We start from the raw sequence: 61291 nt of genomic DNA, 5'->3' as shown, positions 1-61291 counted from the left end.
GGTTTTCCCAGGCTATGGAAGAATGTGGACAATGTCAAAAATGAATGCTAAAGTGTGGGTGCTTTGTTTCTAAAATTATGTGAAGTATTTCCTCTGCTAAATAAGTTTAATCAGGTCAGCTATAATATGTTTTTATTTTTTTTTTATTAAAAAAACAGAAACTTGTCCTAGCCGTTGTGAGAAAGCCTGTGATAGGAGAGACAAAGTGATGACATCATCAAGAATCGACTCCCCCTCCCCCCATTTTACTTCCCCTCGTTTTGCAATCGTTGCAGTCATCTCTCTAAATCGTGAATAACAATGTAGGCTACCTATTTCCTGTGTGCGTAAATGCAGAATGTAAGTTACCTACCATACTTTATCATTAGGTCACCGAAATGTTAACTTGTTAGCTTGTTAACTTGTTGTATTTTGTACGTTTGCATACAATATTAGTTAAAGCCATATCCTGTGTTCTTGTGGCTAGTCTGGCTAGTCTAGTTAACTAACATGTTAGCTTACCACTTCATCTACTCAATCATCATTTTCCATGTGTTGAAGTATCCTAGGAATGTCTGTTAACATTGACATTAACTGTGTTGCATTAATATGCTTAATAACGTAGCATTGGCAAGTTAATCACTTAGTACCTTATGTTCACGAATTTACTAGCAGTCTGGTCATTCCTTATACACTGGCGCCATCTAGTGGCAATTCGTTCTAACTGTAACGGTAATCAGGAATCTCATGCACAACATCAATGGCTATGTTAGTAATCCACGTTTATTCCTTATTTCATTTCAGAAACCACACACACAATTACATACATATACTAAACATATCAAATGGACACATACAAAACATTGTTGTCAACTCAAGTTACGAAACTGTGAAGATTAAAGAAGATAAACAGTGGATCTGTGTCCGTGAATTCTCTGACCGGAAATCGCAATCCATATCTTGCCACTCAGTCAAACCTTTATCCTGGAGTCCCAACCTCCGTCACAACCGTTGTTTTAAATAATTCTGTGTCCTTTTTTTCAAACTTTTTTCTGACCGCAGTACAATTAAGTTCATATGATTGAAATGGTGTAGTTTTAAACTGAAAATGAGGAAGAAAATATTTTAGCAATTGTAGGTGCTGCTAAATCTTGTCATTAACCCTTACGAGCCCGACCGTTCTAATTTCGTTACAAAAGTAACGATGGCCAATCGTCTAGTATCTCAGCTGTCCAATGACTGATTTTATTTCTGAAATCTTCCCCGTAATGCTGACAACATAAGCTTCAATTTGATATGATTGGTTAAGGGGTTTATGGCGCGAAATGTTTTGGATACTTGAAGAAATGTCTTGAAAAAATATTTTCACTTGAGTCGGTGCATTTGACGTGGACAGCCGGATGCCACCTGCACTTGGAGTTGGAGTTTACCTCGGTTGGAAACCACACAGCTGGAAGGTAAACTGAGGTAATATTATTTTTACATCGGTTCTAGTTATGGTTTATCTTAATTTGAAGTCCTTAAATCATGTTATTTGACAGTAATATGCTTTCTCATCAGCGTCAACATTATGGCTTAGCGGGGGGCTAGTGCATCGTCACGTAACTTTAGCTAATAATTGTGAACTGCTTGCAATATTATCGTTTGCTTTTGATGTCAGTTATTTTCATTTAACAGTTTCATTTAAAAACCTGTTAGTATATAACCTGTAGGTAAGTTTGTTTTCTAGTACCAATTTGCTTGTTCGGTAAGCATTATATTGGCAAGACAGTATTATAGCAAACCAAAGCTGAATAAATCAATGGGCGCCGCGTTTCTAAGTTGCGTTCTCTTACATGAAATAAGTTGAGCGATATTTTTACTCCTCTCAATATGTAACGTTAGTTGTAGAAAATAAGTTGTGAAATCACATATTCTGTCAGAAATGTAATTAACTTATTGCCTTTCCTCCGGTTGTTATCTGTAGTGCAGTCTGTAGTGAACATCAGACGTGCTTGTCTCAACATTTTCTAAGATGGCATGACTTGAAATAGATGAAGCACAACTCCTCAATATTTAGTTATAGAAAACATGATGTGAAATCACATATTCTGTCAGAAATGTAATTATTGCATTTCAGCAGTTTGTTACTAGGTTAAATGTAATCTGTCTTTATCTTGATGCCAGCCAGGCAATCAGATTTAGGGTAGCTAAACCCATGTGTAATACAATGACTTTTCATAGGCCTTTTAATATATTTGCTGCATTGGATCAGTCTTTCTAGAAAGAACAGGCAAGAGCTTTCTAGCCTCACGTCAGCAGCGGCGCATATATACATTAAAACACAGCGGATGGCGGGCGGGTGCGGTTTTGAAAATTGGTCAAAAAACTTTGCTGATGGATGGATTAAGTTTTGCTATGCAGTTATGGTTGAAATAGTAGCCCATCAGCCAGAGGTGGAAAGTAACGAAATACATTTACTCACGTTACTGTATTGAGTAGTTTTTATGTGTATTTTGTATTTTTTAAGTAGTTTATAAAATCGGTATTTTAAATTTTACTTGATTACATTTTGAGTGAAGTATTGTACTTCGCTACATCAAAAATCCCATCCGTTACTTGAGTAAAAGAAAAAGTTAAGACTAACGAAAACAGAAAGGGAGAGAGAAAAAATTGCGCCCTAAACCACTAGCCTAGTGATAATGATCAGCATGTAGCCTACAACAGGACATGAATCAAGCTGGCGCCATGTCTTTCTGAAAGTGATTGAGATGGAGCTGGATCACGAGATGCATCATATTACATGTGTAGCCTAACCTATGAAAGTGTATTTTCCGCTATTTCAATGGGTTGTCTCAGTTCGTTTTAGCACTATGATTGCGGAGATATTGAAGCAAACACCATGGGATTTCGTGTTTTGACGTTTGTGCTCACCTTTCTTTGGAAAGTAGTTAATTAGCAGTTGTTTCCCCTCATTTCTCTCTTTTTCCTGTTTTGGCATTTGTTTTTGGTAACCTGACTTCTTGGATAAAGACATTGCACCAGCAGCACAACAATTAGCGGTCCACTACTAGCGATGCTCAACTAAACTAGTAACCAAGTAGGGCAGTTCATCACAGTTCATCCATGGCAACTGGATTGATGAAAGGTCACTTACACCTGTAGGCTACATTGTATTTGGGAAAAGCAAAAGGTATCAGCATAATATTATGTATTTATTTATTTATAAACAAAAACATCTTTGTCAGTTCCATGCCGTTTTCAACAGCTATCAAAAACAAAAACATTTTTGGATGGATGGATTTTTTGTGAATGTTTCTTCTTCTACATAAGATTTTAGTCATCTTTAGTTCATGTGATACTTTATTGTCAATGCACAAATTAAGTAACAGTCTGAAACGTTATTGTTAATGCACAAATTAAGTAACAGTAGTCTGAAACGAAATGCTGTTTTACATCTAACCAGTGGTGCGAATAACTGACATGTCCAAATGGGCCTTGATGAAATGCGTCGCTAGACTGTTCATACACATTTTAACGGGCCAAAGTTGAAGAGCTGTTGTCCGTTATTGTTCGTGCAAATATAGGCTGATTCATGTTCCCTTGCATTGTGTAACTGAGGTCCATGGCTAATCTGGCTTTCACCAGACCAAGCTCAATCTTTTTAGAAATCAAAAAATAATTAGCGGGCAGATCAGGCTGGGTTCACCCAGCCTAGTCCATCTAGGCGCCCGATATTGTTTAATTTTCCGATTGAGAGATCCACGCTCTGGCTATTCTAAATGCAAAAATGCATCAGGGAGTTATGACAAAACTGTAACTAACAAACTAGATCCTAATAGAAAGCTGTTAGCTTCCCTAAGCTACAGGTAGGCTTATAAGGTAGGCCTATTTACAACATAAATTGTCAATAGGCTATGCTGGCGACACAAATAAAATCTCCTTTGGAAACCAATGGCTTACGCCAATTACAGTATCAAGCGGACTTAAACTGCCATATCGTGGCGAAAAGTTGTAATAAAATTCACGCAGCTCCATAAGTCAAGGAAAGCGCGAATGAAGTAGCCACTTCTAAATGGGACCCACTACACAGTAGCTTAAGGTGTGTTGCTAAAGCAGCCATAATGAAATGAAGGTGTCATTGTTTGGATACTTCACACACACGTGCTTTTTAATTTCACAGACTACAACTACACTGCAACTGCTTATCTAACAAAATCTAATCAAGTGTTATTAATCTTATATCAAGATAAAAAAAAACTAGTTGGTATTGTTTTCAGTATAAAGAGACTTACCTAGCCTTTCTTGTGAAATCATTTGACTTAATTTAAAAACAAATTGACTTATTTTAAGACATCTCATCTTGAAAACAAGCAAATTAGTCTGCCAGTGCGTTAAGCAAATTTGTCCTAAAAACAAGCAAATTTGTCTGCCAGTGCGTTGAGCAAATTTGTCTCGATTAGACTCCTTAAAATAAGTTAAAGTCTTCTTAAATTAAGTCAAAATGATCTTTTGAGAGGGCGCTAGGTAAGTCTTTTCATACTAAAAACAATACCAAATAGATTTTTTAATCTTAATATAAGATCAATAACACTTGGTTAGAATTCATTTTTTGCAGTGTACCAAGCTGGAATCAAAGCACATCGATTCCCCTCTCACACCCTGCACGCACTTAAAACAAAATAAACAGGCGTCTCAGTCTCACGCATGTATAGGCAAAACTGTATCAGACCGGTGTAACGTTGGTAAATCTTCCATTGCACAGAATGATTTTTGTAGCACGTGCAACAAATGACAGTCGAAAGATACAATTACAGTGCTGCTATCAATTTGCTTGGTATAACTGCATTTATAGTTTTCTACAAATGCAATCAATCAAATTGGCCTCCATCACTCCAACGCTAACGGTAACATTACCTAGGTCCTTATAGATATTATAAGATTAACGTACCTGCAGTAAAAACCCAGCATGTCCGATAAACATCCTCAGATTTATTTCGGCTTCAAGAAGAAATGGGAATTACATTTCATGTGAACATCATCCTATCCTTATTAGACGTTCTCTGCGATAGTCCTTGTAGGAAGCGTCTATTGTTTTTCCAACCCACTTTTAACATCCAACAAAATTACGTCTCACTGCAACGATGCACCATCTAGTGGACAAACGACTACTTATCGCCAATACTGGAAATGCAGCCATGATGATGATGAATATTTATTTTTTGGCTTTCTTTTAATCCTACTGAATTTGTAATTACAGTATGTATCGGCCGTTCTAATACCGATAGTATGTGGGTGCATGTGTATATGTGTGCACCGCCATCTACAGGCCAATGAGTGTACAGTCACTAAATGTACACATAACCTAATATTTTTTAGACAGACCCCCCCCCATGGATGAAATTCTACGAAACTTGGCATACCCCCAGAGAATGCCAGGTCAATTATACACATAAAATTTGGTGCAGTTCTGAATATCTTAATTGAAGATAGGGGCGATTTAAAGCAGAATAATATTGCATTTTCCTTTTTTACCGGGGGGGGGGGTGCAAATCACAAATGAGTGATTATGGGCCAGGTTGATGTGGGCCCTTGAGACCAACATACCATAAGTATTTAGGAAAAACTGCTTTTTTTTCGGGGGGCCCAGCACGGGTGGCTCCCAGGGACGAAACAAATTTTTTCCGTAAAAGTCTAGTGGGGCTACATACCCACCAAATTTCATGTGCCCCGGTGGTTCAGTGTCCCGGGTGTCGTTGACCAAAAATTCAGGAAGTAGATGACGGGGAAAAAAAAAAAAAAACTTTGACAATCCATATATGACCGCTTCGCTAGCGGCGGTCATAATAATATGTGTAATAAAGTGGAACGAGTATTGAACACCTACTGAAATTTCTTCAATACTTTGTGGAAAAGCCTTTGTTTGTAATGACAGCATCAAGACATTTCCTATGACAAAACCTATTAATCGCAGTATCAGGTGTGATTTTGGCCCATTGTTCTAAACAGATTCCATGGGTCCCTCTTGTGAATCCTGATCTTTACTTCCAGAACTGTTTAATTGAATTTAATTGAATTGGCTGCCTTCGAGTCTTTCTGGAGCTTTCTCCGAGTGGTCTTTGGCTCTTGGAATTGACTATCCTTCTGACTCCCTGGTCAGAAATATTGTGAGGAGATCCTGTGCATGGCCGGTTGATGATGCAGTGATGTTCCTTCCACTTGCAGATAATGGCTCCCATGCTGCTAACTGGAAGATTCTGAAATTTTGAAATGCATCTGTAACCAGTTTCATTGATATGTGTTGCAACAATAAGGTTGCAAAGGTCTTGGGAGAGCTTTTTGCTTTCATCCATCATGAAATGTTTCTTGTGTGACACCTTGGTAATGAAAAACCTTTTTATAGCCCACCAATATGTAGGCTACTAACCAAGTTTATATTATTTAAAGGGGAACTTGGCAACTATTTCAACGTAATAAACCCGTTTAGAAATCATTTGGATGGTTAAATGACCTGTTCCGGTGAAAACGGTGACTTTTCCCGCTGTGCCTAGCGTCCTCAGGCGGAAAACCAACCGTGCAACATTGAGACTACCGTCCCGGAAAGAGAAGTGAGAAACAAGAAACTAGTTTTAAATCGTTAACTAGTTTTACTTGAGTAATATTTCATCAAAGTATTGGTACTTTTACTTGAGTACAATATTTTCGTACTTTTTCCACCTCTGCCATCAGCGCATCTCTAGTGCGTGTGCCTCTCTCTCGCTCAGAGGGGAGGGGGAGGCTGAGGGGTCGATCAAGCATGGATTCTAAACTCTGTGGTGGATAGGATCTACAATTAGGTGTTAATTAATATTACTACCTAGGTCGAAGTACTCCCAAGTGCTATTGCGCCAGACATTGTAGTTCTCCTGTTTATTCGCTTGGAATATCGTCACGTTTCATGTTGTGTGACCTTACACATTTTTATCAACTACTTGTGCAACTGTATTTAAGTAGGGAAAACGTGGATGTGTTTGATTAATGCCATCTTACTCCCTCTACGGCTACGGCAGAGCCCGCTAACATAGCAACATGCTAACACATTCGCGCCGCGCGCCAGAGCGTTTGAGTGCACATACGGACGCGGGAGAGGTATGACTCAACTCGTGAAGGTTAAGGTAAGAACATATATTACTACTGATTTTGGGTGGCGTGTTCCTTTAAGCAGCAAGTAGCCCAATGCTATATCAATCAACACTATGAGGAGAGGATGAGCGTGCAGGTGTTAGGAGTCTAGTGGAAGGTCAGTACTAGTCAAAGTCTAGCTGGAGGTCATTACTGCTTGTCAAAGCCGTGCATACTGATTAGGGCATCGGGCTTGTAACCGAAGGGTTGTCGGTTCGATCCCTATCCAGTAGGAAAAATGTAATTCTCATTGGTTTAAAAGGATGTTATGCCCAAAACACACCCATGACTGATTAAGAAACATAAGAGCCGCCTTTTTGCGCCAAGCGCCTGACGTTTGATAACAAAACCACCCAGAATATGGACTGGACAAACCCTTAAATGTATTTAAGCTATTCGCTAGTGATCATGCGTTTTAGATCGCCAAAATAGGGCCCTTGGAGCTTGGAAGCCTTTGACACATTACTCCACTACTCCATCTGGTGGTCAAGAGAAATTCCTACACCAACTGTGTTAAACAGGTATGACTTGTGCTCGAAGTAATATTTTGAAGTCAATGTGACTTTTAACAGGTAGCCAGTGTAAAGATGCTAGGATGGAGGAAATATGTTCATATTTTTTGGTCATAGTGAGTGTGCGAGCAGCTACATTTTGTATAAGCTGTAAGCTCTTTAGACAAGTATTATTGCATGAGGTCAGTGGAAGATCACTATATGTAGCCTGTGATGAGGATAGGATACCCCTCATCTTTTTAGGACCTAAAACCATAACTTCTGTTTTATCTGAGTTCAAAAGCAGGAAGTTGTTCGTCATCCATATGTTTTTATATATCACATGTGTCAAGTTTGCCTAATGGGGTTAATCCATCAGGCTTTATGGAAAGGTATAACTGTGTATCATCTGCATAAGAATGGGAATGAATGCCAAGTTTCCTAATTTCAGAACCTAGGGGAAGCATATTAGGGAAAATAACAGGGGAGGTCATTAAAAACTTTAACTAAGGCTGATGGATTTTGTCTATATGTAAGAAGGCACCGTTTTTTGTGGACACTATATTCTTTCGAGTATTTTTGAGTTTTGATTGAGTAAAGATAAATCAAATAACAATACCCAATTAAAAGTTCTACTGAACTGTAGTACTTAGTACTTGCAAAAGTACTTAGTACATAGTACTTGCAAAACAAAATGTAAAAAAACGATTTATGAAAATTCATTAAAATGGTGGATATAGCGCTTTGGAACCAAACTCTTAATTTGTAATTTCACATACAGTATACACAGGAGAGGTAGGGACTAGGTATAGGTAAGACTTAACTTTTTTTTAAATGTACGCGCCACTATAACATCTGCCTTCCATTGCTTACAGAAGAAGCTAATTGTTGAAACAGACACAACGTGAATGAAACGCTTCATTGTCGTGCCCAATGTACTGTAGCCTGCCTGTTAGTAATTATTTCCTTCCACAAGCATCTGTTAGGCCACATTTGTTAATTTTTGTACTTTATTGTGTGGCTCTCTATTGTATCTATTGTTTATCATTGAATGTTGTGTTGCATCTCTCAATAGTAGTTTCTGTGATGTTGTCATTTATGGCTTTTTTACGTAAGGCAGAGAGAGCCAGAGAACACATGCACTTCATTGTATTTTTAATATACAGGACAAAAAATAAATAAAAATAACTTGAGCCACTGTAAAAGAAACAGGGAGACAAAGACAAGGATTTGAGGTTTTAATTCAGCCTATATGTAAGTTCAAGAAGTGGCAGTCTCTGGCAATAAAGTCTGATGAGTGATCTCAGATCATGCGAGCGGTGAATACAATTCTGGTCGGCCTGTAAAATGTGCATTTTACTGAAGCATTACATACATTTTGTACAACTTTGACTTAAATTCAACAATAACAATATGGAAACTGAATCACCCTATCACAGTGTTTGAAATAGTACGGACAGTCAAAAAGGCATAGCCTATAATAGATATCAGGCAGGCAGTGAAGTCAGCATAAATCAGTCATGAGGTAGGCCTAGAGAAATTACGTCTTTACATGATTAAACTGATGATGCCAGGAATTAAAATATGAAGCACAGAAATTATTTTAAATGTACTATTATTACCAGTAAACCATAATATTCTCCTATCAGCATTTGGTGTCAGTAGCTACTTTGGTGTCAGTATCAGGCCTTGGCCATTGACTTGGGTTTACATAGTGGACGCCATAAATATAGACTGGAATGCCGTTACACTGAAACCGAGAGTAATCTGTTTGCTTTGCCTCAGGCTTGGTTGTAATCAAAGCACTTTAAAGATCTGTAACGCCTGTCATTCACTGTTTAAGTTAACAAGTACCTATGTTGTAACATTGATTTTTAAATGCTATCATATGAAATTGTGTGGTTATAAATATTTGATATGAAACACTTCTTCACTATGTTCAACACTTCAAGTCGGTTTAGCAGGCCTCCGCATCTCTAGCCTGTGTGAACCTAGACCAGGGGGTCAAGAGCGTGCAGATTAGCTTCGGCATGTTAGCATACGCCATTTTCAAATATGGCGCTGCATGGAGCATTGGGAACCAGCTCCATGCACGAAAATCCGTGTTGGGCACGAGCTCTCATGCGCGTACATGTTAGTGGGCGGGTACCTATCCGGCGGCTACAGCCAAAAGTTATTCAGTGCGTATTTCTTGAGGAGCCTATGAGAAGACGTGCATATTGTGGTTGTTTATCCATCATATGACAAATAAAGAAAATTGTATTGATCTTGTTTCGTTGTTGTTTGTCCCGAACAAACATAGCCTAAACATGATTACAGACAATAAATTACACAACAGCGGCATAAAGACCTTGTCTCGTTACACCATGGGTCTCCAACACGTTGCTCTCAACCTATAGCCGCCCCCTTTGGAGCTTGCCAGAGGCTGAAGCACTAGGCTACTACATTTAAACACAATTATTGCCGCGAGGCATTCCAGCCTACGAGTTTAATAAAAAGTAAACCATGCATAATTAAAAAAAAACTCAATTTAGGCTACTTCGCTATGCAATAAGGTTTCCATTAGAGCACAGCGCACGTTCAATGAATGAAGGAAAGGCCTTGTCTCGCAATAAACAGCTGGAAATTCCAACACTTTTTCAACTACAGGAAACTTTACAGTGATCATCAAATACCCTCTAGATCTAAATGCCCATCAGTCTCAACATTTAACTATATAATAAAAGTCAAAAAGTAAATTAAATGTCATACCAAAACCGAAAATAGCCTGGTATGCCACTCCAAACAAAACGCATGTCTCACAATAACGTAGAAAAGGTCTGCCTCGAATAAGCCTACCTCAAATAAATACCTGTGCTTTGCGCAGCCTAAGTAAATAGCAGACGCCGGACATAATTTAGGATTTACGGAAAGTATGCCATCATACGATGTTGGACGCCTGGCAATGCTCTGGCCGTCTACTGTGCCTCTGACACCGCTGCCTCATTTGGATGGTAACTCCACAGGTGAGCGCGAAGATTGGATGTCGTGGATGCGCAAGTAAACTGTTTTTTTGCTGAGTCCGCAGACAACATTCTCTTTAACGGTTACTTCACCATCTGCGGTGTACAACTCTAAGTAAAGACACCACATTTTAGATGAGTTGGGGACGTAATTGTCCGCTCACGCTGACCGTTCTGTGCGTTATCTTCAATACTATCTTCAATAATATTGAATATCTTCAATATTATTTTCAAAACAGGGTGGCTATTGAGGGCTCTGGCTCCAGTCATTATTGTGGCTACTGGCTATTATTGGCTTGATTTGGTCATGGGCCAACGCTAGAATACGTTTAGAGCACCCGCTGAGATGGCAAACAATAAAATAAAAAACAAACCAATCATAGACTGTAAAAATGCGCTACACTTGGCACTAAAAACCGAATAGTTTATTTATAGTTCGACTATGGATATTTCACGTCATGTTCGAATGCATATTTGCAGCAGGACAGCAGGCAGACCGCTCTTAGTTAGAGCCGCTGTTATCCAATGAAATTAAGTTGCGCTTCAGGGCGACTTCACTCGGACTCCATGCGCGTTCCCGAGCAACTTTTTCTTCTTCTTGTTATGAGGCAAGGACTTTATGTGCATTATCGCCACCCTCTTACTGGAGGACGACTCTCTTTTTACAGAATATCCAATAAAAATCGACGTTGGTCCATGCGTCATTTCCAGCTTTGTAACTTGGCGCATGGTCAGAGCCGACTGGCGCTGGATCCGAACCCCAGTGTTCAAGATGGCGTTGACTATGAACTGGCCGGATTTACTAGCCTAGCCTCCACCATTCATTTGTATGGAGGGCAGGACTTAGTCACTCTCTCCAGTTATATATAATACCTCCATGACCTAGACAAACCTGTTAGCTCATTTGAATTGCTCTGCAGTTCCCTCTGGAAAGGAGCCCATTGACACCCGTTTTCTGAACTACCCGTTTTACAACTTATGTGTGTAACCAGCAGTGATTACACTAACATTGCTGCATTAAACTCTTACTACATTAAATGTGCAGCAAACACATTTTTCTTGTAAACAAGGGTTTTAAATGCAGGTGTTTACTCAGTTCCAAAGACAATACACGTTCCTGGGTTTTTGGTGATTTGGAAACGGATGTCGATGGGCTCCTTTCCAGACCAGTCTGCAGGCTTGTCTGGTTCACCCAGGCTACTCATCTCTATTTCCCACAGCTAGTCCTGAGTCTAACTCCATGCAATCACAGTCCGGGTGCTATCTAGGTAATAATGCCACCTTTGAGTATCATGCCCATTAAAGTTGCCTGTACAAAAATAAATCCTCAGGCAATGGCGTTAAAATTTAGGGCAAGGTCAGTAAGTGGCCAAGGTACAATACATGTTATAGGTATGTGACCATGATATCATCTTTATCAAAACATTAAATAGAAACAATTCATATATTTGCATTTTTGCTCCTGTCAGATAATAAATATCACTATATATCACTATTGACAACAAGAAATGGAAAAGCTCTCATGACAATGCTGGATATTTGTCCTATAATCAAAAGCCAGGATTCAATTAAAAACTGGGTCTCAGATCATGCGGGCAGTGAGTAAAATTTTTGGTCGGTCTGTATAATGTGCATTTTACTTAAGCATTACATACATTTTGTACCACTTTGACTTAAATTCAACAATACCAATATGCAAGCTGACTCTCCCTATCAAAGTGTGTAAAATAGTATCTCTGTGTCGTATGCATATGCTTTCTGAGTAAAATAAAGCCCCCAGTCACTTTTGTAAGACATATGGTATGTGAACCCAGATGGCATTCCAGGCACCCCCAATACAATGGAAACATTTAAACATTTAACATTTACATGCATTATTTACACAAAGTAAACTATTCAACAACACATACACTGTCACTGGCAGTGGCAACACAGAAAATGAAAAAATGCATTGAGAACATAAACAAATATTTACAGTATACACACATATGCAAACAATTTGAAAGTAGTCAACTGTTGTTTACTATTAATTCAATCTCTCCCTTTTAGGTCCTTAGAAGTGAAATATGTTCCTGACTTCACATGCATTCACATTGATGAACGAGGAGAATGTCTTAGTCCTTCCTTAATTTCCTTCAATCCTTTCATAGGTCCTATGTGCAGTTCTGCATCCAACAATGCTTCACAAGACGAAAAAGCAAGAAGTCAAGAAAAAATATTTCACACAACCAGCACAACAGCAGAAGTAAGAACAAAATGATCTAATTCTAATATGACCAGTCTAAAGACAACTTTGTTTTGAAACCACAACTGCTGAAGGCTATCTCTTCCAGTATGATAAATGTTAGCCAAGCAGATGATCTTGAGATTGTTAGCTAAACAGACGTGACTTGCCATCGCATGTCCTCTTACCATATCGGAACCATGGCCACAAACGTGATGATGCTGGACAAGGTGAAGACAAACCCAGGGAAGACGTCGAGAGTGGCCTGGTACACTTTGGTGTAGATGGGGGTGTAAGCCAGACTGATCAGTTTGAAGGAAAGCTGAAGCGCAATCAGGGTTACACCTTAAACAAACAAAACAAATTTGAGTATAGTAGTTACATACAGTATATGCATTTAGAAGATATAGATTAATGGAAACCCCTGCACAGTGAAGTTAAAACATATCAGTAGGGTTGCAAAAATGTATGGATTAGTTGGGAACTATTACTTGCTAATGTTACAGTGTGTTGCCTGGTAGTTGCCATGTACTGTAGATAGATAGTACATGTTCACACAAACATACCATATTCACAAAGGGTAGAGGTGGAAAAGTCCGGCTTCAGAAAGTAAAAGTCCTACCATGTATTGTTTCTACCGGTGCATTTAACACAGGTGATTTCCCTAATTATCTCATCTGCCTGGCTGAGGAGCTGTACTTCAGCTAATTTAGTGAATGGGCCCACCAGTGCATCTGTAGGTCCCTTCAGGTTCGCCCTGGTACCTCGGTACCTATTTCCCGATAATGATCGGCATTCTATACATTATCCCTTACGTACATCTGACTCCCTACATGCTATTGTATAGGTAAGAGACTTTGGTCTGGGCAACACATAAATTCCATAAACTTGTAACCGGGCCTTAAGTTCCTACACTATTTTTGGTAAACGGTTAATCTGTTTGAGTACTTTTTTGAGGAGAAAAAACTCTTCAAATTCAAATTACAAATCTTTATGTTTCAAAGTCGATGCATGGCTGTGTATTATTCCTTCATGCTCAACACTTATTTTTAAGGATTGCTAATCCTTATTGTTTAGAACACTGCCACGCTCACCAGTGACATGTTTAACAATTCAATTGGGCAAAGAAATTGACACTTGTCCTGTTTGATTGTTGCCCTCAGCAACATGCCGGTGCCGTTGACATACGTTTTGGAGTCCATTGCGGCATCTATGTATATACGTCTATGGGCATCCAGCTGTGCACCCCCCAATGAGCAGGCCACGCAGAGGGGTCACGGACAGGTCATCCTATCTCCTGCTCCCCTGGTCCTTGGGTTCATGCGCACAACACTGCTGACCAGACAGTTTTCGTTTTTCCCCTATGTCTGTTTTAAGGGGGAGCCTTGATTGTGCCAGGTTGCGCTGATGACCAATCATCAATTGGATAAACACATTCACCTGTCCATCACACCGTCCTATCAACAATATACAAGATGAACCCAAAGTGGCTGTCATCTATGTGAAAAATCGGATTTCCCCTTTAAGCTTTATGCAGCTTTACATCATGGCGTGTGTTCACACAAAGATTTGCCCTACTCTATGTAGCCATGTCTCTATACTGCTATTCTGGAAAATGAATTAGTCTGTTGATTTAAAATTTCTTTTCTTATCCAATTGCAAATTAGCCTAGAAATCTAGACGCGCCCCTAGCGGCAACAAATTACATTTGCTGCCAGGGCTAGTCTAGCAACTCTCCGTTGGCTTGTGAGCTCCAGAAATCGAAACTTAATCAGGCCAATGAAATCATGTATAGAGTCGTTAGGTGGGCTTAACATAATGATTGATGGGAGTTGCAATGGTTTGGCTTGAATTCCCTGCTACTTGAAAACAAATAAGATGGATGTTGCTGTTGGCGAACAGTGTGACACGAGTTAAGCTTTTATTAAGTTGGCAAACGTTTGAACTAGCCAACTAGCTCCGCTGGTGGGAAACGCATGGAAATTATGGTAAGACGCTCAGAAATTATATATATATATCCTCAGAAACATAGAGATGTCGAGCTATATCCTCACTTGAAGGAGCTTGTGTGGACAAATAGGGTGAAGAGTTAAATGGCAATGATGTTATTACATACTCGTTAATCTGACTCCATTTGATTAATAATTTGTATCACCAATCAATTACCAAGTAACTAGTTTATCAGCTATGGAGGAGAATGGCATGGCACACTACGAGAATTGAAGTTATCCGATTGGTAGGCAAATGAACAATTTAATAGGCATTCAGTCTTAAAGGTAAATGTAACCAATATCACTTCAGTTGAATGTACAAGTAAACTCACATGGTCTACTGTAACAAAGTAGCAAATGGTAACAAAGGAAACTTAACCAATTCACAGAGATAAACTTGACAAGTTAGAGATGACAGATACACCAGATAAAACAATACAAACCCAGAGATAGAGAAAGGGGGAGAGAGAAAGACAAAGGGAGGAAGAGGGAGAGAGAGGCAGAAGACCAAGCCACAAGGGCCTAGCTCAAGAGGAGAGTGGAGAGGGAAAAGAAGAGAGAAGAGAAGAAGAGAAGGAGAAGCCCCAAGATGGGAAAGAAGACAGAAGAGCCCTGGAGGACCAGAGCCTCCACTTTTATCATTCACTTGGGCCACCCCCAACTCAGAGCCTCCACTTTTATCATTCACTTGGGCCACCCCCAACTCAGAGCCTCCACTTTTATCATTCACTTGGGCCACCCCCAACTCAGAGCCTCCACTTTTATCATTCACTTGGGCCACCCCTGACTCATCAGAGACTTTGTTGTCTGAGGTGGATGGGTGTGGCCCAGGTGGATATCATAACTTTATGCTACAGTTTAATTCTTAATCTACAACTATGCATAGATACATTCAATTGTACCAAAACCATAATCAGACTGTTGCCCACATTACAAGTATTAATTCAAGACCAAACATGAATGTATTATTCACAACACATATTTACAGAGCAATATTGTATGATAATGAGGTTGGCCTATCTCACCACAAGACATCAAGTAGGCCCAGGACGGAGTTATCTCTCAGTAGAGGGGCCAGAAAAAGGAGCAAATGGTCATGCATGAGTGGGTGTTGGGGATCTTTGGCCATGGCCAGCTAAGACAATACAGATCCAAACACAGGCATCCACACATGTAAATTGACTGCAAAAGGCATTCTTTAGAAATGCATAAGGTTTGGGCAAAAGACGGGCCTTACAGACTCATAGTGCTGCCGCTGTCCTATTGCGTGCAGAGGGAATTTAAAAGACAACTGATTATCCCGCCCCTCGGACTGAGCACTGCGAACGGTGAGTGCCCAGACCCTACATTTTAATGTGGGTCTGGCTCGTCAGGCTAATTGCAAATAGTTTACTTCATCCCATTGTGTTTGTATACTTTTAATGGCTTGTAATTATGTCAGCAATAGCCTGGTGTAACAACCTCAAAATGAAAGCCAAAATTGATCTTACACCAACACCCTGTTCATTGAAAATATTTGAAAAACTAGATGTACCGCATAGCGGTACAAAATATGACCGCCGCTCAGTCCTGTACATCTGTTCCGCGAACATAAATCACACTAATCAATTTGTATCCATCGTCTACTCCATCCCCCACTCTTGAAACTTTTGTGTATGCTTGTTTGGCATGCCTATGTGTGTGTGTGTGCGGGCTGCACAGCAAGTAGCCTACTGGTGCTGCAAAGGTGAATAGATTTGTAGCACTAGCCAAAAAATGTGTAGCATTGTTATAAAACCTTTACAATCTCTAAATAATCACAATAGGGCAGTTCATCACAGTTCATCCATTGCAACTGGACTGATGAAAGGTCATGTACACCTGTAGGCCAGAGTTTCCGCTAGAAAAAAATGGTGCCGAGAGGTTTCGTTTTCCGAAAATTTTGATGATATCCCGACAAACACAGTACGTCCCCCGGACCTAATGCCGACATTCACGACGTCCCCGATTGGTCCCGAACCTCATGTTCTCTAGCGGACGTTCCGGTGACCTTATTGACGTCTGGAGCAAGTTATCGTTTGGTTATTGCGTGACGTCCGGTGCAGGACTTTCTGGGGACGTCACCGTCAGGTCCCTCGGATGACATTTGCATTTGGTCATTTCAAATACCTCCTAAGGACCCGACAATAACGTTATACCGGGGACATGGGGGGGACGTTTGTTTATTCACACATGGCAGCGGAGTTGAGAGCACTCTGGCTACCGCCTGCAGGACGGAGACATCACATCCATGCACGACTTCACGTTACACGTCTGGGGATGACTAAAGTATCTATCTATCTAGTCTCTAGCAGTGGTGGAGGAAGTACTGAAACTCAGTACTTAAGTAAAAGTACAAATACACAGAGAAATATTTACTTTAGTAAAAGTACCACAATGACAACCCTACTTAAGTAAAAGTAAAAAGTACCTGCTTTTAAATGTACTTTAAGTATTAAAAGTAAAAGTATTTGCATAATGATTTATTCTCTTAATATCTATATTCTAAAAGGAAAAATCAGTATGGGCTGTGGCATTTTAATTAAGCTAGTTTTAGGTTATACTCGACTAGATAGTTTTAAGCTAATGCAATTGTGCTTACCATCTGTGGCCCAGTTTACATTCTGACCTATGTAGAATTCTGGGGTATTCTTACTGTATTCTGATGTGTTCATATGTTACATCTGTGTGTAGTATACAACAGGGAGAGGTCCATATTATTGTACATAACTGTGCCTTAGGCCTGTGTACCAGCAGGAAGGTCATACAGGCCGATGTTTAGGAACATCCGAGGAACATCGGTGATAACATGGGCCGAGGGAGACAGCATGTCTGCCTATTCAGGCTAGTATCTCCATCTGGCCAGGGCCGGGTTTTGTACACTGGTTGGCACCTGCCACGTTGGCATGATTGACGTTTGTATGTTTTAGTATAACAGGCTTTGTCTTAGGTTTTGACACGGAGACGGATTGAGGAAGCGACCCGAGGAGCATCTTCTGTCGGAAGGCTCAGCAGCCGCTTCTAATAACAACCACAACTGTTCGACTCTGCACAGTTTTACTGTTTGAGACTTAGCCTGTGTTCTGTTATTCATTGTTGTACCATCTACAATAAATCATCATCTAATCGCCGATCCTGGTCCCGCCGTCAAGCTTTATTGACCATCTTCAATACAGACATTAGAACTAAAACACAACGCAACAACCAGAGAATCCAACACCTACAAGACTGTAATTCTGGTTACTAGGATGATCTGCTGAGTAATATCATTCAGCAAAACACGAGAGCCTGAAGTTTAACAGGGTAGACAGGGGAAACGTCGGGTGGATCGTAATGCCAATTATGCTGATTGAACAGAAAAGTTGCTGAGAAAGGTGTCTTTATGATTAGGTTCAGTTTCACTTGCGCAGAAGCATAGACATTGAATGAGCGCTCACATTACTACCCCCCCCAATTGTAGGCTATGCATCTTTATTTGATCACACACAATTAAGGAATCTTTCCTAATCTGGAAAATGTTACGTTTTTTCCGGCCACCGGTTCATTAATAGTCTAGGCTACCATTCATTTGTGCCGCAAATGACTACAAGCTTATGTTTCTAAGAATGCACGTAGCGCTCCAGAATCTTTGGTAGCAACCCCGCCCCCTGGTAAAACAAACGTGTTTGTCAGAGAGAAAAAAAACTAATCATAACATGTATTGTAAAAAGGAACGATGGTGTTGTAGAAATGTAGCGGAGTAAAAGTACAGATAATTGCTGTAAAATGTAACGAAGTAAAAGTCAAAAGTATGCACTATACATTTTACTTAAGTAAAGTACAAATACGTGGAAAATTTACGTACAGTAACGAAGTATTTGTACTTCGTTACATTCCACCACTGGTCTCTAGCAGTAGCTGCATTAGCCTACCGTAGTCTAAACATATCATACAGTTTATGAAGTTGTGCGTCTATGAGCAAAGTAGAACCATATGTCTACTTTGCTCATAGACGCACAACTTAATAAACTGGGAAAAGGGGTGTTAACGTTAAACCCAAAATGTATGTAATGTAATGTATAACGTTACAAACTAGGGAAGGGATTTTATCAAAATGTTAGCTGATGTGATGCTTGGTGTAACGTTAGCAAAGTCGCTGTTCTTAGCTTCTAGCTTAGCCTACAATGCGCATTTCTTCAGATAACTGTCATTACGTGATGCATGTAACATGCTCTAAATAGGCAGTGGTTTATTTAACGTAGTCACGTACTTATTATCTGTTTTATTTTCAGAAACACACACACGGCCGAATTGGGACTGAACCGACAGACCACGTAGCATTTGTTTAGGGTTGTCTAGCAACAGAAGTGACTACTTAATTTGTAAAGCAAAACGATCTAGCTCTACATTGCAGATGAATTAAGGATAGGCCTACTGCTTGTTCATGACATGTTTAAATGTCATTGTAATTTATTTGACGCGTGCTTGCGTTTAAAAGTGTCACAATAGCTGTCCCCGATGTTACAGCAGCTCCTTGTGGAAACAGCAAAGAGTGTACATACAGTATCCGATGAGATTTCTGACGAGGAGCAAGCTCTCTGCCTCACCAGAGCCTTACTGTTTATTAATAAAACAATGATATAGAATAGAAACATCTGGAATCTATTTATTTCATCTTAAAGTTAGCTACAATGAGCATTCGTAGCCTAGAGAAAACGATACATTTTTCTTTATCTGCAATGTTCCAGGAAGATAGGCTTACATTTATAGGCTGTCCCTGTTTGATCACAGGTCCAAGAAAACGAGTGGATATAACGTCAATGCATTCTAGAATGTACTTTATTTCATGTTGAGTTTTGCTTCCCAGCATGCATTGCGTATTTGCTTCCCAGCATGCATTGCGTATTTTTAGTATTTTTGGCTATTATTAGTTTTTAATATTTTGAAACAATATGGTTTGAACAATTTATCTTAGGCTAGCCTAGGTCTACTCTGATGATGTTTTGAACAATATGCTACGGGATATGCCCATTAAAACGTATTAGTTTATTAAGAAAATGACACCGTAGATGTGAAAGCAGCACATCCTAGCCCGGTATAAATGTCCATGTCTACTCATCATTAGTGTAATGCGTACGTAAATTTAAAAAAAATCCTAGAATGAATGGGCTTCTATGGGAGTTAGCAGAGAGGTGGTCCCTCCAGCCTACGTCGATTCCTCTACTTCCGGGAATTCGCCTGCCCCCTTGGCTGTCGCCGGTTTGAAATGATTTCGTGCTGGTTCATATTATTCAGTGAGGTGCGGTGGTTTATGGGATGAGTAGTTCCTTCGCTCGGAAATGAAAATATGTACACAGTCTTGTACCTTTTTTTGGATTTTCTATTCGTTTTTTCACTCGAAATGATATGTTGTATGCTTATGAGTTATGCCGTAGCTGGTTAGCCTAAGACATGCTGTAAAACTCTGTAGATACAGATTTTTCCAAACGTCAATGGGACAAATGAATGGGAATCTTACATCCGGCACCTAACCGCATTTTGGCTGTGGGCGGGACTGTGCAGCTCTATAGGTCAGACTGAGAAAAACATCTGGTGTAGGTATCAACTTCCAAAAGTTGAAACCAGGGAGAAAGGAGAATAATGCCAGAAGTTATAAGAGAAAGGGGGGCGCTTGTGGTTGAACTTGGTACTTCGTCTCCCTCACCCAACTCATATGGATCTGCGCTGCCAATAAACTGTAATTTCTCAAAACATCGCACATTTTCTTGTGGTCCAAGTCCTGCCCTATATGCCTTTGCATCTTAGACGCATTTTGATGAGCTTTTCTGTTGTTTAGACACGGCTACAATCACGTAAGATATCCAAAGTGCATAATACTCCATTGTACTTCATTCACCGAGTATCGCCAATATGGCCGCGCGTGCTGGGTTACCATGGTTACCGGCCAGAACGTGACGTCTGTGCAAACCCCTAATACCAAATCGCGCTTCATGTTTTTTTCTTTTTTTTTTACCATCGCGGAAATATAAACGTTGCGCGCATAACGTCGCGGTGACCATTACAGGACGTCCTCTCAAAGTCTCGTGGACGTCTTTTAGACCTCCCGAACAGAGGTCCGCGGGACGTAAAGGGAACCCTACACAATGTCGAGGAGGTGACGTTCGCCAGGGGACCTTTAGGGGACGTCGCCAGGACTTTATTTTGTTTACTGGGATGCCGGTCAAATATCCTATTATCGTTTCTTAATTAGTCAAGTTGAGGAAAACTGGAGACAGGCTATGTAGCTTAAAGAATGACATAATCAGGCTGAATAGAATGCAACATGTTCATTAGCCTAACTTATATAAACATGCCTAACAAGATCTAGCCAGTATCTATGTTTTCATTAACAGCAAGAGTGAGTCCGCTTCGTTCATTGTTTTAAAAAGGCTACGTTGTTTGTTACTGCTACCCACGTTATCTTCAGTGGTTCCACTGTTTAACTTGCACAGATCGCGCAAACACAAGAATGAGCGCTCACACCACTAAGGCTATAATTTATTTGATAACAATAAATTAAGAAATGTTTCCTATTCTGGGAAATGTTTAGTTTATTTTTCTTTCGGTCCGCGGTTCAATGATACCGTTTAATTGTGCGCGGACCAGCAATCTCCTCGTCGAGGAGGCCCTAACCCTGCAGATCATAGACATAGAAAGCATAGGCCTACTGTATGCTTTGGGTACAGAACACATGTTGCATGTCTAGTGTACACAGAGAATGACAGTGTCTTGGAGAGGCAGCAACCCCGCAACTCCACTTCCAACGTCGTGATTCCGACAGATACTGTATGCCCGACACTTCTGCTTTTCATCTGGTGGTGGTGGAGTTGACCGGACATCTGAGGCTTCAGGCGTTACCAATTTATCATCATCCATCACGTCTGGCCTCTGAAAAAACTTTTAAGGCTAGTCTGCCTGGGCCTGGCCATGTTTGAACCGCCTCACTCATTTGTTCGTTGTTTAACATGGACGTTTTAAGCGTGCACTTCCTATTTGAAATGTTTCCTAGGCTATTTGAAATGCAGCCATAATGAAAGTGTTATCATGGATACTTCACACACACATGCTTTTTAATCGCATAGACTACAACTACTAAGCTGGAATCAAAGCACTCCGATTCACCTCTCACACCCTAAACACACCGAGGTGAAGTTAGTTTGATATTTGATATTCGGATATTGGACAGATATTCAAATTTGTTTTAATGCGGCCGGTTTCACCCCTTGTTTGCAGACAATGTACAAACAGAGGACCTGTCTACTTGCTTCCAGCCGACCTACTTAGGGACCGTCTATAAAGTACCTTCTGAATTACCTTCATAGTCTTTTTTGTCAATAGCTTTGACATCATGTGACCTAGTGACTCCAAACCAATGCAAAATAGTTATGCTATATGGGACTCATCAGACACACCTCTTTTTATAGTCACTGTATGCACACTGTATTACTATTTTATATGAATATTTTAAAGAAAATACATTATTTCCCATAAGGAATGGTCTCCTTTTTTTCAATACCTCCCAAGTGGGTATGCGCTATATGCGGCGCATGGGGGCGCCAAAGCGATGGTAAAAAAAAAAATATATATATTTGGTATTTTCTATATGTAGCTACTGCTGTCCATTTCTAAATCATTTCAACATTTTCACAATGTTCTATAACATTTTAGAGGACTAACAGGCTAGAGTAGGCGTCCTATCTCATAAGATTCCATCATAGAATTTTGACATAGAAGAGGGAGTGGGGGCGCAGTGAGCGCTGGGCGAGCAGATAGGCCTACAAGTAGTGAGTTGCCGTCTACGGAAAAAGATGGATACAGCAAAAAAAAGCTGTTGACGGCTAAAAATAGAAAAAGAAAGAGGGAAAAGTAGATGGCATGTCAAGGGATGCAACAGCAGTTGAATAAGTGGACGGTGAAAGGCAACAGGTAGGATTTAAAGTGATGACGTCTGTACTTGGAGGCTTGCAAATATGAATGTTAACAGAATAACTAGCGTTTGTTAAGCATAATGCCGATTGAAACACAGCCTATTCCATTCAGATAGCTAGGTGGCTACCATGCTCATACTGCACTTTTAATGGCCAACTGCAAGCAGAAATGTCATGCTAGCAGCAACTCATTACATGTTTCCATATCCTAACAATGAAGGCTCCTTGTAATAACTTACTATTGTGTTGTCAATGTGGTGCAAATAAATCAGCCTTATCCATTGTGAGCAATAGCTGGCAAAAGGACATTATGAGAACCGTTTAGACTCTCTTAAAGTGGCAATGCACCATTTATCAATACTTATCAAGTATAACATCAAGTTAAACATCAAATTGGCAGCATTTCTTTAAAAACATATTCAATAGACACTAATGCACAGTAATAGTGTAAATTATTGGCCTTTTGTTTTGCTTTAGTTGTTTGTGTTTTTTTTTTTTTTTTTTTTTTTTTTTTTTTTTTTTGGGGGGGCCAATATTGTTGTTGCATACCCCTCAAAAATGGGTAGCTGCGCCCCTGGCAAAACTGTATCAGACGTAACGTTGGTAAATCATCCATCGCACAGAATGATTTTTGTAGCACGTGCAACAGGTACAGCCCTGCCCTGGATACGTCTCTCAAAGTGCGCTCTAAAACATTTGGTTTAAATGGAGATGTAGATAATCACGGGCGCGTTAATAAATCTACATTGTGACGAGTTGACACAAATTATTCACTTTGATGAATTTATGTAGTCTAGTCAATTCTCAATCTCAGCCCTAGTCACTTTACTTTGAGCCATGCTCTTCCTTAACATTACTTGAAACACCTTTTAAAATAGAGGATTTTTGAGACTTTTTGTGGTCTTAATGCAACACTGTACAAAGCACTGACAGGGCCACCAAGGACTGTGAGCGAATCAACAGCAGAAAAACCTATTTAGCAAGCAGAAATGTCCCAGCCTGTTTAGGATGCTTCAAAGACAGGTTATCTTTCAGGTAGGCCTATATTTTCCATTACAAAAACCATCACATTAGCAAACGCGTTGTGGCTAACTCACTTAGCTCCTGTAGGCTAGTGTCAGAAAAGAATGAGACAGTCGAAAGATACAATGACAGCGCTGATAGCAATTTGCTTGGTAACCGCATTTATGTTTTTCTACAAATACACTAATAGCCTAATCAAATTGGCCTCCATCACTCAACCAATGCTAACGGTAGGCCTAACATTATTTTACCTAGGTCGTAGGCTATTGATAGGCCTATAGCCTACGTAACTTGTATAAGATTAATGTACCTGCAGTCAAAACCAAGCATGTCTGATAAACATTCTCAGATTTATTTCGGCTTCAAGAAGAAATGTGAATTACATTTCATGTGAAAATCAAAACTACAGTGTTGTCCTTGTAGGAAGCATCTATTGTCTTTCCAACCCACTTTAGATTAACTTCCAACAAAATTATGTCTCACTGCAACTATGCGCCATCTGGTGGACAAACGACTACGTAACGCCAATCCTGGAAATGCAGCCAAATAATAATGATGAATATTTGAATATTTGGTTTTCCTTTAATCCTACTGAATTTGTAATTATGTATCGGCCGTTCTAATTGCCGATACCGATAGTATGTGCGTGCCTGTGTGTGTGTGCGTGTGTATATGTGTGCACCACCATCTACAGGCCAATCTACAGGCCCCCCCCCCCATGGATGAAATTCTACGAAACTTGGCATACCCCCAGAGAATGTCAGGTTAATCATACACATAACATTTGGTGCAGTTCTAAACATCTTAACTGAAGAGAGAGGTGATTAAAGCAGAATGATATTGCATTTTCATTTTTTACCGGGGGTGTGCAAATCACAAATGAGTGATTATGGGCTAGGTTGATGTGGGCCCTTGAGACCAACATACCATAAAAATTATTCATCCTTGGTGCCACGGTTCAGGTAGTTATTTAGGAAAAACTGCATTTTTTGGGGTTCGGGGGCCCAGCGCGGGGGGGGAGTGGCCCCCGGGGACCAAACGAAATTTTTTCGTAAAAGTCTAGTGGGGCTACATACCCACCAAATTTCATGTGCCCTGATGTTTCGGTGTCCCGGGGATCGTTGACCAAAAATTCAGGAAGTAGATGACGGGGGAAAAAAAGAAAAAGAAAAAAAAAAAAACTTTGACAATCCCTATATGACCACTTCGCTAGCGGCGGTCATAATAAGTATTTATGTATTTAATAAGTACTTTATGTAAAGTATTTTACAGAATATTTATGATAGGCTACATATTTTCAAGTGTTCGCTATGTGACTACATGTGGTTAATATGTCAAAATATAAAGTTTTTTTGGTCTTCATTTATTATATTGTATATGAAAGATAACTCTTTGACTCAGCAGGATGCACCCCTGTCCACTTGTTGAGTTGAGACTTGATGTGAGATTTCAGATTTCATTGTAGACTCCAGTGATATCTGGATTAATGAGACATTACAGGGTTTGTGTGGCAATGGGCGTGCTACCATCATACACCTATTTTTTTTCGTTCACTTGCAATACTTTTGACTTTAGAGAATGCAAAAGTAAGGAATGCAAAGTTATTGCGAAGGCAGAGGTGGAAAAAGTACGAAAATATTGTACTCAAGTAAAAGTACCAATACCTTGATGAAATATTACTCAAGTACAGTGGTGGACAGTAACGAAGTAGATGTAATTCGTTCCTGTACTAAAGTAACATATAGATGTATCTGTACTTTACTCAAGTATTTATATTTGGTGATACTTTATAATTTGACTCCACTACATTTCTAAGTGAAAAATCGTACTTTTTACTCCGTTCCATTTATTAAAACCTCTCGTTCCATTTTACCAAAGCGAATCGTAATGAGAGGTCAAACACTCTCTGGTCACAGCCAGTGCACAATCACAAACCAATCAGGGCTCAGCGCGCAATTTGCTCTGAAGTCCTTTCGATTTCGGTTTGTTTGATGAGACATTGTGTGCGGGAGAGCTAGGTTGAAATCATTACAACGCAAAGCATTTTGCAGGATGATGCTCATGCTCACTTAATGCTACAACAACTAGATGTACCGCATAGCGGTACAAAATATGACCGCCGCTCAGTCCTGTACATCCGTTCCGCGAAAATAAATCACACTTCAATTTGTCTCCATATTTTACTCCATCCCCCACTCTTGAAACTTTTGTGTATGCTTGTTTGGCATGCCTGAGTGTGTGTGTGCGGCTGCACAGAAAGTACCCTACTGGTGCTGAAAAGGTGAATAGATTGTAGAATAGCCAAAGAAGATGTAGAATTGTTATAAAACCTTTAAAATCTCTAAACAATCACAAGTAGGGCAGTTCATCACAGTTCATCCATTGCAACTGGATTGATGAAAGGTCACTTACACCTGTAGGCTACATTGTATTTGGGAAAAGCAAAAGGTATCAGCATAATGTTATTTATTTTTTTTTTTTATTTTTTTTTTTTAATGTATTTTTAAACAAAAACATCTCTGTCAGTTCCATGCCGTTTTCAACAGCTATCAAAAACAAAGGTCATTTTTGGATGGATGGATTTTTTGTGAATGTTTCTTCTTCTACATAAGATTTTAGTCATCTTTAGTTCATGTAATACTTTATTGTCAATGCACAAATTAAGTAACAGTAGTCTGAAACGTTATTGTTAATGCACAAATTAAGTAACAGTAGCCTAGTCTGAAACGAAATGCTGTTTTACATCTAACCAGTGGTGCAAATAACTGACATGTCCAAATGGGCCTTGATGAAATGCGTTGCTAGACTGTTCATACACATTTTAACGGGCCAAAGTTGAAGAGCTTTTGTCCGTTATTGTTAGTGCAAATATAGGCTGATTCATGTTCCCTTGCATTGTTTAACTGAGGTCCATGGCTAGTCTGGCTTTCATCAGACCAAGCTCAATCTTTTAAGAAATCAAAAAATAAATAGCGGGCAGATCAGGCTGGGTTCACCCAGCCTAGTCCATAGGCACCCGATATTGTTTAATTTTCCGATTGAGATATACACGCTCTGGCTATTCTAAATGCAAAAATGCATCAGAGAGTTATGACAAAACGGTAACTAACAAACTAGATCCTAATAGAAAGCTGTTAGCTTCCCTAAGCTACAGGTAGGATTATAAGGTAGGCCTATTTACAACATAAATTGTCAATAGGCTATGCTGGCGACACAAATAAAATCTCCTTTGGAAACCAATGGCTTACGCCTTACAGTATCAAGCGGACTTAAACTGTCATATCGTGGCGAAAAGTTGTAATAACATTCACGCAGCTCCATGAGTCAAGGAAAGCGCGAATGAAGTAGCCACTTCTAAATGGGACCCACTACACAGTAGCTTAAGGTGTTTTGCTAAAGCAGCCATAATGAAATGAAGGTGTCATTGTTTGGATACTTCACACACACGTGCTTTTTAATTTCACAGACTACAACTACCAAGCTGTAATCAAAGCACATCGATTCCCCTCTCACACCCTGCACGCACTTAAAACAAAATAAACAGGCGTCTCAGTCTCACGCATGTATAGGCAAAACTGTATCAGACCGGTGTAACGTTGGTAAATCTTCCATTGCACAGAATGATTTTGTAGCACGTGCAATAAATGACAGTCGAAAGATACAAACAGTGCTGCTATACATTTGCTTGGTATAACCGCATTTATAGTTTTCTACAAATGCAATAAATCAAATGCCTCCATCACTCAACCAACGCTAACGGTAACATTACCTAGGTCCTTATTGATATTACAAGATTAACGTACCTGCAGTAAAAACCAAGCATGTCCGATAAACATCCTCAGATTTATTTCGGCTTCAAGAAGAAATGGGAATTACACTTCATGTGAACATCTAACATCTATCCTTATTAGATGTTCGCTGCGGTAAATTACAGTCCTTGTATGAAGCGTCCATTGTTTTTTTCCAACCCACTTTTAACTTTTAACAAAATTACGTCTCACTGCAACGATGCGCCATCTAGTGGACAAACGACTACTTCTCGCCAATACTGAAAATGCAGCCATGATGATGATGATGATGAATATTTATTTTGGCTTTCTTTTAATCCTACTGATTTTCATTTTTTACCGGGGGGGGGGGGGCGGCAAATCACAAATGAGTGATTATGAGCCAGGTTGATGTGGGCCCTTGAGACCAACATACCATAAAAGATTCACAGATAACTGTGTCTGCCCTACCCTCCTTTCGGGGGGTCCAGTCCAGCGGGGGGGCTGCAGATGAAAACGAAAAATGACGGTTCCATGCTATCCATGTGGGGGTACATGCCCACCAAGTTTTGTGTACCCCGGTCTTTCAGTGTCCCGGGAATCCTTGTTGGTGTACGTCACTAAATGTACACATAAATTATTTTATTGTAAGGCCCCCCATGAACGAAAGTACACAAAACTTGGCATGCATTCAGAGGGTGTCATAATGATCCTACACTTTTAATTTCGTGCAGTTTTGACCTTGTCAGCCAGAGATATTGAGATGAAAACACCTAATTTTTTGCTTTTTAATTCTTAACTAGGTGGCGCTATACATGAAATAAGTGGTAATGGGATGGGTTGACATGCCCCCTTAAGACCAACATACAAAAAAAAGGTGGACCTCCTAGGCCCTACGGTTCTCGAGATATTCACAGAAAACTGTCTCCGGCCACCTACAGGCCAGTTGGTGTATAGTAACATAAATTAATTTATTGTGTGGCCCCCCATGAACGGAATTCCACAAAACTTGGCGTGCATACAGAGGGTGTCATAATGATCCTACACTTCCAATTTCGTGCAGTTTTGACTATGTTAGGTCACAGATACCTTCAATTACACCACCTCATTTTTACTTTTTTGTGTTTAACTAGGTGGCGCTATACATGAAATTAGTGGTTATGGAATGGGTTGACATGGCCCCTTGAGATCAACATACAAAAAAAAAATGGTCCTCCTAAACCCTACGGTTTTCGAGATATTCACAGAAAACTGTGTCTGCCCTACCCTCCTTTCGGGGGTCCAATTCAGCGGGGGGGCTACAGATCAAAACGAAAAACGATGGTTCCATGCTATCCATGTGGGGTTACATGTCCACCAAGTTTCGTGTACCCCGGTCTTTCAGTGTCCCGGGAATCATTGACGGAAATTTGGGCATGCGAAAAAGAAAAAAAAAAAAAAATTCTGACTAAACCTATATGACCGCCGCTTCGCTGCGCGGCGGTCATAATAATGACAAAACTGTTGGAAGAAACGTCCGACACTGACTTGCCTGAACACCCGTGGCCTTATTTAGGCGAACTTTTTGAAGTGGTGGAAAGGAAGAAGGATTCGTTTTACTTCAAGTGTCTTCTCTGCCTGCCGAAGAACAATATTATATCCTCGTTCAAGAATTCTCCCTCGAATTTAAAGAAACACGTCGAGGTAAGTGATTTTCATTCTGGTAGGTTTGATGACTAGCAACCGAATTATTTTAAATTTAACCTACATTGTCTGCATTGTGTGTTTGGCTAAATTAGTTGAGCAGCTACGCTAGCATAGCTGGCCCTTCCTAGCGTTCCGTGGTCAATTCTTGGACTGCTGTCAAGCAAAGTGGCCTTTTTCGTTCAAAAGAATGTTTAAGTTCGTTGTCTTTGGCGAAGTAGCCTGCCTTCATTTCTCAGCAGAAAACGGTTAAAAATGGTAGCCCAATTGGCTTTTGAAGACAAATTGGGTGAAGTTTATGTTTTGTTTTCGTTTTGGCAAGTAACAGTTAGCCATAAGCGGGATAATGAGGCAAGTTGAATGCATTTTGACTTGCTTTAAATGCATGGTAATGGCGCATAAGGAATTGGCTGTTGGAAGTTGCTAGGCTATTAAAAGAAATCCCCTAATTTCGAGTTCACCTTTTAAAGATCACAATTGATTAATATACATATATATAAACATACAGTGTAGCCTAGATCTAGGAAATGCAAAAATTTGTATTTTATTTATTAGTGGGAGTAGCCTACTGTATGTGGACATGTTGTTAATGGTTGGATTTTTTATGTTTTTTTTTCAGAGAAAGCATGCAAGTGTTGTGGATAGGTATGACGCTTTGACTGCCCCACGCAAAAGAAAAGCAAAGAACCAAGACGCTCCTTCAACTTTAAAACAGTTAAAGTTAGGTGAGACAAAGGGAGTTTCTCAAAGAAATGTGGATCATGCTGTTTTGAATTTTGTAATTCAGAGTCTCCAGCCCTTTAGTGTGGTAGAGCAGCCATCATTTCAAGATCTCTTGCAAGATCTTCAGCCCAATGCCTCTCTGATGTCCAGGACCACCTTGCGACGCAAGATAGATGAGGCTGCAATTGTGATGAAGAGGAACATCAAAGAAGCTATGGACAAGGTTGATTTTATTGCTACGACAACAGATTGTTGGAGTGCAAGGCGGAGGGGTTTTCTTGGAGTTACTGCCCACTGGGTTGATCCCAATAGCCTAGAGAGGTGTTCAGTGGCGCTAGCATGCAAGCAGCTCAAAGGTGCACACACTTTTGACGTCTTGGCTAATTCGTTAAATGAGATACACTCAGAATTTGGCATACAGAACAAGATAACCCGAACTACTACGGACAACGGGTCCAATTTCTTAAAGGCATTCCGAATGTACGGAGAACAAGATGAAAACAACAATTCTCCTTCAGATGAGTCTGAAGATGGTGATGAGATGGGTGATGAGGACCAGGAGTGTGATGGGGTTGAAGTGGATTTTGTTGAAGTCACATCTATCTTAAATGAAGATGATGGTTTGCAATTCCAACTCCCTAAGCATCATCGATGCGCCTGTCACTTATTGAATCTTGTCTCCACAGTGGATGCGGCCAAAGCAAACTCAAACGATGCGTTCAAAAGGTTGTCTAGATCAGCTTTTTCAAAATGCTATGGACTATGGAACAAATGTGGGAGATCTTCTACTGCTGCAGAGCTTATAGAGAATGTGTGCAAAATTCAGCTTATCCGTCCCAACGCACCAAGGTGGAATTCTTTGTTTCTTGCTGTCGAGAGAATCCTACGAATTGTTAAAGATCAGGGAGAAGGAGCTCTAAGAACTGTATTCACTTCACTCAAGTTGCCCATGTAAGTATTGTTTTTGGAGTTTTTAAATTCATGTATTGCTTTAGACAGCTGATCAATATCACGGTACGATAAGTTATTGTTTTATCACCGAGCCCTATTCCAGAGGCCTATAAATGTCACTTTGTAAATCTCCCCTCCCCCCACTCACACACACATGCAGAATTAACCGTATGACCACATTAATTGATAAATTGCTGTTGTATGAATCTGCTAGGCTGAGTCCAGTCGAGATCGCCTTTTTGGAGGAGTATGCCAAAACCATGGGACCACTCGCCAAGGCCCTCAACATTCTGCAATCCGAAGCAGACGTTCAGATGGGATGGCTCCTACCTACTTTGACGCTCCTCATCACTAAGCTTCACAAAATCCGCACTAGTTGCAGATATTGCAAACCATTGGTGGATGCTGTCCAAGAGGGCCTGCAGCGACGCTTTGAAGACATGCTTCTGGAACCAGAATTTATTGCTGCTGCTATCCTTGTCCCAAAGTTTAAAACATCGTGGACCTCTGAAGAAAACGTCATAAAACTAGGTAAGACTACATTAGTGATCCAGTTTTGTGTCAGAAAAGTATTTAAAGTTAGATTCACAGAAACAAAATAACCAAAACACTTTAAAAAGTTTACAAGCTCAAATGGGTATACATTACATTTCTAGCACCTTCAAAATTCTGTCATTCTGATTTAACATGGAGGAATGCATGATTACAGTGACTTGATTTTTAGCATTTATTTAAATGTCCATTTCAGGCCTGGACTACATTAAGGACCATCTGGAGGAAGACCCTTCACATCAATCGCCAGCTAATGGCTCCAGTGCATCAGATGATGAGGACTTCTTTGCAAGCATGAAGACATCTGATGGTCAGGAAAATATTAAACAATTAGAAGGCTACCTTGCCTCAAAGGTAGACCACAAGGATATATTGAAGTCGTACCCTGTAGTGTGTAAGTTATCTCTTAAACTTAACACCACTTTACCAGCTTCAGCCGCTTGTGAGCGCCTATTTAGCACAGCTGGGCTGATTTTTAGTCCACGGCGGGCAAGGCTGGATGCAAAAAATTTTGAGAACCAGCTCCTCCTGAAGCGAAATAAGAAATATTTCAGCTTTAGTAAATAATGAACAGCTCTGCCATTTTAGGCTCGCTGTTTTAGCATGCCTTTTGTGATTCAGGGTAGGTCAGGTTAACTGGTTTGTTGTGACTTTGTTGTTGTGTACCAGAGTATCCTACTCTATAATCTTCTAAACAAATTGGTATAACATAATGCTTCACTGGTTCATGTAATGGTAGTTTTTATTCCCACTTCTGATATCTGGCAGAGTATTTTGTTTTGACTTCCTATGTTTGTACCAGAGTATCACTATACATACTTTTTACAGTCTTCTGTGCAGACTGATATGCTCTGTAAGTTTGTGGAATTTATGCAAAAACTAGTTCCTATAATGACATTTTTTTTCACGTTTGATCAAAGGTTTTATTTTGACTTTTGTCTGTTTTTGTACCTAGGGTGGTGTAGGGAATATCATTACTATCACTAGTCTTCAGCACCAAGTAGTATAACACCACATTCTCTGATTTCGTGGAACTAGCTCCTGTAATGGTATTTAGAAGTTTAAGGGTAACACATTTCAGACATACAGATGTGATATAGGAAAGGGGCTTATGTTTTATGCAACATTTTTGTAATTAAATGTGCAACTAAGTTACAAATAAATGTAAAATTAAATAATTGTTCTCTAGTGCTGTTATTTCATAACCACTTGGTCTTACCTAATGGCAATAACCTTTAACCTTTAAAATTATAAAAAGCCATTAGAACCATAATTCATTGAGGTACTTTTAATACTTAAGTATATATTAAGGCAAATACTTTTATACTTCTACTCAAGTAGAAATTCCAAGAGCATACTTCCACTTTTACTTGAGTAATATTTGACACAAGGTATCTATACTTTCACTTAAGTACATAGTTAGTGTACTTCGTCCACCACTGCTCAAGTACTAGTTAAAATACCGATCTGAAAATGTACTCAAGTAAAAGTAAAAAGTAGTTAATTTAAAATGTACTTTAAGTAAAAGTTACTTAGTTACTTTTTTTTTTGGGGGGGGGGGGGGGGGGGGGCGGGGGCTACCATAACAACCAGTTTTACCAAAGACTTTCTAATGAGGAGATACAGCACTCAAAAAAAAATCCTCCATAGTAATGCATGGGGTTAGTTTGTAACGCCAATATGGCAGTTGTCTACACATCATATGTCTACACATATCACAACCCTTCCGCGGCAAAACGTCGACATGTGAATACATTGAGCGAATCATGTGGTGTGTTGTAAAATACATTGAGCCAATCATGTGGTGTGCTGTGAAGACATCGTGCCAATCATCTGTTGTGATCTCGCTGCTGGAGCAAGATTGGTGTCGTGAAGCCTTACGCACACGCATTTCTGCTGAAATAGATGCACGATAAGTGCTCAAAAAGTGTTGCAATATGGCCGCCGAGTGGAGGTACTTGCCTGAAAAAGGACGTTGAGAAATGGAGATCTATATGAAAAATCACCGGAGTTCTCCTTTAAGTTTGAGCAGTAGTTGATTTTCAAAGTTAGTTGCACTCATCCTTGGGTCGCTTTGCAGTGAACGGTAATCCAGCACAACTGAAAAGCCCCTCACAGGCAGCTGAGGCAGGCAGGCCAATATTGAGTTGCAGAGAGTTTTTTTATATTTGGAAACGAGCAGAAGGTTCAACAGATTAAAGGGCGTCGTACTGGGGGGGAAAGTGGGAAGTATAGGGCCCCAATGGAGGAGAGGGCCCGTGAAAAGTGGAATACAGGGGGCACAACATTTTCACCAGGCATTAGTAATAACTCAGGTAATCCACACATAAAAAATCCAAACAACTCCATAAGTAGAGTCATGTAATGAAGTGGAATAACACAGGGGAGAAGTATTAAACACGCTAAGAAAAAGCACTAAGGCAAGGAAAGGGAAGGAACGAGCTGGAATCTGTATAGAGAGTAGTTTTACTTTCTATCTGTGCAAATTAATATAAGCTTGGTTAGTAGCTTACATATTGATGGGCTATAAAAAGGTTTTTCATTACCAAGGTGTCACACAAGAAACATTTCATGATGGATAAAAGCAAAAAGCTCTCCCAAGACCTTTGCAACCTTATTGTTGCAAAACATATCAATGAAACTGGTTACAGATGCATTTCAAAACATCAGAATCTTCCAGTAAGCAGCATGGGAGCCATTATCTGCAAGTGGAAGAAACATCACTGCATCATCAACCGGCCATGCACAAGATCTCCTCGTAATATTTCTGACCAGGGAGTCAGAAGGATAGTCAATTCCAAGAGCCAAGGACCACTCGGAGAAAGCTCCAGAAAGACTTGAAGGCAGCCAATTCAATTAAATAGTTCTGGAAGTAACTAAAGATCAGGATTCACAAGAGGGACCCCTGGAATCTGTTTAGAACAATGGGCCAAAATCAGACCTGATACTGCGACCAATAAGTTTTGTCATACAGGAAATGTCTTGAAGCTGTCTTTACAAACAAAGGCTTTTCCACAAAGTATTGAAGAAATGTCAGTAGGCACGTTCAATACTTTTTTCCTGTGTCATTCCACTTTAATACACAAAACTCTTATGTTTGGATTTTTTATATGTGTGTTAATATAATGTCTGGTGAAAATTTCGAATAGACTCACTGGAAGTTTAGGCTAATTACTGGGGGGAAAAAATAAGCGTTCAATACTTATTTCCACCATATATTTATTTTACCTGAATATTTTAACTTCCAAATTCAAAATGAATGTCAGACGAAATTTAAAGTTTGACTGACTGGATTTTGTATACAAAACATAGTGAAAACTGTGTAAGGTCACTCTCACTCTCCCTTGCTAAAGAGCTAAATGGTTTAGTCCGCCTGCACGATTCATAAGGTAGTCTATCTTTTGTTTATTTAGTTGAGCATCGCTAGTAGTGGACCGCTAATTGTTTTGCTGCTGGTGCAATGTCTTTCTCCAAGAAAGCCAAGTCAGGTTACTAAAAACAAAGGCCAAAACGGGGAAAAAGAGAGACATCAAAATGAGGGGAAACAATTGCTAATAAACTTCTTTCCATAGAAAGGTGAGCACAAACGTCAAAACACGAAATTCCATGGTGTTTGCTTAAATATCTCCGCAATCATTAGTGCTAAAACGAACTGAGACAACCGATTGGAATAGCGGAAAATACACTTTCATAAGTTAGGCTAATCTGATGCATTTCGTGATCCAGTCTCCATCACTTTCAGAAAGACTGCATGGCGCCAGCTTGATTCATGTCCTGTTGTAGGCTACATGTATGCTGATCATTATCACTAGGCTAGTGGTTTAGGGCGCGATTTTTTTCTCTCCCTTTCCGATTTTTTTCTCTCCCTTTCCGTTTTAGTTAGTCTTTTTTTTACTCAAGTAACGGGATTTTTGATGTAGCGAAGTGCAATACTTCACTCAAAATGTAATCAAGTAAAATTTAAAATACCGATTTTATAAACTACTTCAAAAATACAAAATACACAGAAAAACTACTCAATACAGTAACGTGAGTAAATGTATTTCGTTACTTTCCACCTCTGTGCGAAGGAAGGCTAAAGTATTTAGAAATAACAAAAGTAGCTCTGCAAGCACCGCAGTCATCACTTTTCCTCTTCTTAGCCCCTTCCCTTCCTACAAACAACATGGTGGTTTCAGTTCTTCTTTGCTAAATCCATAATACAAACAGTAGCCAGTGCTGTTTGCTTTTGTCTATGTGTGGGATAAATTTTATATGTCTCTCATTGAATGTTTAGTATACTGTACCTTACATACATGTAGTGAAATCTAATTGTCATCTCCTTACTCTGACCCTTGTGTTTTCGGAAACTCCTATGTTAGAATGTTTAGTTAAATTAACCCTTGTGTCAGCGAATTGTGGGTAACCCTCAGGATGGGGGGTCATAAACATTTCTTATCTTTGTCAAAACACCAGATGGTTAAGTGGGGTTGTAAACATTTCTTATCTCTGTTAAAATACCAGATGGTTAAGTGATTAATGGAGGGTGACAACTTGTGATTTTTCATGGGTGTGGGGTAAGGTATAAGAGTTGGCTTCACCCACAGATGTGTGGGCTTATTACTTTGACATTTCATGTGGGTAACATGCTCCCGGCGTCGTGAATAAAGCTGCAGTCTCACACCAGTTGTCTTGGATTAATTTTGACCACATATGAACAAACATTTGTTTATGAGGGACTAAAATATGTGGTCTGTGATTCTAATCCAATACACTTTTTGTAAAATTCTCCTAATGGTACTGTAATTGCTGCTTCTCTTAACTGCCTTTTTCCACCTGCAGTAAACCGGCTCTGATCTGGTTCTGATCAGAACCAGAAGAACCTGTTATCTGGTTGGACATTGTTCTCAGTGTGTGAGTAGGAGTGGGCTATATTTAGAATACACTCAACGAATCATGCCTATATATGACTTTATTGCTACTGTAACACTCAGTTGTCAATGTTTTTAAATCGTTACATTTCTTGTTGCTGTGCCTTTATTTTTACGAAATCTTGGCAGATATATGCAGTAACCGTTTTAGAATGTTGTGTGAATCACGTTTTAGTGATGTGTGTGCTTGTGTATTTGAGAAGAGAGTTGTGTTGTATCAGGCCTTACCATACGAGGACCCTTCCACCTGCTTAGATAATCACGTTTTAGTGATGTGTGTGCTTGTGTATTTGGGAAGAGAGTTGTGTTGTATCAGGCCTTACCATACGAGGACCCTTCCACCTGCTTAGATAGTAGAGAGCGTATCGTTGGCATGGGAATCAGTGCAAACAACGTGAGGCACCGTGCTGGGGTGGGAGAAAGACAGACAGGGAGACAGAGAAAGACAGACAGGGAGACAAGGGTTTCATGAAAAACTATTTATTTGTCAGCTTTGTTTACCCACAATTATCCTCTTCTGAAATGTATCTATATGAAACACAACACTCATGATTCCAGTCATTTTTATCATAATTTTATCAAAAAGTGCATTCATGATACAAAACCCTTCCTTCCTCTGAAGCTACACCTCTCCCTCTCTTCTACCTTCAAACAGCATAACTAACCCCTATGTTATATACCTCTGGCTTAACTCTGAATACATGCTCAAATTCACACATAATATTTTCTTCAATACTAAATAACAGTGTATTTCGTTACTCTTGTAGGCTACCAGACCAGAAGATTACTGAGAGGGTGTGGGTAGCAACCTTGCTCAAAGGCTGGCTGTTTGAAAGATAAATCCTAAACTGAGCATGAAGCTTTAGGCTGGGTTCAACATAAGCAATAGCCCGCTAACCCAGGAAAAGTACAAGAACACCATTGGGCCACAGTTTTTCCCACCAGTCACCCATGCGTCAGCTTAGCTGACCTGTTATGCTACCTGGTTGAAACTAAGCATGTGAGACTACTAAAATAAAGAGGGTGCTCATTACAATGTAACAGTTTTGTGTAAAAGTGAGCGACTAGGGCAATATAGGCCTATACAAGGTGTCAGCACAAATCTGACGTACTGGCCTGAAGGTGGGGTACTGTGTTGGACCATGATTATGTAGCAGATAGATAGATACTTTATTGATCCCCAAGGGGAAATTCAAGGTCTCAGTAGCATACAAACATCACACACAACATGCACTTACATAGCGATTCCATTCCAGCAGTGTGAGCCATGCCACTGTCAGATTGATTCTAAGATACATTTTAGCAGTGCACCCACCAGCTTCACCCCCCCCTGAGGTTCCTCCTTGCACATTTACAGCTCTAGCTCATAAACACTGTTCACACAGTATCAACTAATAGGGGTTGTTTGTTTCACTTCCCTATGTGGGTCTGTACTGAAGATAACAGCTAAATTGTTATCTATCAAGCCCTGATCTTGTGTTGTTCATGCAGTTCTGGTTCCATCTGCCGACTGCTTCCAGCTCCCAGCTGGTGTGTTGACACAATATGATATAAGTTAAATTCATGATATGCTAACCATCTTGAGAAATGGGATAAAACATGCCCAGCAGTTATAACTGCTATCAGGTTTACTCATACACTTTTAATTGTAAATATTATAAAGTATTGATACTTATTGATGAAGTATTGAGGATAACAACACTTAGGGCCTACTGCATGAATGCTACTAGCCTAGGTGGGTATTGTTTTAATTTGACACAGTTGTGATAAATAGATAAAAGCATTTGAATGTACAACCTGACCTTTTAATTTGACATCACCTTATCCAATCCTCTCCAAACTCTCAAACTCTAACAGGCCAACCAGATATTTTGCTCAACTAGTCATCTCAATAAATAGTTTAATAATTGAGACTAATGGAGGAACTGGACTCGAACCTACAACCTAACAGATCATGGGCCACTCCTCTGCCTCCGGAGTCACCACCCATTGCCAACATAGGCCTACTTCTAGCCCACCTTTCATGTTCATGAATAAATTCCTCAGTAAACTATAGGTGCAATGGTTTTTATAGGCCTACTGCAAGTACTTGTAGGTTTTCTTGGACTTCACATCCTACTTTTGAAATAATGACCTACTACTAGGTTTCCATTCAGGTATTGTTATTTTTTATACTTTAAGCATTCTTTTAACTGTCCTTCAAAGTATTCTTTCGAAGTTCATAAACACTGCCAGTGGGCTACACATACAAAAATGCACAACACTTACCTGAATAACTTTTGAATAAAGAAAATGTTTTCTTTAAAATACTCATCCAAATATTGGATGAATACTTGATTCCAAAACATAACGACTTAAGTAGTCGTACAAACAGTACACTTCATACACTTTTTTTTGTTAAGGGTATGTCCGTGAAACTTACCCAAATAGAACATATACGTCGAGGTCACGAAGGCCATGAAGTAAATCCCGGAACAGAACGACACCATCCCGATCATAATCAAGGACGCATCGCTAAAGCATCTGGAAAACAATTTCACTCCCAAAAAACTTGTAATGAAGATCACAAATCCTGCAGCGTTGCCGTACCCTATCTGCTTTGCGTCCCAGTTAAGCGGCTCTTTCATTACATACGACACCAAGATTTCCATGCCTCCCCCGACCGCAACGTCATATAAGATCGCTCCAGCAAACAGGAGCGCAATGTTAGTGGTGTTTCTATAACTTCGTTCCAATATGCCTACACTTTCACGGCGCTGGCTGGTTCCACCTGAGCAAGCAATCTGAAGCACGAATGTTGAATATAAAAGGCAGAAGACATAAAGCGCCACACTTAGTCCAACCAAAATGACACCACTTTTTAGCTTGACCGTGTACAGCTGGAAAAGATGACCGGACGCCAGACTCCCGACGAGCCCCGCTAAACCATAGACTAGCTCCATTCGCATTATGCGCGGGGACCTTTCCTCCTCAGACGTGCTTAGGGATACCAGAGCCATCACACCAGCCCAGTACGAGGAGAAACCGCCACACAAGCCGTGAACCACCGCTCCCCCATACATAACTTCAAGAGGCCAGTTGAACACGATTACGAAAACAAGAAACATCCTGGCGATGAAGTAACCGATCAAAGGAACAACTATGGGTAACTTTCTGTACCCCCTGTCTCCACATTTGGCTAAAATAATAGCAGGTATAATTGGAACGAATTTTCCCACCATAGTGTAAATCATGTAGAAGTTTGAAATAGCCTTCTGTTGACTGCCAGTGTCGGTGAAATTCGGATTATTTTCGTATCGTTCTTTGACAACCGACTGCAGACCGGTGTCGTAAAATGAACTGGCCACCTGTGCGCACAACACAACAGGTTCAATGTACATCCTGACATTATAATTTAAGACTGCCATCTTCACCAGATATAAACCCAAACAAAAAAACGGAATTCTATTCACGAGAGCTTTGTTAACTTCCAGCAACCGTCCCTTTAAACCTTCCTATCCGACATTGTTTTTCTTCTGGTGTAATTATTCTGGCGACAACTTCTGCCAGGTGTAGCATAGAGCTTCAAGTCATCAAGTCCTAGCTATCCGAATACAATTTGCACACCCTTTGGTCTACGGCATTATGTTTCCGTGTCTGAAAAGAGAAGAGCGTGAGACCAGAACCAGACAGCCAGAGTGTGTTGATGGCGTCATCCAGGCATGGGGAAGTTGGTTTAAAATGAAAGGACTGCAACGTGGCTGAAGCACTCTAGCCTATACATAGGCTAACACTCGTAGAGTGACAGGTGTCCTCTTTTCTCCGGGCATCAAGTAGGGAATGTAGTGGAGGCTAAACGCAAGTAAACGCAGTTTACCCACCTTTGAAATTTCAGAAATAGAGTTTATCCAGCTCTTATTTATCTACCTATCAAGCCAGTTTATTCACCAATTGCAACTTTTAACATTTAAAAATCACACTGTATTATCCACATTCACAATATGTACACTCATCAACACTCTAGGAACCATTCGACTTGTATTGTTATTAACATTGGACAATAACCAATCCACCATCATCAAACATGTTCTGAATGCAATTTTAAAGTATCCGATACCGCGTGGCGCAGTCCACCTTATCATGACCACAGAAGAGACCTTAAAAAAAAATGCGTCGGGCTTGAATTCCAAAAGGCACTAAAGGTCACTAGACTCTAGACCAGGTCTCCATCACGGTGGCCGCGGGCACAAGGTAGCCCGCCGGACGCCTGAGGTGCCCACAGCGCACCTTCTCAAAACAGCCAAGTCCAGATCACACTCTAAAACAGAGGTCACCAAATGACGGACCGCGGTCCGAGTCCGGACCCTGACGTGATCCTATCCGGACCCAGGCCATAATATTTTAGATTTTCACGGAAGATTTTAAAGCTGCGCTAAATGTTTTGTAGGTTAGGATAACAGCTTCAGGAACCATCATCTCGCTTGGTGCTACGCAGCCAGTGAAATCTGTGCATTCTGACAAAGTCAAGTCAGTGAGTAAAGTTACTATGGTAAAGAGACTCACTGATAGCCTGACAGGGAAAACGAGCGAGGAGAGGAGACGTGACGAGAAACAATCGGATGGATATGTAATTTAGCGATTAGTAGTTATTTTCAAATCATGGATTGTTCAAAGGGGAGAAAGCTAGACAGCGATAACAGAGCTTTATATAAAGATCAGGGCAATTACCACGCAAAACTGTCACGTCCATAACGTCAACTAAATAGGCCTACGATGGCATTGTGTTGGCGTTATGGGTGTGACAGTTTTGCGCGGAATTGCCCTGGACCGACTCTTATAGGCTACATATTCTGATAGGCGATTGTTAAAAGCGCCAATTTGAAGCACCTACAGTAGCGCCAATTTGAACCCAGGCCTACCCATTCAACAGTGAACTGAGACCACAGAATATTTACGATTTAATTAAGAGGGCAATATGATTGATCCACCACAATTTGCTTTGATAGATATTTAATTGTAGACCAGAATCATTTTAAGAATATATGTAGCCATGTATCTGACATTAACTTGATATTGGTGATAGGCCTACCCTATAACCTTACAAATTGTAGCTGATTTAAATTTTAGTCTTTGCCTCCGAATCCGTTTCCCATTTAATCTTTAAACAACTATTTCTGAACTGTGAGACTCAGCAAATATGCTTTGTTGTTGTGAACTTATTGCAGTATCATCATAACTATTCCACCTGTATGTGCATGGTTAAAATTCTGGTAAAAATAAAACTATTCCCCCCCCCCCAATCTGCACCAGATTGATGCATTTTAAACCTTAAAATACTTTAAACTTGTGCCCCACAGTGCAGTGCAGTTCTAGGTGACGCCCCTGCTGGCCACTATTGCGTAGGCCAATAGCCTATTGAGGCAGTCAGTGTTGTGCCTGAACACGTTCATGATAGGATTACCAGGTTGGCACTAATCAAAGTCTAAGTCAATGTGGTCCACGTAAGTTGTGATGACCAATGCCATCTCCCGTCAACCTGTAAGGATACTTAAACCCTAACTACTGGTATTTTCTTGTCTAGTGATGGTAATTTTGATACCACAGATGAATGAATACCCAGTCAGACCAATGGAAATATCAGGAACAGTCTTATTTACAATGATGCATTAAGGGAAAGACAGCCTGACGTCACCTAAAGATCCATTGGCTGCTCTAACTAGACAAGGAAGTAATTAGGGTTCAAGTATCCTTCCAGGCTGATGGGAGATGGCGTTGGTCATCCCACATGGACTATACTGAATCAGACTCTGATTCGTGGCAACCTGGCAATCCGGAGCAGATAGCTACTGATCCAGCCATGCAGAACAGTGAAACACTGCAAAGTCATAACATTCCCGTGTGACGGTCATTGTCACACACAGATATACACAGTGACAGTATCATACAGAGTCATTACGTAGAATCAGGGGCGTCACTAGACCTTATTCACTGGGGCACGTGCCTTAGTAAAAGTCTCCAGTGCCCCAGTAAAATTCTAGCGCTGCTCTCGCTGGAAACGGCATTCATGAACGCATCTCCGTGCCTGCTTTAGTCATGACTCGAGCCTGTCACTTACCAGCCAATACAAATAAAAAAGGAAAAAAAGAAAGGGGCCATAATAGCCAATCAGGAAATAGCACCTCTGTAGCTGGGTAAGATTGAACGCAACAACCAATGGAAATCGTTCACATGATTCTTCCGAGTGTTTCGTTTTATTGTGAAAACCGCTGGAGCTCATCACATCACTTTGAGCGCAGAGTAAGTCGTCCCCTGTTTTAATGTTACAACAAATTCACAGCTTGTTTGACAGAAAAAATGACAAGTTGATCGCTGTTAGAGAATGTTGCCCACATAATCAGCATCTGTTTTTCAATGCTTAGCTTCATTGTAGCCTAAATTTAGCAACAGTTTACCAGCGTGTGCTCTCTCCCTCACACACACACTCGCCATGCGTAGGCTGCATGCACACATGCGGAGAATTAATAATGATTTACGTATACTGTAGAGAGAGTCCTGTAAAAGTAGCGTATACTGTTTGTGAAGCTGTCCTACTGTAAAACTAAACATAGCCTTCTGATAAACTATTCAGAGATGGACATTAGAAAATTCTTCCTGAACAGAGGCAGAGGGAGAGGAACAGTGAGGAGAGATGAGGAGGATGAGGGAGGTATGATAATTGCCTACATTAACGGTAACATTAACATTTATGTTGGTAGCCAGTGCTGTGATTTGATCTATGGTTTAATGGCAAACTTAAATAAGTTTGCTGCATTTGCAAATGTAGCCTATAATAATCTGCACAGAATCAGACTGATTCTGTGCAGATTATTATAGGCTACATTTGGAAATTATCACCAAAAGTCAGTATGAAGGCTTTAGTAGGCTATTTAAGCTACAAAGAACTGCAGTATTGCCAGGATGACTATAGGACCCTTGCCTGGGAGGGAAGTATATCTCAATTTTGACAAAAAATAAGCTTCCCTTGTGTTAATAGGAAAGCCTATTAAATTCATGCAGTGAGTTTAGGCCTACTTATGCCTATGTGTTTGAATGTTGCTGGATAGTGGCTGCTACAACAATTGAGGGAGAGTGCTGGTCCTATAGTATGACAGTGAAAATAATGATTTTGAAGCTTGTAGCCTAGGGTTAGCCATTTATTTCATATTGCGCGCACATTTTTTTTAATGTAGGCTATTGGGAGTTGGGGGCCTGTGCCCCAGCAAAGCTCTAGATCTAGAATCGCCCCTGCGTAGAATCATACTTTTAGTGTGATAGTGAGAAATGCAGAACATTAAACCACATATTGGAATATTGGACATAATGCTCTATTCCACTTTCTCTCAGTCCCCCTTTTTCAGCCTTTATGGCTGGAACATTCATCAAATACTGCCACTGGGAAATGCACAAAATATATATGATTATACAATTGTTTCATCAAAGTTAGTCAGATCCAAATAAGCAGGTGCTAGGTAGGCCTACATGACTAGATTTAACTGATTTCTTGAACTGAAGTCGTGAAAAATAGTTACAAATGATTGGTGTACAATTGCAACCACAGTAAATCAAAGAGCAAACCACCACGACAATCAGAACAAGAGCTAGTAAGCCAAAAATAATATATTTTGTCCATCCCCTAAACTATCATTTTGCCAAGAGGTAAGGATAATCCCATTTTTTATGGATCTCCATATTAGATTTTCTTCCCCACCTTTTCAGATTATCAACTGATTTAGAGGCATCAGGACATAAACCACTTATGAATATAGAAAAAAATAAGTTCTGAATCCAATACTCTCACTAGAGCAGCTGGTGGATCTTTAGGTGAAGCCATTCTGTCATTCCTTTGATGCGTGTCACTGCAAATAAAACTGTTCCTGATTTTTCCTACCATTGGTCTGACTGGGTCTTCATTCAGCTCTCGTATCAACATTTTCATCAGTACTGAGGTTCTTTAACTTTGGAAATTGACCTAGCATCTTTCACTTGTATTGGAATAATATTGGAATAATATTTGGCCTATCTAAAGAAGGCTATCTACTGTATACTTTGACTCTAAGGGATTGTGCCCATTCTCCATGACTACAACTCTCAGGCAATATGGGGCACCAAGTTATAGCCACAGCGTACATTTGATAATACACTGTGCAGGATAAAAGTGTGTGTGTGTGAAAGAGAGGGAGAGAGTTTTTAAAAGTTAGTACTAGCAAAGAAGTGTAGGCTAACATAACACAAACTACATATTGGTGCATGACCAGAGGCACAACAGATGAATGAGGTCATATTTACAAACATAATAAAAAATATATTGTCTTGTATTTCAAGTTTTGTGAAATGTTAAAATTATGCACATCAAAATAACCTTACATCTCAATGTACATCTCAAGTTCAATATAGACATTCCCAATAATGGACACAATCAACAAAAATGTTGTATGTTATATATTTATATAAATGTTATATATTTTCATCATGTATTTATACTTAAAGTGGTTGATTTATAAAACAGATTCAGTCAATGGCCTGTGGAGTTTTCTACTGTATCACATGCTTTAATCAAACATCGGTAACACTTGACAGTATCGTCATAAGAGTGACATGACACTGTCATGAACACATGACACTGTCATGACATATGAAACCTAACCCTAATCCTAACCCCAACCCTAACCATAACTCTAAACCTAACCCTAATCCTAACCCTAACTTGTTATGACAAAAACCGAATGTCACTTAATAACAGAAGTGTTATGTCATAAATGTTTATGACTTGTTTGTGACACGTTCATGACTGTGTCATGTCACTCTTATGTCGACACTGTCAAGTAAAGTGTAACCCAAACATCTTCTGTATCAACCGATCAGTGTCTTGTATCATCACTGTATTTGTGATAGATGAATGAATGGATATCGTGAAGTTTTAACACCATGTCGTATAAATTATAAGTAGTCAATCATGTTAATTAAACATATATGATTTCAGTTGTGACATCATTGCATGGCACAGCTGTTGCAAATTATGATGATACTGCTTGTTGTTCAAAAAATGTGTTGACAGAGTAAGCAAACGCAAATACAAGAAAATTATCCATTTTGTTTTTAATGAGAAAATAATTATATACTGTACGTGTATAACTGTGAGTCTTACAGTAATTATTATAAAACAATATAAGCAGAATATGAACATACAAGTGGTTAACATATTAACACAGGGGAACGAAATCCATTCACTGCCACCATATCTTCTTCAGTACTCCTTTGGTATCTTCTCCTGTGAAAAGACCCACCTAACACACGGCACACAGCGAGGTGACCCTTACAGAGCAAGCCTGCGATTATGCTGGGATTTGCCATATTCAATATTACTATAAACAACGAAAAAGCATTGCAGCATTGCATCCTTTTTTAAGCATGTGTTGTGTGTTTTGTGAAGGGTCCTACATTTACAAAGCAGACTGCAGAATTTTTTTTTGAGGAATAAAGTGTGCTGTTCACTCCCTGTAGGTGAACGATATCCAGGTTTAATACTGTGTATGTGTCCGTGCGTTTGGTTTTTAGGCAGCTGAGATTCTAGCTCCTTTCCCCAATCCTGGGCTCCTCGTTAACTGACCAGTCCTCAGATAATCTCAGTTTAACACACTATTGCAGAACATGTGGTTATAAGATGCATTTCAATTTGACCTTAAGGCTTCTTTTTTTGTCTGGAGTCAATTTCTTGTTGACTTGTCTACTTGTGTACTGTAGGTTACTAAATGAAATTGCACTGAAGGTCCATCATTACAACGTGGAGCCCAACAGCCACCAGTTTGTCTAGTGTGATGCTAATTGATTAAATACATCAGTGAGTCTGTCTCTTTAGACTGTACATCCTGCCTCATCATTTACATATTTGAGATTTGCAGAAATGTACAGTGATGTCTAGCATATTACAGTAATGCACCATTGTGTTGATGGTGCAATACTATACTCATATTAACATTTAATTTCACCATAATCAAGTTGACTGGGTGTACAATGAAACCTTATTCTTTTCCAGAAACAACAAAATAAAACAAATCTTCAATCCCATCATCACACACAGTGCAGTGAACTTGGTTTATCTTAATTGGCCAATAATTAAATCAAACCTCCTCACCCTTTCTCCATTTCCATGGTATAATACGGAGCAATTCAGCAATAATTATCAAAAATACTTGAAATACATTGTGCTATTTGTGTATTCTACAATAGCTAAAGCAATACCCAACTACTTTAAACCACTTGCTATGCCAGTCAAACACATACAGCATGACGCTAGCAGGACACGCAAGGGGAGCCACAAATTTAAGCAAGATGCCTCTGCATTTCTGTAAAGCACACACAGGGCTCATCATGAACAATAAGAACTTAGCATTCTGATTTGAAGATATGAAAGCATGATTTTTTCCCCCTAATAACTGGTCTTCTCGTGAGACACAAGCAATTAGCAGGTGCTAGAATTATTGTTTGTTTTAAAAGCATACACAAATACTAAAATGCCTGTCATTCACAAAAAAACACTATTTTCCATCCACAAGTACGCTGTCCTCACTGCACAAATAAAAACAAAATAATAATCTCCTTATAAAAAAGCAACTGTTCACCATTCATTCTCCACATCATAGAACCCAAGTACAAATCGTATGTCCTACACAGAGGAATCATATCCGTTTCTTTACCTAACTGCTTTGCCAGTTCAAATAAACAAGAGGGCAATTGTCATCAACCTTTATAGACTGTATATATATACCTTTCATTAGAAAATAGTGTTATCCTTCTGAGCAAAACCAACTATTAAATAATGCTGAATTATTCCTACATACTGTACTCTCACAATGTTACTCTTCCTGGACTGAAGTGTGAGTAGTTCAGTTTACAACCTTTCACCCACACGTTTTCAATTGCTTTGTGTTAATAACATCACACTAAATATGTTTGCTCATTTCAAAGGCCACAATAAAAATCAGTACCTCCCTTGAGGGAAATGCACTACATATGTGCCATTCTAATTTTGAAGTTACAACAAATACCTATAAAAAGGGACATTAACAGCTGTCCATTAAATACTTTTTGGAGTATATATATATATACTATATGCATATAAAAAGGACATTTTATTTAATAGCACATGCTCACTGACAAAGGAATTCTTGCATTTTTATTTTTACAAAGGAGAATGTCTCAGGGTATGTAGTGGAATTCCTATGGTTGTACATGTGTGGGGAGAACGCTAATGACTGAATACATCATGTCATTGTCCACCATGCTTATTTCTCCAGTCTGAAAACAGGGAGATTGCACTTCCAACACGGTTTCAGAACTGTCCCTGATCTGGATGCACAAAAAAATCACGGAAATCACACTGCAGTAAAGAATTTGTACATTTATCCACTCAAGACCAAGAGGCCACTCACACTGGAACCTTTAACCTCTTATTACTATCTATCCAAGTGCTACTGTACTGTAAATAATGCTTGTTACCATACCCCCCCCCCCCCCGCACACACACACACACACACACTCTTTTTCTTTCTCTGCCTTTCGCTCTTCCTATTTTTGCAATCATCTGACAGCTGCCACATCTCTACCCAGGCTGTAGGTCAGTGAAACTTCTGGGTTCCTACATGCCCAACCACAAAACCTCCACACGACAGGCACATAAGGCAATCCTTTATGCACCATTACACGTACTCACAGCCTCTACTTTGGATGTGACTTTGCTGGTCTGCTAACTCTGTAGCCTTGGCCTGAAATGTTGCCCACAAATGGTGGCCAGGTGTATCACCAGATGAAGACATCTAACTCCTATGTTTAATGCAGACTCTTTGTGTATGAGTCAACGAACTAAAACATTGCATTGAGACCAAGTCTGTTGGGTCTTGGCTATAGCTTTGTGTAGCCAATGCCAGTCTCATAATACTGACATATTTCCTGGCAGATGAACACTGTAATTATTCAAACAAAACTGAAAGCATGCTTTGATTGTCTGCACTTCACTGATCGCTTATGACAAATTACGATGTACCCCTGAAAACACTGAATTAATAGAAGAAACTCCTCACTCATGAAACTGTCAAGTGCATTTTTTAAGGTATGTCGCATAAATAGCAGGTAGTCCCTTCTGTTTACATCCACAATCAATCAACAACCTGTTTCTATTTTTATGGTCACTCTCCCATTTCCTGCGAGGAGTGAATAGAGAATGGCACAGCTGCAGACTTTCCCTCCCGTAGGCTCCTACCTCCAAAAATCCTCTTTCACATGCGGAGACACTGACTGACGAGCTGAGTGGCTGTTTCCATGGGCCTTGCTTTCATAGGTCAGGTGCTACTGTGTTTGCTTGTTTATATGTTGCAGAGAATTCATGCGTTTTACTCCTTTAAGTCTAAATTAACTTGTAGATACTCTATTCTAATAATGCAGTGGAAAACAGAAAGCAGAACTGCAGCAATAGTTTTAACATGTATATAAAAATGATTATCAATGTTAATGTATATAGTCCTTTCGGTTCAGTAGAAATGTGCTAAGCGAATCGATACTTTATGTAGATTCTTGAAGCCAGTGGGGTGGCGTGAAATTAAATATGAGATATTCCATGTCGATTAAACCTCCAACACTTCAGGCCCAAAAAGAAACAGGAAACACTTCTTCAGTTTTCATGGAAATCCCAAAAGCGTTTGATAGCAACCAGTCCTTTAAAAAGACCTCTTGTTGACTAAACAGGTCGGTTTATATCCATTTCATCTTAAAAATGTCTCCAAAGCTCCAAAGCAACAGGCATACCACCCAAAGCCATGTCCCATGCTCCGAGTAGCACACCCCCCCCCGTACTCTGCACACACTTCCAAAAATACCAAGTAGAAAATCGCAAACAGAATCCTGAAGCAATAAAAGGAAGTGATCCTGCTAGAAGGTAAATAGGGGCCCTCGTTATGCCCCCCCCCCCCCCCCCCCCCCCCCCCCGGGCTGCTTGTCTGACCACCACGCCAGCAAGTGACCCCTTTGTCCAACTTTAACCGGCAGCATCAATCATTTTCTCATGTGATATGAAGCCCCCTCCCCTCACTTAAATAAATACAATGTGGTTGTCCTCCAGAGATGCCCCCCCCATTTTTAATTAGTTTTAATTAGCTCAGACTCGTATGTTGGGGGGGGGGGGGGGGGGGGGGGGGGGGGGGGGGGGTGTCACTGTGTCTACTCCTCCTCTTCTTCCTCGCCGTCTTCCAAGTTGGCGTACATCCCAGCCTCCCATTTCAGCGCCATGTTGCTTTTTCGACGGGTCACCCGAGTAGCCTCCAGCACCTGGACAAAAGAAGACCTGGCTTAGTTTCGGGACAAGAACTAAATGCCTTTGCCTTATTCCAGCTCTAAACTATATTTGAGCATTTCTATTTGGATCCCTTTTTATGGAGTTATAAAACGACAATAGTACAATCAGCCTTTTTCATGTGACTATGATCTAAAGATATGTGAGTATGGAAATGCCATTTGCATTTATTCATTTAGTTTTTTATCCAAGGCCACTTACAAACATCAATTATATTACAAGGGCCATTACCTATTTGTGTACAACAAATTTTAAACCATTTGGACCAAATCCGAATCCTAATCTTACACAGTGTCTAAGGAGATTAGACTGATTGGGTCAATGAATAACTAAAAGCTGCCTATATTATATGTCTGTCTATTCTGATTAATTGATATAAAACCATTAAGTTTCAGGCAGTGGTGCATTCTGATCTCTGTGGTCTAGACAGTTGTGCTCAGTAAATCTCAACACCCAAACACATGCACACACAACCATCCATTGCTTTGTCAGCCTCATGTAGGTTTTAGCACATGCTCAAACACAGTTTGCTGATTGCTCATTTTGCACACACACACACACACACACAGGACACACTCACTCATATGAATCCAAGCTGAAGTGAACACAGGCTTAAAATAAATAGAACTCAATCAATATCACACAAACTCAACAGAGGAAAAGGCTGTCATGCCACGCGACTGAGCCGAAGGAGCCGCTCTTTGTGGGGTTTGTTAACAGGTGTTGCATAAAGGCCGAGGGCAGTGCTTTTCAATTCCAGCGAACCAGAATGTCCAGTCTTTTATAGCTGCTCTGTGTACCGATCAAAAATAATTGCTAACGTGTAAATAAAGGTTCAGTGGCAAACGGATGTCTCTCTGGCATTATCTTGGGAGAGTGTTCCCACAGTTTCAAGAATAGAGATAATTTTTGAATGGATTTGAACTTGACTAAATTCAATTGAATTGATCTGTTGGACTATACCTTTACTGTGCTGTGTTCAGATTTCAATAAGCTCTGTCAAGGTGCAAATTAACTACCTGCTGTGTGAGCAACACTATGCATGAGAGAATCATGCAATTTTAACTTTTAAGAATCTCCCAAGATTTGAAAGAACATTTGCAAAACCTACTGGTGTTCTCTGTCTTATAAAAGACTGGACATTACTCCCCCCCAACCCCCCCCCCCCCCCCGCGCCCCATTCCACTAGTGACCAGGGGGGGTGGGTTGCAGAGGGTTATTTAACACAGTGTGTGGAGGATTGACAAGGAGCAAACACATCTGCTTCTGCTTGTGTTTTTGAACACAGTGTTGGGTTAGGGCAGGCCATTAAAGCACGCCACGCCACGCCATGTCCTGCGGGTTTCAGTGGGGGCACAGCTCGGACGCTGCGCTCCTCACAGCCGCCGTCTCCTCGGCAACAACCAACACTTACCACGGATCCGTGCCACAGCGTTGGCATCATGCTACACCCATCGACAACAATGGCCCCCCCCCAAAAAAACACAAAACCACAAAAACATCAATGAGACCAACAAAAACAGCAACAACAACAACAACAACAACAACAGAAAGGGGACATGCAAATGATAACAGCATGGATTGGAAATCGAACACTTGCAAATGAAGCATTTTGACAGGTACCTCAGATGTCACCCCACTAGCGAGCTTTAAACGGGCATACTAACAAAAGGGAGAGAGTCAACATTAGAGTCAGTCACTGATGAAACCCTGGGCAGAGAATTGGACAAGCCTGGTGGGGCCTTCCCTGTTTCATAATCATGTGTTCCAAACCACACACTCACAATTCCCTTTGCTGATGAAAGCAATACTGTTGGTTTTTACAGTGCATAGGGAAAGCATTCACAGCGCTTCACTTCTCCCAACATTTTGTTATGTTTCAGACTCATCTTAAAATGGATTCAATTAATGTTAAGGTGAGTCTGAAAGATAACAAAATGTGGAAAAAAAGTGAAGCGCTGTGAATACCTTCCGTATGCACTGTAGCTGGGCTGGCAAGAGGGTACATATGGAGCAAGCTCACTGTTTTTTGTGCCTACGTTTTTTGTACTTTATTCAAAGATTACGATATAGAAGTTATTAGACATTATTCATTCTAAGTATTTATTTATCCAGAAATCTAGATTGGTGGACTGTTTCAAGGAAAGAAAAACCCTAAAGCTGTGAGCTGAGGGAGGGAGCTGAGATTATTGACTGTTTAACAGAATGTTGAAGTGGCAAAGGGAACCCTTCTGTGGTCCTGTTAGGCAAATATTGGAATACATCCTGTTTTTCGACTTCTTATAAGAAGTGAGGCCTTTTCAATTCACTTGTTCTAATGCTGGAAAGTCCCTTGATTTGGGTCAACTGCCAAGTCTCAAAACACACCCTGCTATATGTCTACTGAAATGGAAACTGATTTCATAATCATGCAGCAGTCATGGATTGAAAGTGTACTGTGTGATCTCATCGGAATCATAAACACCCTAAAAAAGTTTTCATCTTATTATGCTACAAAACTCTCAAAAAGCTGACATGCTTCAGGTGACTGCAGACATTGTCTTATCTTATGGGGACAACAGAATGGCAACAATGTAGCATGAATGGTCAATGGGAGGAAACAAACAATGTCCACATGTGTCCTTAAAGGAGAACTCCGGCGAGCACAGAGTACTGTCACCTACTTAACTGTGCTCTCTCTTAATACTCATGTACTCGAACAAGCCTTAAAGGAGAACTCCGGAGAGTTTTCACATAGATCTCCGTTTCTCGAGGTCACAGAGTACTGTCGGTACGGGAAACCCCCCCAAAAACAATCAGTTTTATCTATCTTGAGTTGCTGCAGCCAACAGCTAAAGCTCTGTGGCCGGTTGCACAAAGCACCTTAAGTTAAGTTTTTCCGTTAAAATCTGATTTAAGGGTCCCTTAAAATAAAAACGGTTGCACAAACACCCTTAAGTTTTCTCCTTAAGGGTTCCTTCAAATTTTCCCTTAGTATTTAAGGGTTTGTCCTTATCTTGTAAGAAATCCCTTAAACTGTTGCACAAAAGACCTTAGTAGTCTAACTAAGGGGAAAATCCTAAGGGACATCTGACTCTACCTTAAACATATTATTAACTGAATTGATGCTGATAAATGAAGTTTATTAACTAATTTTGACCATTCAAAACAATATAAAAATATGCTTCCTCTGTCAAATAGATAGGCCTATCAGAAACATGCCGTATTGTTATTGTTTGGTTTACGTAGGCTAACGTTAACAATTCATGTGGATGTCTTGTTAGCCTATGAGCTTCGGTTCGTTTCGCTAGGCAAAACGTTGGTGCACTGATGACAGTCAGGATCATTTCTAACTTGCCAACTAGTATTGTTCAGTTCATGTATATAACATGTTTTACTTGCTACCTGAATAATTTCCGCTAATAATATTAAGGTAAGATGAATGATAAGATATAAGCACTGTGTTCGGTGGGTTAACTAACGGCATCGCGGCAAAGGCAGTTAGCTAGGCTACAGCTGTTGAACAATCTCCGTGGAAACTATAGAATTTTCATGCCGGAAAAGGGTCATACTTAAGGGAAAAAACTTAAGGTGCTTTGTGCAACCGGCCACTGGCACTCTGAGGGGCATGTCCATGTGCTCCCATGTTCAATGCCCCCAGAGTGTAGCGCTGTAGCTGCCTGGCTCAAGAAATGGAGATCTATGTGAAAAATCGGTGGATTTCCCCTTTAACACTTCATAACAACTGTAATCCTATGGGGATTATGCATTGGCCAAATCTAATCTCACATACAGCGCTGCTGTGGTGTAGTGTAGAGGGAACTTACACTATTATCCTCAACTTTCTCTCTGCGTTTAACCTTGTGGCTCTCGAAGTCCTCCATCAGGGTCTGCATGAGGTTTTTGGGGCGCTGGCTGCCCCCGGAGTCATCGCTGCCCAAATCGGAGAGGGGTGATGGGAGAGGCCCCTCGGAGGAGCAGGGAGAAGCAGGAGGGACCGGGCGAATCTTCTCAATCTTGCCTGCAAAGAACATGTAGGATTTAAGTGTATTATTATAAGTGCAGGCTGAAAAACAACTGGCTTTTGCAGACTTTCGAGTGAAACGCTTTTTGACATGATTGAAAAACTGAATTACATTGACCTCATATACATACAGTGGCATACAAAAATGTTTTCAGTAATTTCCACTATCAAAATGACAAACAGGAAAAGGGCCTGAGACAAAAAGAGCCAAATGTTGGTGTGTGTTGGGGGGGGGGGGGGGCACACTGGCACAACTGGCTCCAGCGCCTGCACCATATTTGGGTCCATGTGCCGTCCTGGGTTCAATACCCGATCCCATCCATCTCTCTCTCTCTCTCTCTCTCTCACTTCCTGTCAATCTCTTCACTATCCTGTCGCAATAAAGGCAACCCCCCCCAAAAAAAAATATACTTAAAAATGTTGGGGTGTGTGCAAGCTTAGCGAGTCTTTCTGGTGAGTGGGTCAGGCGCTGGTGACTCAACATGTCTCTCTGGCTCAGATGGATTCTCAGCATTGGGAGGCGATAAAGACGGTTTCTAGATGGTTACCCCTGAGCTCAGTCTCCATCTCACTGCTGAGATCCAAGGGAGTGTAGCTCTGATGACTGGCTATTTGTCATTTCCTTTTCCTTTGTCCTGCTCTTGCATAATATCAGTGGACGTGCTTGAACATTCTTCTCCATTTTGGTTCAACATAGTTCTTCTCGCGGTGCGGTCGTGGAGTGCTTATCAGAGGGCCTTAAGGTGGTTGGGTGATTATGGGATAGAAGATAACTGTTGTTAAAACCATTTTTCCTTATCCAGCTGAGTTCTGTGATTGAGTATTTCAGACCAATATACAATCTGATTTCAGAATAGGTTGAAACTGTCCATAGAATCCATTCCAAATAACCAACACAAATGAAACACTCATACTGAAGTTGTTTTCAAAACACTTCTATGTCTCAGGGCTGTTGTCAAACTGAAAGTGAACATTTTCCACAAAAGACTTCAACTGGATTTTCCCCAAAAACAGTTCCAAATTCAGTTGCTCTCTCCTGACATGGCCCTGGGCAGTGAGCCTGACAGACGGCCTGATTCTTAGCGCTTGCGCTTGTAGCAGTCTGGTTTTGCAGCTCTGTAATTCCCCTACTCTGAGTCCAGTCAGGCAGAGACAACTGGAGACGGCAGGATAAAGATGTGACACGGCCACAGACGGCCTTGGAGGAATGTCTTCCAAGAACAAGGCCAGCTTTGAACTAGCCACATTCCAATAAACTATTCATCCAGCGTGGTATTACGGAGGTGGATTTCAGTGGATACTTGATCACGGTGATAACATTGATTTGATCCATCAAATGGCCTGGCAAAAGGCAAGATGCTGTATATTGTTATAAGTTATTACATTGTAACAGGAACCCTTAGAGCCATTTAACATTAATATTGTTTGATTTTGTTTTGATATATGAGAATAAATTATTAATCTCAGTAAAGGACATGGTAAAACTATGACATGGGAATTCTAAATTCTACTTGTAGCAACTGAATCACTTCTGCAAAACCAATACATTATCATAACATGATTTAATGTCCTTTTCAAGAGCCACTTTGTGTTGACAGTAAACAGATAACTCACAAAACTGCTATACTGCTCACTTAGGCTTTATTCTCCCTTACAAATGTGCCAACTGTGGACATCAAGGTGGCAGAAGTCTTCTTATTATACTAGTTTGCTTGGAGTTCATCCATGCAGAGTTGGAGCCCTTGTAGCGTAGTGGACAAAACAATTTTTGAGGTTACATAGATGTCCACTCAGTCGTCCATTTAGCATACACACTCAGATGATGAAAATTATGTCACTCAGACTCTTGCATACAACATGCGCAAAAAGTATAACGCTGTCCTTGGTCTCCTTGCAGTACCCTTTAATGCCAGCAGGTGGCAGATGGTCACCAAGCAGCAAACATCCGCCACTGAAGTCCCTCCACTTCTTCACAGCAATGCAGGATGCATACTTTTAAATTTCCGCAATATACACAACCCACCGCTTTATAAACCTAGGTAAATAACCTGCACCTGGGTTCCCAAACATTGCTCACATTCAGGCCAGGAATGTGAAGTTGAGTGTGGCTGGAGAGGCAGAGTGGTAGAGGGCCAGGGGCTCAGCTGTGCAGGCTCAGTCTGCCGTTGTCTGACTGCCCTTTGAAGCGACAGCTAGCGAAGCTGACTCACACAGTCATGCGGCAGCTGCAGGACAGTGGGACTTTGCATGCGAAGGCCAAGACCTCAAAGAAATCGTCAGCCTTTAAAAAAAATAATTAAAAAAAAAAGCCTGTGGCTCCGCTTATACAACAAAACAAATCAGTGAATCAGTGACTAAGAAACCCCAGCGTTGAGATTTACGAAGACAATTATCTCAAGACTATTTTGTAGTGCTGACGAGAATATGATTGTTCCCATTAGCACTGAGAACCTTCGATAAGTGGCTGACATAAACAAACAGCATCTGGGGGCCTCCCTGATAATTATACCTCTGAACCTGAGCGAGCAGGCAGGCACTGTTATTATCCTAGCCTGACTAGCCCTGGCTTAATTAACAATTCTATGTTATTGTGTACATTGGTAATCCGCACTGCGGCCCGTCCTCAGAGGATAATGACTTGGGCTCCTGCCAGCTCGTGCTTCTGGTCATTTCATCTTGTCCACGAGAGCCTGTTCGGTTTGTCAATGTCGTTTCCAAAGCCCGCTGGGTTGCTGATTTTGTGCAGATGTAATCTGTGTCCCTTCAACCCTCTCTCTCCCTCTTTCTCTCTCTCTCTCCTTCTCTGCCTCCCTCTCTTCTTCTCTCTGCTCATTGTCACACAACACTCACTCCTGCAAAGGTGAGTGCTTATTTTCATGAGAAGCTATAAGTGGTTTAGGTTGATCCATAACAGACAAGAGGGAGAGCCATGGAAAGTTCATTAACAGGATAATTTAACAAGAGGTGTTAACTCGGATGAGCTCTGAAGTGTTTCTAATTTACAAAGAGGTTTTAACTCCGATGAAGTCAGAGACACTGGAGTGTTATAATGTTAGCTGTGGCTGGGTTGAATAAATACAACCTTAAAAATTGGCATTTAATACTGAAAATTGCCACTGAACATCAGGTTAAATGTTCATGGGAATGTCTATTGAAATTAGCAATGCCAACTCCAGTTACTGAAAAAACAACAAATCAATACCTGGCTGATTAATAGACAAGATCAAGTCTCAAGAGTAGTTATACTGTATGTGTGAAGTGTTAAACATTTATATTTTGAGAAATGTGATTGTAGTATATTTGAATACACTCTAAAGTACATCATGACTCCATAAATTCATGTGGGATTGTTGTTGTGGTTGTGTTTGATGCTTTTGAGCGGACTAGTTGGTCATTCCTTACCTGGTGCGGTCTTTCCTGGGAGTACTAATTTGGCGGGGAGGCTGTTGGTCTTCTGCTTGTGGCTTGCAGCAGGTTGGGGTCGGACGCACCGCGTCTGGCGCTGCCTCTTCAGCTCCTCCTCTCTCTCCTGGGCAGCTCGGATCTCCTCCTCGATCATGGACAGGGTCCGCTGCTTGCGGGAGCGCAGCTTAAAGGGTCCCGCGGTCACCTCCACGTCCTGGTTCTTCAGCACGGACGCTGTGCTTCTCAGCTCTGCAGCCTCTGAGTACTTGCTGAAGTAGCTAAACTCCTGCTTCTCACTGGGAGGTGGGGAGGGACTGGGCGGCTTGTATGGACCCACGTTTGTCGGACCAGAAGCAGGAGTCTCTGAGTACTTGCTGAAGTAGCTGAACTCCTGCTTCTCACTGGGAGGTGGGGAAGGACTGGGCGGCTTGTATGGGCCCACGTGTGTCGGACCAGGAGCAGGAGTCTCTGAGTACTTGCTGAAGTAGCTGAACTCCTGCTTCTCGCTGGGAGGTGGGGAAGGACTGGGCGGCTTGTATGGGCCCACGTGTGTCGGACCAGCAGCATGAGCAGGAGCAGGAGTAGGAGCAGGAGTATGAGCAGGAGTAGGGCTACTAGGCATGCTGGAGACCCTGGGGGCACTAGGGACGGTGATCGTAGGAGAGGTGGCTGCACTTCTCTTCTCTTCCACGGGGGTTGGCACTCTGGGAGAAGCGGTGGGTGCAGGCACAGGAGAGACTGGAGGTTCCCGAGGTTGCGGAGCAGGCTCGACCACCTCGACACGTCGCTCTGGGATCGGGGACGACTGCTGGGTGGCCTGTCTCGGCTCCCACTCATCGTTCTGCTGGGCGATAGCCTGCTCAATGGCAGACTGCACCAGGACTCCGGCATGGTACTCCAGCTCCTCTTCGGTCAGACTGTCCACTTGGTAAGAGAGAGACACACTGTGGTTGTCCGGCGATTTGGTGCCCTTCTCTGACTTCCCGTTGATGGGCGTGGTGGCCATTGGGGTGGAGGGAAAGGAGTAGTCTCCCAGAGAGTTCTCCAGGTAGGCACTCATGGTCTCGTTAGATGCTCCGCTGTCGCTCACGTTGTCCATGCTGAAGTCGTTGGATAGAGTCTCCAGAACGGTCGTGTCCTGTGAACGCACGGACAGGTCGTCCAGCCCTGAGTCGATCTCCTCTGGGTGGTACGAGCTGTTTGAGGATCGCTGCACTTGGAACATTTCGGGCTCTTCATCCTTCACCAAAGTCATGACAGCGTGGGCACAGGTGAAGTCACTTTCCTCGTTCCAGGCTTTCACACTGTCCTTTCTCTCATTCTCTGCCATGCTTTGCGAGGGCGAATCTCCTGGGCTGCAGAAAATCCTTTCGGTTTTTACCGTCGTCACATCACAGCGTTCATCCAGGCCGTGTGACCCCTGGCTGGTGATGGTGACGTAACCTCCGGGCCTTTCGACGTGTGCGACCTCTGACACTCGGGAGAACGGCTTGGCAGAGTACAACTGCGGAGCGACTCCTCGCTTCGGGCCTGCGGCCGGCTGCTTCGTGTGCTCCATCTGCAGAAACTGCTTCCGAGCCGCTGAAAAGTCCACCTGCTCTGTCACAATGTCCTCTTTGCTCACAGGCTCTGGTGGAGGGGTGTAGGAGGACGTTGGGCTCGGGGCAGTTGGGTTTGGGGACGCCTGCGTGGCGTGGCTGGACTCCATCTTCCTCTGCTTCCTCTCCTCGTACTTCCTGTGCGACTCCAGCTTTTCTGGGTCCAGTTCCTCCTCCAGGGTCCTCTCTTGAGGAGGGTTCCACCACTTTGCGGCGATCCCCGGGTTCTTCTTGACTGCCTGGCCGCGGATCAGCTCCAGGCGTTCCTTCTCGAGTTCAGCGATCTCCTCGGACGGCCGGACCTTCTTCACGCGGATCTCCTTCTCCGCCGGAGCGTCGAAGAGCTTTGACGGCTTCTTCTCCTCCTGGAAACTGCGCAGCTCGAAGCGTGCTTCTTTTTTGATGGTCGTCAGCGGCTGCTTCCCAAGCATCTTGTCATCCTGAGTGACCACAACTGAGTGCCCGTTCGGTTTGGTGTTGTCCCTGTCTTCACCCACAAAAGTGCTCTGCATTCTTCTCTCCACTACAACCCCATGATTAGTTGGCGGTGACGCGTCAGATACTTCGACTGAGGGCCCGTTGCCGTCAACATTGATCGATCGTGGCTCAGGGGAAGAGGTTCCGTTCGAAGTCATGTCCACCGCAGGGTCACAACAGTTTGCCTCAAGGACTTCATCAAGGTAACGGATCTCCTGAGCCACCTCTGTGTCCATGGTTTGGCCCTGGTGTGCCGTGCCATTCTGGCCTGCGCCGGTGTGGCAGTTCTGGCTCTCGCTCTGGGTCTCCAGCTCCATGTTGTCCTTGCCTCCAGATATCACGCTTACAGAGTCTAAGAAACTGACACTCTTTAGGTTCCTCTCTCTCTTCAGCTCACTGTCATCCTCTGGGGGTTTGGAGGATTTCTGCAAGACACAGAGAAGAGAAAAGAAAAGAAAGAGAGAATTTGAAATGAGTTCAGTGTTAGAAAGCGCCTTGCTATTCTGGGCACATCCACAGACATAGTCTTTTCATCTCTTCGGGAAGTAAACTTCCCTGGGAGTTCACCACTTGTGCAAACCCTCTTTACCACGCTGTTCGAAAACACTCACACATAAATGCTGTTTAGATAATTTGTACGCAAGAGAGCCACACACAGGATAGGTGGAATCATTGTGTGGGACTATCATGCATAATACAGGAATTGCACATGATAAGAGGGTGAGGATCGTGGCTATGTCGAACTCTGAACCGAGCGATATGATCCGGGTGGTTAATAATGCAAACAGCCCTGTGGTTTGTACCCTGGTCTCTGGTGGCCATTGACTGCTCCACACCACATTCACTATGAGCAGCTGAGAGCCTCTCTCTCTCTCTCTCTCTCTCTCTCTCTGTCTCTCTTTCTCTCTTTCTCTCCCTCGCCTCATGGACAAAGCAACGAAAATCCATTCAGTCAAAACACATTGTTAATAATTTAGATAAATCCACTCAATGAATCAAATGGAACAAAACCACCAAACAGTGTAAAATGCTATATTAATATAACAAACAACACAAGTTCACTCGGATATTTTTGGAGTTTTCAAGAAAACTCAAAAAAGCTATAGTTTCAGCCTTACTCTTATTGCTCCTCTGGTAGGCCTCTGTATTGTCCCAACCAGACTCAGTAGTGCTAACTAGGCTACGGCAAGCCGAGGAGGACCCCAGATTCGTCCAGACGGACATTTGGAGGGTATGGTACAGACAGAAGAGGGCCGCTGGCCTCATTTCCTGTTCCTGTCCATCCTCTCAAACATCTACCTATGAGGGGTCAAAGGCCAATGACTCACACGGTGTGGCATATTGACTTCTGGCCAACTGGGTCGCTCAGGGCTGTGGTTAGTGTTAACAGACAAGGCAGAGATGGGGGATGGTGACGAGTGTCCCTTTTAAAGTTTTGGCGCTAATAATACTTAGTGGTTTGCATTTAACCTTTGGGACACTTACACACATGCCATGTGCCACAGACTGTAATCACACGAGCCAAAGAATTACACTGATTGAAAAGGAGTCTTACTTTCTGCAGTTTTGCAATACTTTGGATAATGGATGACTTGAGGAAGAATAGCCTTCTAGTAAACAACTGCCGGGAGTCTTGTAAGAGGTCCCACATTGCTTAGACACTCTTGCTTAAGACATGCTTCTGTGTCTGCTACTGTGTTAACGTTTAAGACATGTTTAAAGACCAGGCTTGTGTAAACATGGCCTGCTGGCTGGACTGCACTGCGTCTTTGTTACACAATTACACTCGAGTTGGGCGGACTGCACGCCTGATGAATCACAACAGCTTTCATTTGTCTCATTGTTTGGTATGAAAGAAAAGAGCAGCTCAACGATTGCAGTATATATGTCTCACAAGCCTAGACAAACATACCAGACCTTTCAATGCAGACACACAGTCACACACAGGGCACTAAACCCACTCACAGGCCACTTATTCAAACCTGGAGTCAGCCATGTCATTTGACCAACACACTGGCACCTCTACAAAAGACGTCCACGGATGAAAG

The 61291-nt window shown here is 41.1% G+C and overlaps 3 protein-coding genes across 10 annotated transcripts in view; 1 reads left to right on the top strand and 2 right to left on the bottom strand.

The window, feature by feature from the left end:
- Window positions 1-8833: 8833 nt before the first annotated feature.
- Window positions 8834-40095, bottom strand: LOC121680007 (thymic stromal cotransporter homolog). The gene is made up of 5 exons (XM_042059149.1): window positions 38823-40095; window positions 36724-36807; window positions 13025-13181; window positions 11495-12792; window positions 8834-9601 (listed from the first exon to the last, which is right to left on the bottom strand). Exons 1-4 carry the CDS (start codon window positions 39805-39807, stop codon window positions 12738-12740), a joined length of 1281 nt encoding a protein of 426 aa, XP_041915083.1. The 5' UTR covers window positions 39808-40095; the 3' UTR covers window positions 8834-9601; window positions 11495-12737.
- On the top strand, window positions 31092-32057 carry LOC121680013. Its single transcript, XM_042059158.1, has 2 exons — window positions 31092-31469; window positions 31687-32057. The coding sequence occupies exons 1-2, from the start codon at window positions 31109-31111 to the stop codon at window positions 32055-32057; spliced, it is 732 nt and encodes a 243-aa protein (XP_041915092.1). The 5' UTR covers window positions 31092-31108.
- Window positions 40096-45497: 5402 nt separating the features above from the next.
- LOC121680001 (A-kinase anchor protein 2) overlaps window positions 45498-61291 on the bottom strand; it is a 100016-nt gene continuing 84222 nt past the window's right edge. For 2 of the 8 annotated variants that reach the window (XM_042059134.1, XM_042059141.1), the window contains 3 exons: window positions 57166-59668; window positions 53567-53760; window positions 49579-51422 (listed from right to left, as the gene is read on the bottom strand). In XM_042059134.1, coding sequence (XP_041915068.1) covers window positions 51201-51422; window positions 53567-53760; window positions 57166-59668 — 2919 coding nt within the window. In that variant the 3' untranslated portion in view covers window positions 49579-51200. Of the gene's footprint in view, window positions 51423-53566; window positions 53761-57165; window positions 59669-61291 lie in introns of all 8 variants that reach the window. The other 6 variants (XM_042059136.1, XM_042059137.1, XM_042059138.1 and 3 more) reach the window with 6 other exon arrangements.

Source organism: Alosa sapidissima, chromosome 13 (genome assembly GCF_018492685.1).
Source record: "Alosa sapidissima isolate fAloSap1 chromosome 13, fAloSap1.pri, whole genome shotgun sequence".
NCBI lineage: Eukaryota > Metazoa > Chordata > Actinopteri > Clupeiformes > Clupeidae > Alosa > Alosa sapidissima.
This window is presented reverse-complemented; position numbering and strand designations above follow the sequence as displayed.

Bases quoted from the DNA above. Each gene is read 5' to 3' on its own strand.
- LOC121680013 (XM_042059158.1), top strand. From the start codon at position 31,109: ATGACCACATTAATTGATAAATTGCTGTTGTATGAATCTGCTAGGCTG. The intron at 31,470-31,686 runs GTAAGACTACAT...TGTCCATTTCAG, and splicing joins AGAAAACGTCATAAAACTAG to GCCTGGACTACATTAAGGAC.
- LOC121680007 (XM_042059149.1), bottom strand. From the start codon at position 39,807: ATGGCAGTCTTAAATTATAATGTCAGGATGTACATTGAACCTGTTGTG. The intron at 13,182-36,723 runs GTAAGGCCTGAT...TGTTTGTTTAAG, and splicing joins GGTGGAAGGGTCCTCGTATG to GTGTAACCCTGATTGCGCTT. The intron at 12,793-13,024 runs GTAAGAGGACAT...CGTCTTGTGAAG, and splicing joins GTGGCCATGGTTCCGATATG to CATTGTTGGATGCAGAACTG.